At 40.5% G+C, this 72089-nt stretch overlaps 2 protein-coding genes and 1 pseudogene across 3 annotated transcripts; 2 read left to right on the top strand and 1 right to left on the bottom strand.

Moving 5' to 3' along the window:
* Nucleotides 1–26935: 26935 nt before the first annotated feature.
* Nucleotides 26936–44495, top strand: Nlrp14 (NLR family pyrin domain containing 14). Of its 2 annotated transcripts, none has more exons than XM_085842523.1 (10): nucleotides 26936–27008; nucleotides 27444–29013; nucleotides 30534–30707; nucleotides 32348–32512; nucleotides 35735–35905; nucleotides 36769–36939; nucleotides 38195–38365; nucleotides 42426–42596; nucleotides 43542–43712; nucleotides 44184–44495. In XM_085842523.1, the coding sequence occupies exons 1-10, from the start codon at nucleotides 26936–26938 to the stop codon at nucleotides 44314–44316; spliced, it is 2970 nt and encodes a 989-aa protein (XP_085698649.1). In that variant the 3' UTR covers nucleotides 44317–44495. The 2 variants fall into 2 exon arrangements, with proteins under 2 accessions (XP_085698649.1, XP_021023555.1); XM_021167896.2 differs by having other exon boundaries at nucleotides 27432–29013.
* A 504-nt stretch (nucleotides 44496–44999) lies between these two features.
* LOC110297209 (periodic tryptophan protein 1 homolog pseudogene) lies at nucleotides 45000–46463 on the bottom strand (annotated as a pseudogene).
* Nucleotides 46464–56635: 10172 nt separating this feature from the next.
* Nucleotides 56636–58346, top strand: Rbmxl2 (RBMX like 2). Its single transcript, XM_021168052.1, has one exon. It carries the CDS (start codon nucleotides 56934–56936, stop codon nucleotides 58089–58091), a length of 1158 nt encoding a protein of 385 aa, XP_021023711.1. The 5' UTR covers nucleotides 56636–56933; the 3' UTR covers nucleotides 58092–58346.
* Nucleotides 58347–72089: the final 13743 nt, after the last annotated feature.

Raw genomic sequence — 72089 nt, 5'->3', positions numbered from 1 at the left:
TCCTGTGTGAGTGTATATTGAATGATGATGTGTTGTGTGTGTGTCTATGTGTTCGTGTATCTGTGTGTATGTGTGTGTGTAAGTATAAAGCAGATTGTAAAAAAAAATGCTGCCAGTGTAGTGTGTATATGAAGAAGTCTCATGTGTGCAAGCTGTGTGGCTGTATAAGAGTCATTAAGATACATATGCATGACCTTATCAAAGAACAAATCAACCAGTAACAAAATAAAGACATCTAGAATCATGTGTGGTGACACATGCCTATAATCCCATTACCAAGCAATAGTCATGAGTTTGAGGCTAGCCATATCTAGTGAGTTATATGAGAAAACTGAAAGGACATGTAGAAAGAGCTTTCTATTGCAGTGTTACTAGGCACAAGAGATATAATGATTTCTTTTATATCCCTTCAGGGACAGATTCCAGACTTGCAGACCACTCTCTGGATTCTCTTCCTCCTGCCTTTTCTCTACATATCAGGATACTTGTATTCTTAGGTACCTCTCCATCTCTTTATTTTCCTTATTTTATTTCCCTTACTCCTCTGATTCTTCTTCATTTTCTCTCCACAACAAATAGAAATGCCACTGTTGATTCACTCAGGGAAGTTGACAGTCATATAGAATCTTTAGTGTGTGAGGAATGTATCCCTGGCCTTCTATGAAACATAACACTGCTTCATGACCTACCCTTTCTCCTTCATTTAGTACTCTACTGTCCTCTTTCCTCTTTTGATATTAGACCACATTTCCCCATATATATGTGTATATACAAATTCTAAACTTATTCTGTAGCCCATATTCTTAGTGCAACAATTCCACCTTACCCATGATTTAGCTACCCCTGACTTCACTCACCCATTGTTGACCACAATCCATGAATTATATTAATATGTGTATTCAATATCTCAAAAGAAAAAGATCATATTCACATAATGTTCATTATACTATGTTTTCATAAGTGTTCTAATTTATTAGTTTTTGTTGTCAATGCTCTTCTGTACTTAACATGTAAGTTAATCTTTTTCATATGTTTGTGTAGGAAATAGGAGTTATAAGAGTTGATACTTACCACAGCCTGAAGTATCCACTGGGGTCTTAGAAAATACTCCCAGTAGATAAAAGAGGAATTCTGTATCTACTATAGACTCTACCAGAATTTTACGTACCTGTTCTTTGTTCGGTGTTAAAAATCATCTCTGTGATAAGGGTATCAATTCCGCATATATACCATAGATACAAAATTATATCTATATATGTTACCTTTCAGTCTTTTTTATTATGATATGATTATTTATTTAATTACTATGTGTGAATATGTGTACATGTGGTTGGGCTTGTTGTGTGTATGTGTGTGTGTGTGTGTGTATAACATATGTAAGACATCTTTTCCTGGAAAACACAAATGTACTTAACAATTAATTAATTAATTTAATTAAGATCACCATATTGTCATTATCTTTATCACTGTGGCCATTTCTGTAATGTTTTCAGAAATAATGCAAAATCCTATTAACCAATTCATGTATGTGGAACTCAGACATCTGTACTCTTACTAATTATTTATTATACTGCATAGATTCTGTTTTATAGGAATGCTATAACTTGTTTAACCTGTTTAAACTATAGTTTAGTTTATCCATAGTTACTTATGAGATGCAAAGTGCCAAACATTGATATTTTCAGGGGACAAGGGAACAAAGGAACATTTGATTTTATTGTTATTTATTATTATTATTAAATGTTTTTAACAGTCCAGTTGTTATCCCCCTCCCAGTCCTCCAACAGTTCCTCATCCCATTTCTCCTCCCCTGTCTCCAAGAGGATGTCCCCAGCCCCCGACCCCCACTGCACCAGACCTCCCCACTCCCTGGGGCCTTAAGTCTCTGAAGGATTTGGTGCTTCTTCTCTCACTGAGAGGACTTAGAGAGAAGGACCTTAGATGAAAAACCCAATAGTAGAAATAGGGAACTTGTAGAGTCTACCTCCAGTAGAAAGACAGGGCATCAAGTGGAGGGATGGAATTGCCATCCCACAGACAAAAACTCTGACCCAGAATTGGTCCTGTCTAAAAGAACTGCAGGGACAAAAATGGAGACGAAACTGAGGGAAAGGAGGGCCAGTGACCAACCCATATTGGGATCCAGTTCAAGGAGAAGCTCCAAGGCCTAACATTATTACAGATGCTATAGTGTGCTTACAGACAGGAGCCTAGCATGGCTGCCCTAAGAGAGGCCCAACAAGCAGCTGAAAGAACCAAATTCAGACACTTACACCCAAACAATTGTCAGAAATCGGGGACCCTTGTGTTTGAATTATTATTTTTTAAATTTCTTAGAGATTAAAAATTCATGACATCTTTTTCTTCAACAGTTTTCTCTCTCTCTCTCTCTCTCTCTCTCTCTCTCTCTCTCTCTCTCTCTCTCTCTCTCTCTCTGTGTGTGTGTGTGTGTGTTTGTGCATGTTATCAATCATATAATGTTACACATGATATGTATGTTTTTAGGGCTAATTTGGAGTTGGAGAACCAGTGTATATACTCCTCCCTGGGGAATATGATTTCTCTCTCTCTCTCTCTCTCTCTCTCTCTCTCTCTCTCTCTCTCTCTCTCTCTCTCTCTCTCTCTCTCTCTCTCTCTCTCAGCATTCCTTATTGCCTGTAGTTCTTTAGATGAGAGCTGAGGTTTCCTGAGGTTTCCCCTTCTATGTTAGCATGCCTATTGGTGAACTGCCTTGTCAGGTCATGTTTAGGTAGCCATATTGATCCTCTTTTTGAGCAGGTCTTAAGTCCAATTAGAGAACTAATGATTACTGCTAAGAAATGTGTATCACAACTGCAGCCTTTCTGTCATAGCATCATGCTGTTTATTGCTGTGGTTCATTGACATTATAGCTATGTAGGTTGTCTCTGTTGGTTGTCTCTGTGCTTTGGAAGCTTGAATGGCACCTCTGCTACCATGTAAGCTAGTCTTTGAGGAGAAGGTTTTAAGGTTAGATCTAATTCTAGACTTCTGGGTCCTGTGTCCAAAGAACATGGTATCTTTTGCAATAGGGGTTTATCTTCTATCTCCAGGAGATTGGGGAAAGGGGGTGATGGCAATAGCAATAGCTTACAATGATTGTTGGAAGTCTCTTGAACAATCCTGATTAACAACTCAAAAAGGAGCCGGGCGTGGTGGCGCACGCCTTTAATCCCAGCACTCGGGAGGCAGAGGCAGGCGGATTTCTGAGTTCGAGGCCAGCCTGGTCTACAAAGTGAGTGCCAGGACAGCCAGGGCTACACAGAGAAACCCTGTCTCGAAAAAACAAAAACAAAAAAAACAAAAAAAAAAAAAAAAACAACTCAAAAAGGGGCTTCTCATGTCTGGTGTTGCAGTCTTTGTTAGGTGGTATTTGTCTCTTTGGAGCATTGTTAGTCAAGATGGTATATTTTTATTTAAAATGTACATGTAGATTTATTCATTGACTTACATATATTATAGGTATTTTAGGTAAATAGTAATAGTATGGTTTCTTAGGAGTTTTTCAGACATCCTGTTATTTTACCCACCTTTTTCCTCACCCTGCTCCTCACTAGTTAGAACTACCTTTTTTTTTTTTTCAAATTTCCATTCAGATCACTGGTGCTCTGCTATTATTTTGCTCTCTCTTGCTCCCACACCCACTCTGCTATTATTTTGCTCTCTCTTGCTCCCACACCAACCCACAAATGGTCCCTTTTTACTGTATGAGTTCCTTCAGTTACTGCAGGTTATGTCCTCACGTCTAAAGATATGGAGTTGGAACCTCAGCTGAGAGAGAACGTACAACAGTTGTCTTTCTGGGTCTGGGTCACCTCACTCCATATATTCTGTACTAGGGAACATTCATGTTATGATTTCTTATATTTTCAAGCTCCTTTGAGGGATATTTTACTAACACTCATACTACTGGGTGACTTTATTCTATTTCACTTCTGCCAATTTTGTAAGACAGAAAGAACAGCTAATTGTTAACTTCATTTTATACTTCTTCTTATATTGATCCGTTCTTTTGTCATTTGTATTTCTTCTGTGACTTGCTTGTTAAAAGTTCCTTTCCCAGGTAGGGGAAATACATCAGCCAATAAATTGCTTGCCTTCGAAGCATAAAGACTTGAGTCAATCCCTAGAATACATTAAAATTTATGCCAGGTGTGGTGACATGGGCTTATAGTCCCAGCACTGTGGAAGGAGAAACCAAAGAGTCCCTGGTATATACTAGCTGGAACTGGCCAAGTAGATAAGGCTGACCAGCAAGTGAACCCCAAGAATCTGCCTTGTTCTGCATCCTCAATACTGAAATTACAAGTGTGTGCCACCATGCCTGAACTATTTATGTGCACTCTGCAGATGTAACTCACGTCCTTTCACTTACAAAGCAAGCACTCTACAGACGGGGCTCATCTTCCCGTCTTTTCTAATGAAGAGCTCTTTTATTCTTGATTTTTCAAAGCCCTTTAATATAACTAGATTTTCTAGATAGTATTTAATCAATCATTCACTGTTAAGCTCCTATGTGATACAACATAGCAAACTTAATTTAATGGTTATGCTTATCAATACCTTAAGAAGATTGTTTCACATTCAAATATTACAAAAATATTTATGTTTTGATCAATTATCAGGTGTTTTATTCTACTTTGTTTTATATCCAACTAAGTTTTGGAGAAGAGTAAATGTTCAAACATTTTTGTTTCTAATCAGATAGCTGTTTTTAATATGTTGTTTCCTCTATGGATGTAATAATCCTTTATCATTTTTTCTTTTATCATTTATTCCCAAACTATTCCTTTGTTTGCAATAATTTATTTTTGTTCACTTCACATCCCAGTCCCACCCTTACAAATTTCTTCCCTCATTGCCCCCTCCCTTTCTCCTTAGAGAAGGGGAAGCCCCCCTTGGATACCACCCCACCCTGAGACAACTAGTCCCAGCAGGACTAGGCACATCCTTTCCCACTGAGGTCCAACCATGCAGTCCAGGTAGGAGGAAGGGGATTGAATGGCATGAGACAAAGACTGAGGGAGCCTGGGCTCCACTTGTTATGGGTCCCACATGAAGACCAAACTTCGCATTTGTAGAACATATGCAGGGGTGCCTAGGTCCAACCCATGTGCATGCTCCTTGGTCAGTGACCCAGCCTCTATGAGGCCCCATGCTCCCAGGTTAGTTGACTCTGTGGGTCTTCTTAAGGTGTCCTTGACCCATCTGGCTTGCTCAATTCTATTCCCCACTCTTCCAATAGACTTCCCATTCTCCATCTTTTGTTTGGCTGTGGGTCCCTGCATCTGCCTCCATCTGGTGCTGGATGTAGCCTCTCAGGAGATAGTTATGCTGGGGTCCTGTCTGCAAGCATAGCAGAGTATCATTAATAGTGTAAGGGTTTGTCTCTCTCACATGGGATGGGTCTCAAGTTGAGGCTGTCATTGGTTAGCTGATCCCTCAGTCCCTGCTCCATTTTTATCCCTGTACATCTTGTATGCAAGAACAAGTTTACATTATGGTTTTGTGGGTAAATTGATGTCTTTCTCCCTCCTCTGGCTACAAGAGGTAACCACTTTAGTCTCTATAGCCCCCTCTAGTAGGAATCCCAGCTAGGCTCACCCCCATGTACTCCCTGTACCCTAACCCCAATCCCAGGCCTCTAGCTACTTCCAGAGATACCCACCACAGATTTCCATTCTTGATCTCAACCCTCCCCCCTACACCTGCTTACTATCCCCATTCCTTTTCTCACCCAGTTTTCTCCCTCTATCCACCTCTGAGGACTATCTTGTTTCCCCTTCTAAGGAAGATTCTCCCTCGGGACTTCATTATTTCCTTTGGGTCTGTGAATTGTAGCATGGTTATCCTGCACTTTATTGGCTAATGTCTACTCACAAGTTAGTACATACCATGCATGTCATTTTGGACCTGGGTTAACTCGCTCAGGATGATATTTTCTGGTTTCATCCATTTGTCTTCAAATTTTCTGATGTTATTGTTTTTAATAGCTGAGTAGTATTCCATTGTATAAATGAACCACATTTTCTTCTGTTGAGGGCCATTTGGGTTCATTCCAGTTTCTGGCTATTATGAATAAAATTTCTATGAACATAGCTGAGCAAGTGTCCTATAGTGGGGCATCTTTTGGATATATGCCCAGGAGTAGTAAAGCTGAGTCTTGAGGTAAAACTATCCCCAGTTTTCTGAGACACTGCCAAGTTGATTTCCAGAGTAGTTGTACAAGTTTGCACTCCCACTAGCAATGAAATAGTGTTCTCCTTGCTCCACATTCTCACTAGCATGTGCTGTCACTTGTTTTGATCTTAGCCATTCTGATGGGTATAAGATGGAATCTCAGAGTCATTTGATCTGCATTTTCCTTATGACTAAGGATGCTGAACATTTTCCTTAATTGCTTCTTGGTCACTCGAGATTCCTCTGTTGAGAATTCTGTTTAGCTCTGTATCCTATTTTTAATTGGGTTATTTGGTTTGTTGGTGTCTAAACTCTGGAGTTCTTTATATATTTTGGATATTGCCCCTCTGTTAGATATAGGGTTGGTAAAAATCTTTTCCCAATCTATAGGCTGCCATTTTGTCCTATTGGCTGTATCCTTTCCCTTACAGAAGACTTTCAGTTTCATGAGTTCCCATTTGTCAGTTGTTGATCTTAGAGGTGAGCCATTAATTTTCTTTTCAGTAAGTGTTCTCCTATGAATATCAAAACAAAAATACACAATAAAATTCTCGCTAACTGAATCCAAGAACACATCAAAATATGATCATCCATCATGATCAAGTAGGCTTCATCCCAGGAATGATGCAGGGATGGCTTAATATATAGAAATCCATCAATGTAATCCACAATATAAACAAACTCAAAGACAAAAACCACATGATCATCTCATTAGATGCTGAGAAAGCATTTGACACAATCCAACACCCCTTCATGATAAAAGTCTTGGAAAGATCAGGAATTCAAGGTCCATACCTAAACATGATAAAAGCAATCTACAGCAAATCAATAGCCAACATCAAACTAAAATGGAGAGAAACTTGAAGCAATCCCACTAAAATCAGGCACTAGACAAGGCTGCCCATTTTCTCCCTACCTATTCAATATAGTACTCCAAGTCTTAGCCAGCGCAATCAGACAACAAAAGGAGATCAAGGGGATACAAATTGGAAAGAAAAAAAATTAAAATATCACTATTTGCAGATGATATGATAGTATATATAAGTGAGCCTAAAATTTCCACCAGAGAACTGCTAAACCTGATAAACAGCTTCAGTGCAGTAGCTGAATATAAAATTATCTCAAACAAATCAGTGGCCTTTCTCTACACAAAGGATAAACAGGCTGAGAAGGAAAGTAGGGAAACAACACCCCTCACAATAGTCACAAATAATATAAAATACCTTGGTGTGACTCTAACTAAGGAAGTGAAAGATCTGTATGATAAGAACTTCAAGTCTCTGAAAAAAGAAATCAAAGATCTCAGAAAATGGAAAGCACTCCCATGCTCTCAGATTGGCAGGAATAATATAGTAAAAATGGCTATCTTGCTGAAAGCAATCTACAGATTCAATATAATCCCATCAAAATTCCAACTCAATTCTTCACCGAGTTAGAAAGGGCAATTTGTAAATTCATCTGGAATAACAAAAAACCTAGGATAGAAAAACTGTTCTCAATAATAAAAGAACCTATGGTCTAATCACCATGCCTGACTTCAAGCTGTACTACAGAGCAATTGTGATCAAAACTGCATAGTACTGGTACAGCTACAGACAGATAGATCAATGGAATAGAATTGAAAACCCAGTAATGAACTCACACACCTATGGTCACTTGATCTTTGACAAAGGAGCTAAAACCATCCAGTGAAAAAAAGACAGCATTTTCAACAAATGGTGCTGGCACAACTGGCGGTTATCATGTAGAAGAATGCTAATTGATCCATACTTATCTCCTTGTATAAAGCTCAAGTATAAGTGGATCAAGGAATTCCACATAAAACCAGACACACTGAAACTTATAGAGGAGAAAGTGGGAAAAAACCTTGAAGATATGGGCACAGGAAAAAAATTCCTGAATAGAACAGCAATTGCGTGTGCTGTAAGATTGAGAATCGACAAATGGGCCCTCGTAAAATTGCAAAGCTTCTGTAAGGGAAGACACTCTCAATAAGACAAAAAGGTAACCAACAGAATGGGAAAGAATCTTTACCAATCCTAAATCCGATTCGGGACTAATATCCAATATATACAAAGAATTCAAGAAGCTGGACTCCAGAAAATCAAATAACCCTATTTAAAAAATGGGGTACAGAGCTAAACAAAGAATTCTCAACTGAGGAATACCAAATGGCTGAGAAGCACCAGCAAAAATGTGCTACATCCTTAATCATCAGGGAAATGCAAATCAAAATAACCCTGAGATTTCACCTCACACCAGCCAGAATGGCTAAGTTCAAAAATTCAGGTGACAGAAGATGCTGGCGAGGATGTGGAGAAAGAGGAACACTCCTCCATTTTTGGTGGGATAGCAAGCTGGTACAACCACTCTGGAAATCATTCTGGCAAGGGAATTTTTACCCATCAGGTTAGGGATAGGTCAAACCTGAACTTAGTTTGACCCTGCCAACATTATGGAGAAATTATGCTTGAGATTTCTGTAGTCAGACAACTGTTTCCTTATAATACAGGCTGTTCCGTTATTGGGAAGTCCTCAGCTCCCCTAGTCCTGGGAGTTTGAATTTAGTATCTCCCCATGATTAAATGGAGTCTGAAAACAAAATGTTGCTAAATGTCCTTTGCTTGTTTCCACAGTTGGAAATGTAGTCATAAAATGTTTTCTATTCTTTCTAAGCTCTGCCTTAAACTTGGACACAATCAGCAGTAGCCAAACATTTCTGTAGGCAAAGGAGCTTTGGTTAGGGTAGTCAGTAAAAGACACTGATCTCTTGGATTCTGAATCCTATTATTGAAGTGACCTCAGCTGACTCACTTAAGCTTTTTGTGCCAGGTGAATAGCCACAACACTAACATCCATGCTAACAGTACCAAATTCACAAGCTTGTTAAAATTAAAAGGTTAGTTAGGGGCTTACAAGATGGTTGCTCAGGCAAGAGTGCCCGATGACCTGAGTCCTGTTTTGGGGACCCACATGGTAGATGGAGAGAACTGATTCCTACTAAGTTGCCCTCTGACACAATACACGCATACATGCAATAGTGGTAATAATAGTTTGTACAATTAAAATACCTAAACTTGTCTCTTTCACACAAGAAGTGTATTATATGTTATCCAGACAAATGTACAGCAGGGTGAGTGATACAGAGTCTCTATCCCTGCACACTCTGGATGCCTGAAACTCTTAGATAACCAAGGTCATATCTGGAAATCACTGTGTGGGACCTCTCCCTGATCTACATTTAGAGACAATATATGCATAGCATCTCACTTTTTGTTATAAGACAGAAATGACATCACAGACTTGGTGACGTATTTTTAACCTTTCACCTTATTCTTCTCATTGCCAAGATTGTTTTTTATGTATAAATCATTTCATCCCTGAATGTGGTGACATAGCCAATAACAAACACTAAGTTGGGCTGTTCTACCACTCTGCTTCCAATCTGTGAAATACTAATCTTGATTTTTAAAAAATAAAGGAACATAGTGTAACTGATTTTCAGCATTCCTGCCACATCAAATAGAAACATCAGATACTATCAGCAACATTAGATGAGTACGTTCTCACTTGTTAAGAATATATGCTTTGTGTTAGGGGATATGGCTTTTGAGCATTTAAATTCATTTTGAGAGGATCTGGGGTTTTGCTTCAAAGAATGGACTGCCAATTAAGAGCACCCATCTATAAGACTGATGATGTCTTCCCTGCACCAAAGTTGGAAAAAAAACCTGGGGGGTGGGGAGCTGGAATAGACATTTTTCATCTTTAAAAAAAAAAAAAAGTGAATAAGCCACCTGTCTCTCAAGATCAGTTACCAAAATAGCCAAAGGCTCTCTAGTAAAGATGTGTGCACAATGTGAAGGACAGCCTAGGGAAGAGCTACTTCAATGAGCTCCTGCACTCCGTGATTCTAGCGGTCAGCTTCTAAACCAGGGACCTGAGGTTTATAGAGAGCATTCCTGGGCTCTGAGCACCGAGTTAGAGAATATGTGGAGAAGAGCAGAAAAGAGCCCAGGTGTGAGAGCAGAAATGTTTTTCTAAAATCAAAAATAAAAATAAATACAAAAAAATAAAACCTGGCCCTTGGGTCTCATTTCTCTCTTCTGTAATTATTGGGGAGAAATGAATTGATTGAATACAGTACCCCATGGCTTATATATTCCTGATGGCATTCCTGATGCCTAGGAGCCCCATAAAAACTTACTTGGTTCCTTGAATCCCACAAGATGAAGAAGCAGGTGAAAAGTGTAGGCTAACTCACCTTGTGCTCAATCTGAACAATTTAAGGAGAAAATGAAGAGGCTCTCCCAGGTGTCCTTGCAGAACTGCAGTGGGCACCACACTCCCACTGGATAACCAAAGAGGATGAGACTTTGCTGTGTGTTTCCACAGGTGTAGAACCGCAGCGGCCATATTCAGTTAACCAGACCTGAGCCTCAACTAACTAGTAAAAATAAATCCCCATGAAAAGCTGTTTGTCAGAGAAACAAATAGAATGTGCATCTGAGTCAACAAAACTGCTAACAGGCAGAGGATAAAGTGAAAATATTAAAGGATTGAGTAGACAAAGCTTTGGGGAGTTAAATTCTATGTAGCTTCCTGAACATTTTAGTAGTTGGGTTGGAGAAGATAATTAGTTTTGACCCCAAAGATAAGGAACATTACTTGGGTGAAGTCATACCCTAGGGCTGGTAAGATGCTTTGTTGGGTAAACACATCTGTGGTCAAGCCTGAAGACCTGACTTTGAGCCCAGAGTCCATATAGTAGACTTGACAACCAACTCTCCCCGATCTCCACATGTGCACTGTGGCACAAAAACATACATAATAAGTAAATGAAAAGTAAAGTTTAAATCACATTTCAAAGCATAGAAAGAGAAAAGATGGAGTGGAAGAAAGAGAGAGAGAGAAAGAACTTGCTAGAAGAATGGGTCTCAGAGGTCTTGTATACAGCCGCAGAAATTCCAATTCCACAGGAGAAAAATGGGCTTATGATAGGAGGTATGAAAGAAACAGAACTTTCTCTTGCTTGTATTTTTTTATTTAAATGTAAAATTTCCAAAGATCTAAGGAACTAACTGGATTCTTGTACAGATTAATGAGTAAAGGCACACCTGATATATCAGTTATAATTTCTACATTCTAAGGGTAAAGGGAAAATAAGCTCTCAGTCCAAAAAAAAAAAAAAGTTAAGTTAGAAAAAAAAGAGAGGGAAAGACATTTGTTTTCCTGTTTGCAATTGAAAAAGCTAAAACTCTGATCAACATAACAGAATATCACGATAAACCTGTTGCTGCCCATCAGCCAAATGTAAGCACCTGTCATGGGGATGGAACCTGTAGGAAATTTGAAAACCTGTAGGAAATCAGTCCACATAAATCAGGTCTTATAACTGTGGAGAAAAAGAAAGGACTGTACTCAATCAACAATCCCAAAACACACTCCACCCCCAAAAAGAATGGGAAAGCCCACCCCCCAAAAAAAACAGAAAGCCACAAGGTAAAATAAAAACCCTAATGTTACATCGAGAATATAACAAACTTTGTTAACTATGAAATTATAGGGTTTTCCTACATAAGGACAGGAACAGAGTGGGTGAGGCAGGAGATTCCATCTTTTTGCTTATAAGAAACACTTGTGTGGGAGAGCACCCTCTCAGAAGCGAAGGGGAGGGGAGATGGGGTAGAGAAATCTGGGAGAGGGGTCGGGAGGAGGGGCAACATCTCAGGTGTAATTAAATAAAAATTACTTTTTAAAAAAGGATAATAAACACTTGTGAAGTTGCTTTAACAAAGCAATCATAGGCAAACATATCAGAAATTGCAACTAACTGAAGATTAACATAAGAGCTGCAGAAAGTTATGGATCTTATGAACTGAGGAGAGACACACGGTACCAAATTGGAAAGGCAGGAAGAGAACAGCTACAGTTGAAAAGAAAAATTGTTTATTCGGTGACAAAGCAAAAACGAAAAATATTTCATTGTAATATAATTCAAACTTCGTAGTCCAGTAAATGCTTATGGCCCTACACTTGTGCTGAGCACAGGTATTGCTTCCTGGGTAGGTACTGGATCTAACAAGAATTGGTCCCAGAGAGAGCTTACCCAGACAGCCAATCGGAAGAGAGACTTGCTAGACCAGTTGAGGTGAACCAGCCCACCAATCCCTGCTGGAAAGCCTGCTCCGCCCAAAGGCGGTAACAGCAGAGAGGTCTTAAAAGCTAAAGAGTGAGCCCCTTTCTCAGCGAACCCACCCGTGGAGGCTTCTCGGGCAGGTGTTTGACTCGTTTCTCAACACAAGGACTTAACTTTCATCTCTAACATCGTCCCAGACCAGAGGTATGGAAGGAGCTTCTTGGACATGTATTTTGCCTGCTCTTAGACTAGTAAGGGTTCAGTGGGAATCCTTTTAATGCTCGCATGTGCATGCAAACTAGAAAAGGGACGTGGCCTGCACCTGAGGATGGAGAAAAGCCCAACACCTTCAGCTTTAGTAGGATCCTGCAGGAATATGCAACTGTTGTATGAGGGTCTGCAGGCAATTGGGGTCAAGGTGGGATGGTTACCTAAATCTGGGGTTTACTCCTATTTAGTGGTCTTTGCATTGAGGTAACTCAATAGTAGCTCCTAGTCTGAGGCCCTGAATTAAAATGGTATATATTCCTTCTCCGCAGTCCTGGAGGACCCACGCCACCCCCTCCTCTGTTCATGGGCCAGGTGCATGTATGGTCCTTTAGTCTGATGCCTCCCGATTTTTCTTACTGTTAGCAAAATAAGCCTCCTCAGAAATTGGCGGTCCTGGTCCTACATGCTGTCAGGATGCCTCTCTATCAAAATTATAGAAAGCCATGATTCGAAGCTTAGGCACTCACACTCACACCAATACCAGCAGTGACCAGAATTGCTCTCCTTTCAGGGTTACCAATGGTTATGCTCCTCACAGGTTTATTATGGCACACATTCATTATCTCTTTGGGACCAACAGGCATTGCCCCCTTTACCATACTGCTGCTTGGTTATGCCGTTATAATGAGTTAAAAAAAATCAAGAATAGCCGAGCGGTGGTGGCACACACCAACACTCGGGAAACAAAAGTACGTGAATTAAGGCCAGGTCAACAGAGCTATTTCCAGTACAACCATGGCAACACAAACCCTGTCCCAAATTGTCCCAAACAACCAACCAAAACCAAAAATCAAGTAAGACCATATGCATTTAATGCATTTATTTTATTTAAAAAAAAAAAACTATGTAGCGCTCATTGCATTGAATAAATTTCTAAGAAAGATATTGATTGAAAAGTCACATTTTTAAAGTCAGTAGTTTGGAGCACTCATCTTTCTAAGACTATGGCAATTAACATTTATGCTAGATTATCTGCTTCATTTCTTATCACATGTTACTGTTTTTAGGGATTTTTAAAAACCATTTTGATAGTTGAGAACTGGTACCTACTGGTTTGCATTGGTTTTTGGCATCTTCTGGGATTTTAGAGTTTGAGCATTTTCTGTCACCTGCTTGTGTGTAATAACTCTGTCCCTTGCTCAGATTTGTTTTCCTGATACCTTGACTTGTTTGCTTCAAGCCTTTCTGGTGCTATAAAGCTTTTTAAAGAGAATTTAGTGTGGTAGAATTACAGAAGTGCTTATGGAACATGTGTCATTTGCTAGCTGATTATTAACAAGAGATGACCCCTGTAAGTCATGGCCAAGTAAATGGATAAAGTGCCAGCACCTGAGAACTGCAGAAGCCATCTGCACGCCCCCTCCCTACTTCTCATCAAGGCCTCATGGACTGACTCCCCTCTAGCCCATTTAAAATATAATGCATTATAAAACAGTGACAGCTGGTGTGATTTTCTTTGTGTTGATGTTTTAAAATGGGCTTATGCCCATTTTTTAATTCTGTTGGACTTGACTGCTTTCACTCATTACGAGTTTCATCTTGGTGGCTTGTTGCAAGTCCTATACTTTGATTTTATACACACACACACACACACACACACACACACACACACACGGCACCTGCCTAGCATTTTGAAAGGCCCTGGTTTCAATAACTACTGGGATTTTGGTTTGGTTTGGTGTTGAGTAATTTTAAAACTGATTCTGTCATAAATAAGCTTTCTTAGATGTTTATCCGGAAATTACATGGTGCTATTGTTGTTCCTGTGTATTATTCTTGCATACATACTTCTGACATTTTTCTGATGATACATGTCTATAACTAAAGTTTCACTTTGGAAGTTTTCTTTGTAGAGCATGATTTTAATATTTTCAACTGTTAATATTCAACAAACAGAATAATTATTTTAAGATATATTTCATTATGTCTCCCTTTTCATTTCTGATTTTATTAATTAGGATACTGTCTCTGTGCCCTCTAGTTAGTCTGGCTATGGATTTATCTATCTTGTTGATTTTCTCTAATTTTGTTGAAGATGTTTTCTGGCCCTTTGAGTTGGGAATCTTGCTCTCTTCTATGCCTATTATCCTTAGGTTTGGTGTTTTAATTGTGTACTGGATTTCCTGGATATTTTGGGTTAGGAGCTTTTTGCATTTTGAATTTTCTTTGTTGTGTCGATGTTTTCTATGGTATGTTCTACACCTGAGATTCTCTCTTCTATCTCTTGTACTCTGTTGAGGATACTTGCATGTTGGAATCCTGATCTCTTCCCTAGGTTTTCTAACTCCAGGGTTGTCTCCCTTTGTGATTTCTTTATTGTTTCTATTTCCATTTTTAGATCTTGGATGGTTTTGTTCATTTCCTTCGCCTGTTTGATTGTGTTTTCCGGTAATTCTTTAAGGGATTTTTGTGTTTCCTCTTTAAGGGCATCTATGTGTTTACCTGTGTTCTCCTGTATTTCTTAAAGGAAGTTAACTTAAAGTCCACTATCACCATCATGAGAAGGGATTTTAGATCCAAATCTTGATTTTCTGGTGTGATGATGTATCTGGGACTTGCTATGTTGGGAGAACTGGGTTCTGATGATGCCAAGTAACCTTGATTTCTGTTGCTTATGTTTTTGCCCTTGCCTCCCACCATCTGATTACTTCTAGTACTACCTGCCCTCACTATATCTAACTGGAGCTATATCCTTCTTGTGATCCTGGTTGTGACAGAACTCCTCAGAGTTCAGCTGTCTCTGTGATTCTGGGATTCTGGGATCCTGTGATCCTGAGGTCCTGGGTGTGTCAGAGCTCCTGGGAATCAAGCTGCCTCTGGGACCCTGAGATCTGGTATGACCAAGATCCTGGGATCCTGTGGTTCTAGGCATGTTAGAATGCCTGGGAGTGGAGCTTCTTCTGGGTGGTGTGGGTCTGGCTGCGAAGCTCTTGCCCAAGGTCTGCTCAGAGCACTGGCTGAGATGGGAAGGAACTTGTGCCACTGCTTGGGTGGAATTCCTGGGTGCCTGATTCCCACTGGTCCCAGTTACTCCTGGTGTTGGGACAGATGTTGTGTCCTCCTCACTCTGATCCTATGATCCTAGGCATGTTAAAGCACTTGGGAGTGGATCTTTCTCTGGATGTTGTGGGACTGGCTGCGGAGTTCGTGCCCAAGGTCTGCTCCGGGTACTGGCCCAGACTGAAAGGACTAGAATTTGTTTTTAATTACTGAGCGTTCTGGCATTCCTCTCATTTCCCAGTTCTTAGCATCTTTTCATTCCTGTTGCATATCTGCCCTAAGGAGATTTGACTCCAACAACTGAGGTGCACTTAAATTTGTGTCTCCCTAACTTTTTCCAAGTGTTAGTTTTTCTATGTCCAGATTCTATCAAAGATATTAGATGATTGTAACTTGGCTTTAGTCTCTTCTAATCTGCAATGGAATCTCAGCCTTTCCTGTATTCTAATGGCCTTTTTGAGAAAGTTATTTTGTAGCATGTCCTAAAATTTGGATTTTTATGATATTTTCTCCATGGTTAGTTTGGGATTAAGGGATACAAGAGGAATATCACAGTGCTTCTTTTTTATTTTTTCTCTTAATTACACTCTCCTATTCTTCCTAGTTCCTCCCTCCCCTCTCCACAAGATCCACACTCATCTTTGGTTGGGAGAGAGAGAGAGAGAGAGAGAGAGAGAGAGAGAGAACGAACATGAGTGATCTTCCCAGGGCTATCAAATGAATAGGGCATAACAAGTTGTTGAGCCAGTAGTAGTACTCTGCTATCCTCATTGATTTATGACTGACACTAACTTGAAATTTCTCACTTAGTACTTAACTCAGCTTCCCCACATAGTCTCCTGGGGGTGGGGGTGGGGTGAACAGCTAAACAGTCAAGGTGTGTGTAGATCAGGTAGGGTTAATATCTCCCTCCTCGGGGAGGGAGGTAATGCCATAAAAAAAATGAAGTTTCTCTTCTGAGGAGAAATTTGTTTCTTTTGCACTATGTATTCAGTAACTTATACCAACATAGACTTATAGCTGTTAACTTTAATTTTGAGTTTACTCCTTCGTTTGGCTACTGGGAGCTCTGTCTAGATACTATCTTTTTACAATGATAACTTCTTCTTTTGCTTACTGGTAGATGGTTGAATTCAAGATTTCCTGTCACAGTATGGAATCTTGTTGGCAAAAACTACCCAACCTTTGTTGGCAGTAAATTGAGGGGGCAAAATAGGAGGTGATGTTTGGAGAAGGACCCTGAAGAGGTTCTGACTTGGAAGATGGAGGGCTTGTGGAAGAAAGGGGATGTTTGTTAGAGTTAGATTTTCATGTGTTTAAATGCTAATGGAAGGACCTAGAAACCAAGGTGATGTGGGTGGAATCATCAGTGAGTCACATTGGAGACAGTTTCTGTTGACTCAACTCATGGTGGAGGCATAAGCTACAGAAAAGGGTGGAGAGCTCACTCACCTAGTTACAAAAAACAGAGGTGAGTGGTCCTGGTGCAATGATGGCAGGAAGCTGACAATGTTGTCTCATTTTCCTTGATCAGATTCTTTAATCCCTGGGGAAATACAGTTTCCCTTTGTTTCCTCATTCCCCATGCACACATACTTGTATACATAAATAAGAGGCTTATTTTTGTCATGTTCATCCTTAACTAGGAATATTTCTATAATGTTATTTAAAAAAAAAACTAAAATTCTTGTTCTGAACAGTGACGTACAGATTTGCTATGTAACTCTGGGATTGTATATCTTCCATGTAAGTTCTTCTGTCTGTATGTATTGACTTCCATTTGTTTCTTTCCAATACCATTACCAAGAATAGAGGGAGAATTGTGAAATGTCAAAAAGAAATTTTAGAGAAAGTTGAATTTGGTACCTCTTACAAGATCTGTCTCTTGTGGAATCAAGGCAGTGGAGAAGGCTACAAAAAAAGTGCTCATGCTGAATACAAATTCAAATGAGTAGAACATCTCTTCATTATTATTCTCTCATCCCAACAGTAGCTGCCCCTCCCATCTCCCTTTATCCCCTTTCTCCCCCAAACCCACAGCTTCTGTTTGTCTTCAAGAAAAAGATCAGGCTTCACAGTGATATCAGCCAAACTTGGCACAAGAAGATGCAATTAGACTAGTTACATTCTTAGCAACAATATTATAGTATAATCCCAAATATAGCAAATGGTTTTTTCTTAATTTAATTTCCCTCACAATCAAAGCTTCCCCTCCCTCCTGTTCTCCCAGTCCCTCCCTCTCACCTTCCTTCTAACCATCTCTCCTCCCTTTCTCCTTAGAAAAGGGGAGGCCTCCCATAGATATCAACCCACCTTGGCATCTCAAGATGCAGTAAGAATATGTGCATCTTCTCCTCTTGAGGCTAGACAAGGCAGTTCAGTTATGGAAAGAGATCCAAAGGCAGGTGTACTGGCTGGTTTTGTGTGTCAACTTGACACAAGATGGAGTTATCACAGAGAAAGGAGCTTCAGATGAGGAAATGCCTCCATGAGATCCAGCTGCAAGACATTTTCTTAATTAGTGATCAAGCGGGGAGGGCCCCTTGAAGGTGGTAACATCCCTGGGCTGGTAGTCTTGCTTTTTATAAGAAAGCAAGCTGAGCAAGCCAGGGGAAGCAAGCCAGTAAGCCTCTGCATCAGCTCCTGCTTCCTGACCTGCTTCAGTTCCAGTCCTGACTTCCTTGGTGATGAACAGCAACCTGGAAGTGTAAGCTGAATAAACCCTTTCCTCTCCAACTTGCTTCTTGGTCATGTTTTGTCCAGGAATAGAAACCCTGACAAAGACAGCAGTCAGCAGTCAGAGACAGCCCCTGCTCATGTTAGGGGTCTATATGAAGACAAAGCTTCACATCTGTTACATATGTATAGGGGTCCTAAGTCCATCCCATGCATACCTTCAGGTTGGTGGTTCAGGCTCAGTGAGCCCCTATGGGCTCTGGTTAGTGTTGATTCTGTAAGTTTTCTTGTGGTGTCCTTGACCCCTCTGGCTCCTACCATTCTTCCTCCCCCCTCTTCACAAGATTCTCTGCCTAATATTTGACTGTGAGTCTCTGCATCTGTTTCTGTCCACTGCTAGGTGAAGCTTCTCAGACAGCAATCATGTTAGGCTTCTGCCTACAAGTATAGCAGAATATCATTAATAGTGTCAGGTTGGGTGTTCTCTCATGGCATGAGTCTCAAAGTGGGCCAGTCATTGGCCATTCCTGCTCCTTTATCACTGTACACCTTGTAGGAAGGAAAAATTGTGAGTCTAAGGTTTTGTGGCATGGTGGGTGTCCCCATCACAACATTGCAAGTCTTGCCTAGTTATAGGAGATGACCATTTCAGGTTCCATATCCCCTAGTGCTAGGAGTCTTAGCTAGGGTCACACAACCCTTACAGTTTCCATTGTCCTAGATTTCTAGCTCTTCCCAGAGATGCCCCCACCACCACCAATTCCAGTTCTATCAATCCCTCTCCTACCCAGTTCCCTCCCTCCATCCACCCCAATATTTATTTTATTTCCTCTTCTCAGTGAGATTCAAGCATCTCCCATTGGGCCCTTGTTTCTTAGCTTCTTTGGGTCTGGAGATGGTTGTCCTGTTCTTTGACTAATATATATTTATTGTGAGTACATATCATGTTTGTCTTTCTGATGGGTTACCTCAGTCAGGATGATCTTTTCTAGTTCCATCCATTTACCTGAAAATTCCATAATATTGTTTTTAATAGCTTATTATTCCATTTTGTAATGAACCACATTTCTTTATTCATTCTTTGGTTGAGGGACATCTGGATTGTGTCCTGTTTCTGGCTATTACAAGTAAAGCTGCTATGAACGTAGTTGAGCCAGTGTTGTTGTTACCACAACACAGCATCTTTTGGTTATATACCCACTAGTACAGCTGGGACTTGAGGTAGACCTATTCCCAATTATCCAAGAACCTGCCAAATTGACTTCCAAAGTGGTGGTTCTAAGTTTTTACTCCCAGCAGGAATGGAGGAATGTCCCCCTTGCTCCACATCCACACAAGCATGAACTGTCCTTTGAGTTTTTTATCTTAGCCATTCTGAAGTGTGCAAGAACACGGAGTTGTTTTGATTACATTTTCCTGATGACTAAAGATGCTGAACATTTAAGTGTTTCTCAGCCACTACAGATTAGTCTGTTGAGAATTCTATTTAGCTCTATATGCCACTTTTCAGTTGGGTTTATTTTTACTTTTTTAAAAATTTGGTTTGCCCATATATAATATCCTGTTCTATATATATTTTGGATATCATGTTTTCGGACATTTTATATTTGAAGTTATATGCCCCACATGGCAGTGGTTGGGTGAGCCTCAGGAGGCAGAGGCGGGTGAGTTTGCGTTCAAGGCCAGCCTGGTCTACAGAGCAAGTTCCAGGACAGACAGGACTGTTACACAGAGAAACCCTGTCTAAAAAATAGGACTAAGAGGGATGGATCAGTTGCTCTTCCATAGGACCCAAGTTCAATTTCCAATACCTACATGTCAGCTAACAACTGCCTGTGACTCTAGATAGACAGAACACTCATACACATAAAATTAAGTTTTATAGCACAAAGTAAGATCCATGTTTTAATTTTCAAAAAAGAAAGGGGCCAAGTTGGTTACTAGGTAAGGGAGGGCCCTCAGGGCACTAGGATTTAGCAGGATTTGAATAGCTATTACACTGGAAAGACATGGGGCCCATCAATTCATTTAAGATATTAGTAGGAAATGGATTAATAGGGGTTGAAGGTTAAAAGCTTGAGTGATTTCAAGTGAAATCAAGCCTACAGTGAAAATACCAGAAACACTTGAGTCATTGAAACTCATAATCAAGGATGCAAAAGGCTTTTTCTGATATTTAAATCTGAAATTACTGAGAAAATTGTGGTGTTGAGAAATAGCTTCATAAAATGTTTGAGGTAGTAACAGACCCACAGTGCTTATATGTGGGTTTTACTTTATCAGAATGGCATAGGAGAAGATGGCAGTATATTCCAGTTGAGTGCACTTCAAGAGTAATACCTGCTAATAGGGTTGTAACCACAATGTTTATTCAAGACTGAACTCTGTCATATGACGGGAGTTGGGGAGAAAAGGACAAAGAAAGATTTATGCACACATGCCTGTTGTATGCTGGGTGACACGTGAAGCATATGCTACATTTTGATCCACATGACAGTCCTCTGAAGATGTTGCTGATGTCATTTCTTTGGAGAAGGGTAGACTGAAAGTTGGAACGATGGGTTGCCTTTCTAAATGTTTCTAATTAGAAAGTGGCAGAGCTAGGAATAATAAATCCTGAAAAACGGGAAGTATAGTTGGGTTATAGTCAAGGCTGATTGATTTTAGAAAAGTATTCTTCCTTTTACTGAAAACATTTTTTACATTATATATCTTGATTGTGGTTTTCCCTGCCTCTACTACTCTGGTTTCTCCCTACCTCCCCTATCTCCAAATCCATCCCCTTTTCTCATTTGAAAACAAATAGGCTTGAAGAAAAAACATATAATAAAACAAAAGCTAACACTTTTGAACAGGACAAAGCAAACCAGAAGTAAAAGATCCCAAGAAAAGGCACATGAAACAGATATCAATGCAGAGACCTACTCATTCATATTCAGGACTCCCACTCTCTCCACATCTATTCAATATAGTACTTAAATTTCTAGCTAGAGCAACAAGAGAGAACTAAAGGAGATCAAGGGGACACAAATTGGAAAGGAAGTCAAAGTATCTCTGTTCACAGATATGATAGTACACATAAATGACCTCAAGAATTCTACCAGAGAACTTCTACAGCTGATAAACACCTTCAGTAAAGTGGATGGGTACAAAATCAACTCAAAAAATCAGGAGCCCTCCTTTGTACAAATGATTAACTGGCTGAAAAAGAAATTGGGGAAACACCCTTCACAATAGCCACAAATAATATAAAATATCTTAATGTAACTCTAACCAAGCAAGTGAAAGACTTGTATGACAGTGTATCTGATTTTATGTTGAGATCTTTGGCCCATTTTGAGTTGAGTCTTGTGCAGAGTGTTCTGTGGGGATAAATTTGCATTCTTCTACATACAGACATCCAGTTTGACCTGCACCATTTGTCGATAAAATGTTGTCCTTTTTTCCCAGTGTATTTATGGCATCTTTGTCAAAAATCAGATATCCATTAGTGTGTAGATTTATGTGGGTCTGATTCCACTGGTCAGCATGTCTGTTTTTATGCCAGTACTATACTATTTTTATTACTATAGCTCTATAACACAACTTGAAATCAGGAATGATGATACTGTAGCAGTTCTTTTACTTTTCAGCTATCCAGGCATTGGGGTTTCGTGGTTTTGTTGGTTGGTTAGCTGGTGTGTTTGTTTCCATATTGTACTGGCTAGTTTTGTGTCAACTTGACACAGCTGAAGTTATCACAGAGAAAGGAGCTTCAGTTGAGGAAATGCCTCCATGAGATCCAACTGTAAGGCATTTTCTCAATTAGTGATCAAGGGGGAAAGGCCCTTTGTGTGTGGGACCATCTCTGGGTTGGTAGTCTTGGGTTCTATAAGAGAGCAGGCTGAGCAAGCCAGGGGAGGCAAGCCAGTAAAGAACATCCCTCCATGGCCTCTGCATCAGCTCCTGCTTCCTGACCTGCTTGAGTTCCAGTCCTGACTTCCTTGGTGATGAACAGCAGTATGGAAGTGTAAGCTGAATAAACCCTTTCCTCCCCAACTTGCTTCTTGGTCATGATGTTTGTGCAGAAATAGAAACCCTGACTAAGACATATATGAAGATGAAAATTGTCCTTTCAAAACCTGTGAAGAATTGTGCCAGAAATTTGCTTGGGATTGCACTGAATTTGTAGATTGCTTTTGGTAGAATGGCTGGTTTTGCTATGTTAATCTTACTGATCCATAAGCATGGGAGATCTTTCCATCTTCTGAGATCTTCAATTTCTTTCTTCAAAGACTTGAAGTTTTATCACACAAGTCTTTTACTTGCTTGGTTAGATTCAACCCAAGTTATTTTGTATTTGTGGGTGTTGTCAAAGATGTTTCCCTGGTGTCTGCCTCAGTCCACCACTTGTCATGTTAATATAGGAAAGCTACAGATTTGTGACTTAATTTTTTATCTGTTTACTTTGCTGAAACTGCTCATCGGCTGTAGGAGTTTCCAGTAGAATTTATAGGATCACTGATGTATATACTATTGTAGCATCAGTAAATGAATATACTTTGACTTTGTCCTTTCCAATTTGTGACCCTTGATGTCTAGTTGTTCTAGCTAAGACTTGAGGTACTATATTGAAAAGGTATATACAGAGAGGACAATCTTGTCTTGTCTCTGATTTTAGTGGATTTGCTTTTGAGCTTCTCTCCAACATCATTGGCTATGGGCTTGCTATCAGCTGTCTTTATTGTGTGTGCATTGTATCCCTAGCCTCTCCAGGACTTTTATTGTGAGGGAATGATGGATTTTGTCCAAGGCTTTTTCTGCAGGTAGTGAGATCTTATAGTGTTGTTCCAGGTTTGTTATATGATGAGTTACATTTATTTACTTATGTTGATCCATCCCTGCATCTCTGGTATAAAGGCCTGTTTTATGATGCTGATCTTTTGATGATCTTGGATTTGGTTTGCAAATACTTAGAATTTTTTGCATCTATGTTTATAAGGAAAATTGATCTGTAATTCTGCTAGATCTTTATGGAGTTTGGATATCAGGCTACTGTGACCTCATAAAAACAAACTGGGCAATGTTTGCTCTGTTTTTATTTTGTGGAATAATTTGAGGAGTACTGACATTAACTCTTCTTTGAAAGTCTGGTAGAATTCCAAGCTAAAACCACCTCGTTCTGAGGTTTTGTTTGGTTTGGGGGTTTTTTTGGTAGAATTTTTATGACTGGCTTTGTTTCCCTAGGGATTGTGGACCTGTTTGAATTGTTTGACCCCGATTTCCCTCGATAGGTGCTGTGGATCAAATATCCATTTCTTTTAGATTTTCCAATTTTGTTGAGGTACTGCTTTTTACAGTATTATCTTATGGTTTTCTCTTTCCTTGATGTATGTTAATAGTCCCCTTTTCATCTCTAATTCAGTTCATTTGGATATTCTCTTTGCCTTTTAATTTGCATAAGGGCTTGTCAATATTGTAATTTTTCTCAAAGAACCAACTCTTTGTTTCATTGATTCTTTGTATTGCTTTTCAATTCTATTTTATTGATTTCAACTCTGATTTTCATTATTTCTTGCCATCTACTCCCTTTGGGTATGATTTCTTTTTTGTTCTAGAGCTTTTAGGAATACTGTTACTAGTATGAGATTTCTCCAATTTTTTATGTAAGGACTTAATGCTATGAACTTGACTCTTAAAACAATCTTCATTGTGTCTCATAATTTTGAATATGTTGTATATTCATTTTTCATTCCATTCTAGAAAGGTTCTCTAATTTCTTAATTTCTGTTTTGACCCATTCTTCATTCAGTAGTGAATTGTTTAGTTTCCAATTAACATAACAAAAACAGTTATTCTATGAAAAGCAATTTACAAATTCAGTGCAATCCCAAGCAAATTTCTGACACAATTCTTTACAGGTTTTAAAAGGACAATTTTCATCTTCATATGGAAACACACACCAACTAACCAACTAAACAATTCACTACTGAATGAAGAGTCTGGAAACTTTCTGGTTTCTATTGGAAACTTTCTGGTTTCTATTGATATTTAGCTTTAAGCCGTGGTTGTCACATAGGACCCAGGGTGTTATTTCAAATTTCTTATATATGCTGAGACTTGCTTGGTGTCTTTAGTATGTGGCCAGTTTAGAAGAAAGTTTCATGAGGTGTTAAAAAGAAGGTATATTCTTTTGTGTGTAGGTGAGCTGTTCTGAGGTCTGTTAGGTTCATTTGGTTTATGTTAGTTAGCTCCAGCATTCCTGTTTGGTTTTCATGTGCATGATCTGTCTATTGGCAATAGTGGGGGAATGAAGTGTCCATGAGTGTGTAAGCTTAAATCAATATGTGATTTAAGCTTAGTAGTGTTTCTTTTACAATTTGGGTACTCTTAAGTTTCTGGGGATAGATGTTTAGAATAGCAATGTCCTCTTGGTGAATTTTTTTCTTTGTATATGTAGTATCCTTTTATATCTCTTCTGATTAGTTTTGAAGTCTATTTTGTCAAATATTAAAGTAGCTGTATCAGTTTGCTTCTTTTGGCCATTACTTAGAATATCCATCCTGTACCCTGAGGTGATCTCTATCCTTGATGTTAAGGTGTGTTTCTTGGTTGCAGCAGGAGGACAGATCATGGTTGGTTTGTTTTTTGTTTTTTTAACCCATTCGGTTAATCTGTGTCTTTTTATTGGGAAAATGAGACCTCTGTGAAGAGATATCAATGAGAAGTGTTTGTGATTCCTACTGTCTGTCCTGTCTGTCATGTGCGGGGTGGCTGTCTGTTGGGGGGGGTGTTCATCTGTTGGGGGAGAAAGGTGTGACTATCTGTTGTGAGGGGTGGTCTCCATCCATCTGTCTGTCATAGGGAGGTGAGTCTCCATCAGTCTTGTCATAGGGGAGTGAGTCTCTGTCTGTCTCTGTCATGATGGTGGGTCTCCATCCATCTGTTGTAGGGGATGGGTCTCTCTCTCTCTCTCTCTCTCTCTCTCTCTCTCTCTCTCTCTCTGTGTGTGTGTGGGGGGGGTAGGGAGTGGGTTTCTGTCTGTGTGTGTCTGGGGTAGGTCTCTATTTCTCTTTCTGGGGGTGGATCTCTAATGTGTGTGTGTTTCTGGGGGTGGGTGTCTGATTCTCTGTCCTCTCTATCTCTTTTCTCTTCTCTTCTCTTTTCTCTCTCTTTCGGTGGGTGGGTGTGTATAGGTCTTTGTCTCCGTGTGTGTGGGTCTCTGTCTCTCTCTCTGGGTGTGGGTCTGTCTCTCTCTGGGTATCTGTGTGTGTGTGTGTCTGTCTTTCTGTCTGTGTGGGTGTATCTGGGCATGTCTGGGTGTAGGTCTCTGTCTCTCTGTGTCTGGCATCTTTGGTCTTATAGTCTGTGTTCAGGCACTTAAAGCTTTTAAGGTCTCCATTGAGAAGTCGGGTGTATTTCTAATAGGTCTGCCTTTATGCTAATTACTTGGTCTTTTTCCCTTGAAGCTTTAAATAACCTTTATTCTTTACATTTAACACTTTAGTATTGCTGAGAGGTTTTTTTTTTTTTTCCATCTATTTAGTGTCCTATATGCTTCTTGTACTTGATAGGTTGTTAGTAAATTTTTATTCTATAGGATTTGATTTTTTTGAAAATATTTTCTGTGTCTTTGACTTGGGTTTCTTCTCCTTCTTTATTCCTATTATCCTTGGATTTGGTGTTTTCACAGTGTCCCAGATTTCAGGAGAGCATGCCAGAATTTTTTTTTTTTTTAGATTTAACATTTTCTTTGACCAAAGTATTCATTTCTTCTACCATGTCTAGAATGCTTGAGATTCTGTCTTCCATCTCTTATTCTGTTGGCGAGGCTTTCCTCTAATGTCTCTGTTTTGGGTTACTAAATTTTTCACTTCCAGATTTCCCTCAGTTTGATTTTCTTTATTGATTCTATTGCACAGGGGGATTTTGTGTCTGATGTTGGAGCAGAGAGGGGACAAAAGTTCACCCTAGTGTTTGTACCACATTCTTCCTCAGCTAACCTGGTGCAGCTTTTGAAGCTGGCTCTAAACCCAGATGTTGGGAATTGGTTTCTAATGCTTTGTCTTAATTCATCGCCCAAGAGCTGTGCTTCCAAACACTGAGGGCCTGCTGCCCCCAGCTGGCTTCAATTGGTAATAAAGAATTGCTGTACAACCAATGGCTGAGCAGGGAGATGGAGGCCGGACATTTAGTTTACATGGTCAAGAGACAGAGAGGGAAAAGAGGAGAAGCAGCATGACAGGAGAGCAAGGAGAACAGATTTAAAGGCCCACCAATATGTAAGATTCTGGGAAAGTGGCCCTGAGGGCCATTCCCCGAGTTAGCAGAGGGTAGCAGAGATGAAATATAGATTTTAAGATGTTAACTCAGGAATACTGGAGGGCAGTGTGTGCTAGACAGGGAGGTTTAGAAGTTGCCAGCCATAGAGTTAATCAAGGCATATCTAAATTAGCTGTGTGTGTGTGTGTCCTTCATTCGTGAATCCAGAGCACTTGGGCAGGTACAGGGTGAGCCGGGAGCCAAAGTGGTTTAACTAATTCACTGCTACACCCAGATAGTCATAGATTCACAACTCCGAACAATTCTGGCCCCATTTTAACCATTCCTAAAGCTCTATTTCTGGTAAATTTCATGATCCTCTTGGAACCTATTTCAGGAACACCAAAGATCATGAAGACTGAGGATGATGAGATGGAATACGAAGCTTCTAAAGAGGAAACCGTGACTGAGGACAAAGACTTTGGTCAGTTTATGTGTATTTTTTTAACTTTATGATAGCAGGGTTAGTTTCTAAGGACCATTATTCAGTTGAATGGTTTACTTTCAGTGTACCACTGTTATCAGTCATTCAAAGTCAATAGAACTGGAGTTATAGCCAAAGTTAGACCCAAAACCATATTGACTTGGGATTTCAAGAATACAGTATTTAGAAATTGCCTAGTCAACAGTTAACCTAGAGGTCTAGAGAAAGAACTAAGTAGTTACAAGCACTTGCTGCTCTTAAAGAAGGACCTGAGTTCAATTCCTAATACCTATATGGCTGAGAGTAAGAGGGAAGGATGGACAGAGAAGGGGATGGGTGGGCAGTGAGAATCTTAACATTGAAATTAAAGAAATTGTTTTGATCATGTGTGTCTTTGGTTCTTTTCGATTCTAACTGACTTAGATGATGGAATAGACTACAGAACTGTAATAAAGGAAAACATTTTTACTATGTGGTATAAGACCTCTTTGCCTGGAGAATTTGCAACTTTAAATTGTGTAATTACGCCTAAAGACCAAAATCTGCTGCAGCATATATTTGATGAGGATATCCAAACTTCCAAGGCTCCACAAACAGTAGTCCTTCAAGGAGCTGCTGGAATTGGGAAGACAACGTTGTTGAAAAAGGCAGTCTTAGAATGGGCAGATGGCAATCTCTATCAGCAGTTTACCCATGTATTTTATCTCAATGGGAGAGAGATTAGCCAAGTAAAGGAGAAAAGCTTTGCTCAGTTAATATCAAAGCACTGGCCTAGCAGCGAGGGCCCCATTGAACAGGTCCTGTCTAAACCCAGCAGTCTCCTCTTTATAATCGATAGTTTTGATGAACTGGATTTCTCCTTTGAAGAGCCACAGTTTGCACTGTGTAAAGATTGGACCCAGATCTCCCCAGTGTCTTTTCTCATTAGTAGTTTGCTGAGGAAAGTGATGCTTCCTGAGTCATACTTATTAGTAGCGACAAGATCCACAGCTTGGAAGCGACTAGTGCCTTTGTTGCAAAAACCTCAACGTGTAAAGCTGTCAGGGCTGTCTAAGAATGCAAGGATGGACTATATTCACCATTTGTTGAAAGATAAGGCATGGGCTATGAGTGCAATTTATTCACTAAGAATGAATTGGAGGCTTTTCCACATGTGCCACGTGTGCCACACATGCCAGATGATCTGTACTGTTCTCAAGGGACAAGTGGAGAAAGGTGGCAGTGTTCAAGAGACCTGCAAAACCAGCACGGCTCTGTTCACATACTATATCTGCAGCTTATTTCCACGCATACCTGTGGGCTGTGTTACTCTGCCCAATGAAACCCTGTTGAGGAGCCTGTGCAAGGCTGCTGCTGAAGGCATCTGGACAATGAAGCATGTGCTTTACCAGCAAAATCTCCGAAAGCACGAGTTGACCAGAGAGGACATTTTGCTTTTCCTGGATGCAAAGGTTCTTCAGCAAGACACTGAGTATGAAAACTGCTACATGTTCACTCACCTCCATGTTCAGGAGTTTTTTGCAGCTCTTTATTACTTGCTGAGAGAGAATTTAGAAGAACAAGACTACCCCTCCGAACCTTTCGAAAACTTGTATCTGTTGCTTGAAAGCAACCACATTCATGACCCTCATTTGGAACAGATGAAATGCTTTTTGTTTGGTCTACTAAATAAAGACAGAGTACGACAACTGGAGGAAACTTTCAACCTTACAGTATCCATGGAGGTAAGAGAAGAGTTACTTGCATGTCTGGAAGGATTAGAAAAGGATGACTCTACTCTATCACAGCTGAGATTTCAAGACTTGCTTCACTGTATATATGAGACTCAAGATGAACAATTCATCACTCAGGCACTGATGTACTTCCAAAAGATTATTGTGAGGGTTGATGAAGAACCCCAGTTGCGTATATATTCATTCTGTCTTAAGCACTGCCACACTCTAAAGACTATGAGACTGACAGCAAGGGCAGACTTGAAAAATATGTTGGACACAGCTGAAATGTGGTAAGTGTTGAGTTTACTAGTAATGAAGGAATTAAATTTTACAGAAGAAAACATTTCTTAGCTACTGTATGGAAGTTATGTTTAGATAATCCATCTAGAACTCTCTTGCTGAGGCATATACACAGGTTGTCTACCTGTCCTCTATTCCCCTACACTTTGCTGTTCTATGTGTGAATTTACCCTTTCCCTTTCAGGAAGTTGTCTTTTATGATCCTAAATCTGTTGAGAAGATAATGAACTATAATTTCTATATTTAACTAAAAGTAAAAGCTTATTATGTGGCATACAGTTCTATGGTAAAAAAATATGCTTAACATATTATCCAATTTTATTCTGGTACCAAGGGAATTGTGAACTCTTATGTAGGTTTTATGTTACAATTCCTAAAATTCCAAAACTGAGACACATAGGTGTTGGTGTAGAAAACAGATAATTTATTCAAACATACATTAAACAATATCCATTATGCAGATTGTTGCTCATGTAGCTGCCAGTTGTCACAGCTTATTAGATGTGACAAGTTTAATGACCATTATCTGTCTAGCTCACCATTTGTCTAAGGTGTTTGTAAATAGGAAGTTCTTGAATAGTTTCCAAAAAATTAAGATCTCCATAGCTCACCACTGCGCAGTTAATCATTTATTAAATTTCCCTTCCCTAAGGTTGGGACTCAAAACCCCAGCATCTTAAAACATACTAGATAAAAATACCATTACGCAACACCCAGCCTCGTTCATTTCAATTCATTACAATACAAAGGGCTGGGGAGAGATCAATTGGTAAAGCATCTACCTTAAACATTAAAACATTTCAGCACCTAAAATCACATTGCAGAGTGACATGCATGTGTAATCATGGTGCAAAATGAATGTATAATCACAGTGCCAGGGAAGACAGACTCAAGCAGATTACTGGAACTCATTAGCCAGCTAGCCTAGCCTATTTGGCTTTTTCTAGGCCAGTGAGGAAACCTTGCCTCATAAACAAAATACTCCACCAGAGGAACAACACCTGAGATTGTCTTCTGGTGTCCACAGGAGTGCATACACTGGCACATATACCTACAGGAAAGCAGATACATAAGCTTGGATGTAGTTGATCACACTTTAATCTCAGCACTACAGAGGCAGATCTGTTAGTTTGAGGTCAGGTTGGTCTATATACCAAGTTCTAGACTAGCTGGGATAGATACACAGGGAGACTCTAACTCAAAATTAAAAAAAAAAAAAAAAAAAAAAAAAACATACACACAGATGATGTAGGTCAGACTCCTTCCCCCCCAAGTTTCTTGCTACCAAGTGAATGGAGTCTATGCAGTTTTTATTTCTTATGTGTTCATGGAAATGGATGAGAATGGATAAGGGGGTGGGGCTGGGTAAATAAAGTCTTGGGCCAGCCAGAGAAGGTGTCTGGTGGACTGTCCCTAGCAAAGATGTACCTAATGCTCTTTCATAGCATATTTTTATCCAATAGCATCTTCTAACACAAAAGTGACTTTTCTTTTTTTTTCAATTATGCAGCCTTGAGGGTGCTGCTGTTCAAATCATTCACTACTGGCAAGATCTGTTTTCTGTGCTTCATACAAATGAGTCCCTGATAGAAATGGATCTGTATGAAAGCAGACTTGATGAATCATTGATGAAAATTTTGAATGAAGAATTAAGTCACCCAAAGTGTAAACTACAAAAACTAATGTAAGTCTTGCATGGGAGAGTGAGGAGGCTGGTATTTTGAGACCGGCTTTCTCTGTCTAGCCCTGGAACTCATTCTGTAAATCAGACTGGCCTCACACTCAAGATACCACCTACCTCTGCCTCAAAAGTAGGGCAATTAAAAGCATACCTCACCACTATCTGACACATGAGAAATTTTAATGGGGGTTTTCCACCATCTTTCTTTGTCTTACCTTCTACTTGCTAGGGGAAAACAGTAGCAAATAGAAACTATCATATGACACACAAAGGCTTTGTTGTCAATGAGGGATGGTAGTAGACCCATAACTCTTGTTGCCTAGTGACCTAGATCCATTTGAGTAAGTATAACTGTTTGTCCAAGGCCAAAATCATGAAATATTCTAAAAATATTTTTTCTTCATTAAGTGATGAAGTGATGTGATTGTACTTAACAATCACTGTACAAAATATTCTAAGAACAGAGAAAAATGGAGATGCCTGGGAATATGGGAATATGAGTTCACTTGTTCTGGGAAAGATGCAATGGTTGTAGTAGCAGTCAGCATGTGGTTTTGAGGCTCAATTAAGAATGTTCTAGCTTCCTACCAAATATTCTCCCCTAGAATCTCATTTTTTGAGAACTCTGTCATATTTTAAGCATATCTAAGCCTATAGATAAGGAGAGGCCACTGGATGTATGAGTCCTTTTTACTCATCTCTGAGCATCTCCCTCACATTGTCTTTCCCCAAATGTCACTGGTGTAAATATAAATGATGCTACCTCTTGGGTAGTTTCTTATAAAACAGAAGGGTCCCTCTAAGGGATGATACCATGGTGACTGTTCTCAATTAGGCTTCTTGATGGTAAGTCGTTTTTCCCCTGAAAACAAAATTGCTTCTAATATACTTACAAAATGAGTTGGGGAAGATGGTTAGCTGTGTAAATGGGCAAAAGCACTTTCTTGAGGGCACTAAGCTAGGAAGAGAGGGAATGGAGGAAGACTGCTGGATAATGAGCTGGAAAGGAAGGAAGTGGTTTCCAGGGGTTTACTAGTTAAGGTGAAGTATGGACAGATGGAATTCTGGTCTATAAGAGGCACTGCAGAAAAATCAAGTATATTAAATGAAAATGCATTTAGGAGGAAGTAAAGAAAAATCAGGAAATGAACTTTTTTATTTATTACCTATACTACCCTCTGTATACTTAAGCCCACAGAATGATGGCATATCTGCAACAGTATATGTTGCTAATGATAGACATGTGGTAGATGATTTTGTGTATTTACTTTTGATTATAGAAAGGATTTAATTGTTGTAAGTTGATGTTATCATCGCAGAATTTGGAGTGACCTGGATAATTGTGGTAGTCATTCCTAAAAGTTGAGAGGCTAACTTCCCTGATTTTCATTTCCATTTACATCTCCAGTAATGTCAAATTAATTGAGAATGTCAGTTGTCAGGCTACAAACCCAAAGCTATGTGGTAGCCTTGGTGGTGGTGGTTTGATGGTGGTGGTAGCAGTTCTCTGAAACTCTGTTTGGAGCTTTACCCTGGAGTATGAGAAACCCAGAGTCAGAGAAGAGATGAGAATAAGAATTGAAGATGATGAAACTATGGGTGGAGATAATTATATAATCATTCTACATATATTTCTTTTGAAGAATCAGAGCTGTCGATTTCCTGAATGGCTGTCAGGATTTTACTTTCTTGGCTTCCAATAAGAAGGTGACACATCTTGACCTGAAAGATTCTGATTTAGGAGTCAATGGACTAAAGACCTTATGTGAAGCCTTGAAATGCCAAGGATGTAAATTACGGGTGCTTAGGTAAGCTTGAGTTTTCATTATAACTTGGACTTATGTCTGCCCAGTAGACACTTGAAGTCTGGACTTGGTGTTCCCAGGGCTGGATAGTGGAAGTCTACTTTTCCAGTTCATCCCCAACCGCAGGAAGACTACTCACTCCGCTCATTCCCCCATGAAACACTTTTCACTGTATATTTGTGTCCTTTATCTTTCAAATGAAGAGAGGGAATAGACCAAGAATTAATGAACATTTAACACTTTTCTTAGTTCTGGCATATATTATGTCTTTGATTAATGATAACAGGAACCAATGTTAGAGAAAGCTCCATTGTACTCGATTATTGATAGCAAATCCCTGCCATCTTCAACTGTGGCTCAGAGCCAGCCCTGGAAGGCTGAGAAAGAACAGTGTAGCAACTGTCAACTGTCAAGGTGTATGCTCACTGTCATGTACTGTTCCTCTTATGCTGGCCCTCCAGTTGATGCTCTTTAGGAATAAGGAGAACCTTAGCCATCATACTTAGTTTACATATTGGATGATAGCCTTTAAGAAAACTTATTGTCTAGTGAAAGTCAGTTAAATCAGTTTCTCTCATGCACAAAACCAGAAAAATGGATTCATCTTAGAATTTTTTATAATCCCTGGACAGTTCTGTGAGTCAAGACTGAATCTTAATGCATGAAGGGCCAAGGTAAGTTACTTCCCATAAATAAAACATATAGTCCAGGTTCTTGAAACATAGCAAAACCTGGCATAAGGGCTTTTGAAAATAGGAAGGTGAATTCTGTGACCACTGGGTTTTTTTTTTTAAGTCTTAACCAGGTTTTTAAAAATGAAATTCACTTAACATAGGTTTTTAAAAGATGAAATTCACTTAACACATAGCATCTCAAAGAGTTGATGGGCAAGTCTTGAGTATGGTTGACAGTAGGTCAGGTTGAGACAGAAACTTAATTACCAGGCAAGTAGACTTAGGATTAAACCTGTATTATCTGGAAGCCACGTGAGACATATGTCACTGGTTCTTATGACTAAAAATAAAATAAAGAAAATATCCACACTGTTATTTGTTAGGGAAGATGTTTTCTTACAGTGTTATCTATGGATCTAAAACAAAAGCTTTGGCACTGGAAGTGGCAGGACATAAGACCCCTTTTCTGTTGAGATTTGAATAATGCATTATACTGAAGATACTCAACGTAGGTTTATATAGTAGGCTGCTGAGTCAGAGACTCTAGATGTAACTTGACTTAGTAGAGCCAGCAGTGACTGTTGTGTCAGGAGTTATCAAGTTTGCAGTAATCCTACATTATGGAAGACTGGTTGTTTTCTAAATGTGTGGCCACGTGTGTGTTATAATCTCTAGTCTTGTAGGCCTCCTAAATAATTCATTTGGGGATAATATCCAGCTTCCTATTTGCTTTAGATCTCATTATATTTGGACAGTATTAATGTCCTTATTAATCTGGTTTGTGCATAGATCATGCTGAGCTGAACTCTTTAGAGGTGGATTTTGATATTTTACTTTCTGGTTTTACATGATATGCGTTATGAAAGTGTTGGAAAGCAGAACTTCCCAGGCTTATCTGCTAACTTGGGTCCCTTATCATAAGAATTTTGCAAATATAAGACTAAAATGTACTAGAAAAGTTTAAATTATAGATTTCAGATATTTTGTACCTGACATACTGAAAAGGTACAAATATACTACCATTTTTCATGGGAATGTTTCACTTTAATTTCATAAATTTTATCTTGATGAGAAAATGTATTGTCCTTTTCTTGGTGGGTGTTTTTAACCATTGCATACTGTGGAATAGGAATATGAAGGGAAAGCCTAGGGTAGATGAGTGTATATCGTTAATTGTAGAAGTAGTCAATCTGAGAGGCAAGGCCATCATGGCCTACATGGTAGAGTATTCTAGGCCAACCAAAGTTACAGAGTAAGTCCTTCTCTTTCCCCTCTCTCTTCTCTCCCCCATACCTTCCTAGCAGTACACTAGGCCTCTGCCCACCTACTGCATGCCATGATGGACTGAAGCCTTTGAAACCATGAACAAGAGAAATCTTACCCCACTTAGTTACTTGTTTATTTTGTCACAGTGACAAAAGACAGGATGACACTGAACTGCTTCTGTTCCTACTAATACAAACCTGACTTGTGATAAAGGGAATCTAGTGATTCGGTTAAAAAAGGTTACTTAAAGGCTAGGCCTTGCTAATAAAATAAAAAAAAATTTAAAACAATACAAATAAAATAACTTTTAAAAAAAGACAATAGAGTATGCCTGGAATGTCCTATCACCTGACTCTTAAACATACTGTGCACACAGCCCATGTCACCTCTGCATAGGCCTCTGTGCAAGTATTTAGAAGGATACCACATGTACTTTCTGTTTCACTCAATTTTATTTGCTTCTTATTGTTTTTATAATGTGGAAGTGGGGATTGAACCCACAGCTTTGTGCATGCTAGGCAAGCACTCTGCCAACCAAGCAATAACCCCTTATTTTCTTTTCTTTTTTTTTTCTCATTCTTTTTCTTTTATTGGATAGTTTCTTTATTTACATTTCAAATGTCATCCCCTTTCCAGGTCTCCTCTCTGGAAACTCCCAACCCACCCCACCACCACCACCACCCTGCCTCTACCCCACCTACCCACCCACTCCCATCTTTCCACCCTGGCATTATTCTAACTCTGTAGAAGCTCACTTAAGATGTATAGACTTTGGGTCTGACTAACCTTACTGGGTAAAGTTCTTTTAATTTACCAATTGCTTTAACAATAAAAATTTTCAATATTAAAGCAAAATTAGGTTGTTTAGAAAATGTGAGTTGACTCGAGAATAAAAACCCATGGGAGACATAGATTTGGCACTTGACTTGTGGTTCATCTTTGCTCTGCAAATCAGTGTACAACGTCAACATCCTAGCTTCCCTCTGTCCCATCTTCTCGTTGTAGGTATAGGCAACCCCTTTCCTCATTGTGAAAAAAAAATACCATTTAATGGATTTAAAAGTGTAGTCATCCAAATTTTTGAAAGGCATTGGGATTTTCTAGCCTGATAGAGAACTAAGTAGGACTACAGAAGAAGCATCTATCAGGCCCATATACTTCAGCTATTAAATATTTTGGTTTATGAAAGGAAGCTGAATTTTCCTGCCCCCCACCCCGGCCAGGCTGAGTGAAATGGTTCTAATTCTCTGAAATGTCGTTTCCCCTTCCTTGTGTTGCTTTTCAGGTTGGCATCCTGCGACCTGAATGTAGCCCGTTGTCAAAAGCTATCCAATGCTCTCCAAACCAATAGGAGCCTGGTATTTCTGAATCTGTCCCTCAACAATCTATCAAATGATGGAGTAAAGTCGTTGTGTGAGGTCTTAGAAAATCCAAACTGTTCTCTAGAGAGACTGGCGTGAGTCAATGAACTGGATAGGAATAATGTGTGGGTTAACATAGCTGGGTCAGGGTTCCTTTGTATGCCTTTCTATTTTCCTTCTTTTGTCTTGGGATTAAGTCTAGAACCTTGAACATGGTAAGCATCTAATAACACTAAGCTATATGGCCAGATGTCCTCTTTTCCCAAGTATGCCTCTGTGTGTCTATGTCTCTGTGTCTGTCACTTTCAGTCTGGCTCTGGCTCAGTGTATATGCACCTCTGTCACTATCTGTGGGGGGAGCGGGGTGGGCCTGTGAGAGGGGTCGGCCTGTGAGAGGGGTCTGTCTACTGGGGGGGGGGGTCCTCTGTAGATTCTGCCTGGATGTGTTGATGGGGAGGGAGTATGTGTGACTGGGGGTAGGGTGGGGCCTGTGTCTGGGGGTGGGGGTGTCTGGGAGTTGATGGTATGAGTCTGTGTCTGGGGGTGGAAATGGAAGTGTGTTGGGGGATGGGGTGGGTGGGGGTATGTGTCTGTGGGAGAGTAGAGGTGTCAGTAGGTGTGGGTCTCTCTCTGCCCCCCTCCACCTCTCGCCCTCCTCTCACCCCCCTCCCCCTCTCTCTCTGGCAAGGGCTTACCAACTGAACTATTTTCCCAGCCCTATCCTCTTGTGTTTGGCTTTATACTTTTCTATTTTGTTTTCACACTTTCTAGACCTCTCTCCCATTTTGTCTCATTCTCTCCAGTACTTAAATGCAATGGACTTCACAAGTTAAATGTTTGTTGGGGTTGATTCTACAGGAAAATTGGCCGATATAAGTATCAGATAGTTTCCTAATGGAGTAAGGCAGGACCTTTGGAAACTGATGCGTGGGTCCTTTTCCATCTATTTCCACTTCAGCTTAGCAAGCTGTGGCCTCACAAAAGCTGGTTGCAAAGTTCTTTCCTCAGCTCTCACCAAAAGCAAGAGGCTGACACATTTATGCTTGTCAGACAACATCTTGGAAGATGAAGGGATAAAGCTGCTCAGCCATACCTTGAAGCATCCACAGTGTACTCTGCAGAGCCTTGTGTGAGTGTTGGCTGTCATCTTCCCAAACTAACATAGCTTAGAATGAATGTATGTGTGTATGTACACTCTCTCTCTCTCTCTCTCTCTATATATATATATATATATATATACATATATATATATATATTAGAATCTTTAAAAACCACAACTTGTAAATGATTTTTGTTGAGCATGTTTTCATATTATTTTGGGGTTTTGATATGTTAGCAATTGCTTCCTCAAAGGCTCTAGTTTTCTTCTGGATGTTCTAAAAGTCATACCTGATGACTATCGTGCATACTTTTATATACTACTGATAACTTTTCTATCTTGTTGCTTTATCTCTAACTTCCTGTATGATCATTTCCATATTATGAAATTTTGAAATAATTTGATATGATTGTGTGTTGCTTGGGCTAGCTTTGAACTTGCTATGTAGTCTGGGCTAACTTTGAACTTGCTATGTAGCCTAAGCCAGTCCAGAATTAGAAATTCCCCTGCTTCAGCCTTCCAAGTGCTTGGATTCTAGGCATGTACTATATACTCAGGCCAGATGTTTACATTTTTTGTAAGTCATTATGTCTTATAACTCCTAAAACTTCTCATTTCTAGAAATAACTTTTTAAAATGTAATTTTGTAATCCTATAATTTTTAATTCTTTTTAAGCATACATTATCCCAAATTTATCCTGAATTTAATGTTTACATATTTAGTTTTTCCAAATTAATTTTGTTGTAAGGGTTATATTTATTTCTCCCCCATATATAAGGCATATTGTACCAAAATTATTAAATTACTGATTTAAAACATCACTATCATATACAAAGAATACTGTCTTTGCTTATTCCTATTATAGTTCTCATGCCTGATTCTCTATTCCATGTAGCTACTGTTGCAAGAGTGGACTATATACATTTTTAGGAAAATAAAAGATTACCATTTGATTTATAGTATGAAAAGCTAAGCCAGGTGTGGTGCCTGTAATTCTAGAACTAGGGAGACTGTGGCAGAAGCATTGCATTTCAAACCCATTTTGGGTAGTCCAACCTGTGTTGCAAAGTGAGACCCTGTTTTAGAAAATTGGAAAAAGGGACAGATATTGGGATTGGCTCTGAAGAGAGTGAGTCCAGTTTTTAAGAGTTTGATGTAGATGTGACTCCTGAGGGGACAAGATGGCAGTAGGAAGTCTGCCCTGAGATGGAATGTTGAGCAGACATGAGACTTTGGGCAATAGAGGCTGACTCCCATCTTTCCTCATACTGTGCTTCTCTGTAGGCTTAGGTCTTGCAGTTTCACTCCGATTGGCAGTGAGCATCTCTCCGCCGCTCTCCTGCACAACAGGAGCTTGGTACATCTGGACCTGGGACAAAACAAGCTGGCGGATAATGGAGTGAAGCTTCTGTGTCACTCCCTCCAGCAGCCACACTGCAATCTTCAGGAGCTGGAGTAGGTTTTTTATGATTCTAGTGTTGTGTACTTTGGACTATGGGTGATCTTGGAAGGCAGGGGAGAGGTGAAAGGAAGAACTGAGAAATATGAGTATCAGAGGAGGAGATTAGATCGGACTCTTCTCTCATTCTGTTGGAGACAAGCTAAAGAACCCTGTTTGGTTTAAAACCAAACCAAAACCTACAATTACTATGACCATCATGGTCTTCTTCCCTCAGAGTTCAGAGGCATCAGGCTGAACAGGAGGCATTTTAGTTTTTGATTGTGCCCTAGTAAATCTATTGTCTACCAGCTACATCCACAAGGCTGAAATTTCTCTACTAGTTTTCCTTTCAGGTTTATTCGTTTTTCCAAAAGGTATTTAATTATTTTAATTATAATTTTATGTATATGGGTGGTTTTCCTGAATGGATGCCCGTGTACATGTGCATGCCTGGTGCCCAGGAAGGCCAGAAGATTCTCGATTCCCTGAGACCGGAGACAGACAGTTGTGAGCCTCCACGCAAGTGCTGGTAATTAAACTGGACCGCCTGGCAGAGAGAATACTCCTAACCACTGAACCATCTTTCCATTTCCAGGCTTATATTTAAACCAGGTTTATATTTAAACCTAATTTTCCTGTTAGGTTAATATTCAAAGAAACCGGAAGGTTTTGTGTTATTATAATTAATATATTTTTCTTCTTAATCCTACCATTTAATTTTTGGGGGTTTCCATACAAAGTATTGAGGTTCATCTCCATATGTTTATGTCCTTATATTCTGTATTCATTTTTCCTCCCCTTGTGGATGTCCCAATGCCCCCCTTCCTCTATTTCCTATTCCCACCTCTCTTGAGATCTCTCCTTTCGTCCTCATGATTCCCTTTCCAGTTAATTTTTCAGTTAGTTTTCTATTTTAGTTTTGAGATGAGGTCTCACTGAGCAGCAAGACTAGCTTAGAAGTCACCACTTCCCGACTGTTTCTTGAGCACTGGAAGAAGGGAGATACCATTACTTTGCCCTAAAGTCCAGTTTTAAAAGTAGCCATTTTCATTCCTGAGCTATCTTAAGAATGCAAGAATATGCAGAGGCAGGCAGATTTCTGAGTTTGAGGCCAGCCTAGTCTACAAAGTGAGTTCCAGGACAGCCAGAGCTATACAGAGAAACCCTGTCTCAAAAAAAAAAAAAAAAAAAGCAAGAATATGCATGGTTTAAATACATCATGGTGATAATTGTATGGGTGAGATTCCCTTTCATTTGGTGCTATTCCAGAAAATCTTTAACTACTTTAAATTATCCTGTGGATTAATTTAATGACTTTATGATATTTAATAATTCATCATATAAAAACTCCAAAATGAAATAAGACTGAGGTGTCAGTCTCAACCTAGTTGGCAGATCAATCTTCTCATGATTGAGTCCTTAGAGAGAGAAATCCTGCATATAGATTTATTTTTTATGGGTATGGAAGTTTTGCCTGCATGTGTGTCTGCACCACATGTATGCCTGGTATCCATGAAAGGCAGAGTGTTTGAGCCCTGGAACTGAAGTTGTAGACAACTGTGAGCATCCATGTGAGTACCAGGAATTGAATCTAGGTCCTTTGGAAGAGCAGACAATATTCTTAACCACTGAGCCATTTTTCCAGCTCTATAGCCCCAGCATTTCTTCAACTTTTATTTTCAGCTTCTTAGCATACCCAAAGTGTTATCCTGACTGGATTGAGTCATGAAAGCTGTTACAGTTTGAATTTGAAATGTTCCACCCCAAAAGTTTAGATGTTGAAAATCTTCATTATACAGAGCTTATCTGGGGATGTGATAGAAAGAAACCTCACCCACATGGATTCTGCTTGGAAGAAGCCTGTGAAGGCTCACTTCTCCCCACCCCTGTACTTCCCTTCCCTTTCCAGCTTCTTAGCCTGACATTTGGTTGGCATGTTACCTGCCACACCCTTCTAACATAATGCTTTGCCTCATCTTGGACACTTGAAGTTTGCCTTATTTTCAGGTATTTGGTAACAACTCCCAAATGAGTTTATTGTAACATCTAAGCACCAATCCACATCCTTAGGGACAAGATATATATGTGTGTTACTCTGAATTTCCTTGATCTTTACTCAGCTTGATAAGATAAGCCAATGCCTTTCCTGTAACCACAAAAACAATTTCTAAGAGACCAGTATATCAGCCAGGCATGGTGGCGCATGCCTTTAATCCCAGCACTCGGGAGGCAGAGGCAGAGGCAGGCAGATTTCTGAGTTTGAGGCCAGCCAGGCCTATACAGAGAAACCCTGTCTCAAAAACCAAAAAAAAAAAAAAGAGAGAGAGAGAGAGACCAGTATATCTAAGGCCTTTGCTCAGCCTACCTTCTCTCCTTAATACACATGTTTGTGGCCACCTTCATAGCCTCTGGGAAGCCAATGCAGTTTTCTCAGTAGTTATAAAAATTAGGATTCTAAAACCCACCACCACATCAAGAGAAAACGGGAGTCTAATGCCAAGAGGACTGATGTGATGCTCTTGTCAAGAGATGTGAAATGCTAATGAAGTAAAAATAAAGACCCATGATGAATATATTCCATGTATTGATACGCAAGGATAAAGAACCTCAAATAAAATGATACCACAAAGAAGGCAGTTACTTTAGGGATGAAAGATGGAATGAATTTGCTATTTGAGCATATAATTAGCAGAAGAAAAAGGAAAAGCAAGTGAAATAACAGCAGATGTGACAAATGGGTGCCAGGGTTGACACATGTATACCTTTTCAGCTAGGATCTACTAGGAGTGTAGGCTGGCTTTACACTCATTCTGTAGCACAGGCAAGTCTCCACCTCATGATTCTTTACCCAAGTACCAGAAATTACAGACTTGTGCCCCATGAGGTAAAGCTTGTGAATGTTCAAAGGACCTGGGAGAAATATCTTTCTATAGGTAGCTTTATTGTTTGTTCTTTAATATAATAATTTTGGTCTTTGAAATTTTTAAATATATTTTCACTATACCTATTACTCTTTCCACTACCTCCACAACTTCCTTCTCCGCTTCATGTCCTCTTTTTAATTTGCTATTTTAGAACCCGCTAACTAAAGAGTACTGATCCTATGCAAAGGTATGGGGTCATCTATTAGAACATAGCTACACTCCCAAAAGAAAACATTCCCTCTCAAAACTTGTCAACATAGAGGTGCTGCCATCTTTCATCCATTTTGATACTGAGCTGATAACCACAGCTGCTGTGAGTTTGAATACAACAGCCATATCATGGCCAAAAGATAGAATTTTAACAACTCTGTCTCTCTGTGTCTGTGTGTCTTTTGGTATCTATGTGTATAGCAGATTGAAACTGGGGCTTTTACAATTGACCTATACCCCAAGACCTCCAAACTTACTTTAAAAACATATAAAAAGAACAACAACAAAAACCTTAAGTCCTACAGGGTACCCTTACGGCTCCTTGGAAAAGTTTTCATCCTTTTTTTTTTTTTCTGAGACAGGGTTTCTCTGAATAACAGGCCTGGCTGTCCTGGAACTCTTTGTAGGCCAGGCTGGCCTCAAACTCTAAGAGATCTGCCTGCCTCTCCCTCTCCTTTGTCAGAGTGGCAAGTGTTCTTAACCACTGAGACATCTCTCCAGGCATTAATAATTCATTTTAAAATGGATATACTTCACTCATGCTACTGGGCATTAGTGGTGGTACACAACTGTCTGTACTGCAGTACAGGGAGGATCAAGCACAGTATTCTGACTTCTCTAATACTAGGAGTGTATGCTGTGTACACATATGCAGGCAAAACACTCATACATATAATCTTTTAAATACCTAGGGAAAAATCAAAAGTGCTTTTAAAAAACCAATATGCAATCAACTTTATGAGAGATAACTGTTTATACATTGGTTTCTTCTGCTCATTAAGAAATTCCATCTGTTTCTATTGATATTAAGCCACCTCAGTTATGTCCTGGGTTGTACTAATACATAGAAAAAGAGGTTTAACTGCCTGGGCAACTCTCCTGGAAGAACATAGCTCATGCTACTAAAGAGCTCTTTCCTTCTCTTACGTGTTTTCCATAGGTTGATGAGCTGTGTTCTCACGAGTAAGGCTTGTGGGGATCTGGCTTCTGTTCTTGTGAACAACTCAAACTTGTGGAGCCTAGACCTTGGGCACAACATCTTGGATGATGCTGGTCTGAATATTCTGTGTGATGCTTTAAGAAATCCAAACTGCCACATTCAGAGGCTAGGGTGAGTTCAGAGAAAGGTAATTTTGTATGTGGAGAATTAAAAAACAAATGGTGCTATAGAAGATAAGTTACTTTGAGAAATAAGGATCAGAATTTCAAATATATGGGCCTGTATTTTATATGCCTTTTGCTATAGAATCTCCATTTTGCCTTTTTCTCTAGTGTTATCTCTTTAGTATTATCCTATTGGGGCCCTCCATGCTCTGTCATTGTTCAGATATTCCAGTTGTCCTTGAATGAAATTTTCATATGAAATAGAGGACTTTACCAATCATGCTTCTGTAGAAATGCCAAGTTCTCAAGGAGCTTGTAATCTCCTGTCCTTTCTATATACTCATGTTCATTCAGTCCTAGATCCTCAGAACTGACAAGAACCAAAATTGTAGGAGAGAAACAATTCTTAAACTTTCCTCTGACCACCACACATAGTCTCAGCACTGTGGCATGCACACACCTCCACGAATGATTTCCTCCAGTGTGATATGGAAGTTTAAGACAAAAAAAAAAATCCCTTTTATCCTCAAATCACTTTTTTGTTATGGTGTTTTATCACAGCAATCTGAACCCTGATTTAAGGCACCTACTAGAAGCTCTCCCCTAGCCCTGGATGTGTATTTACATAAATAACACTGTGCTTTTGAAACCTTGTTATTTCTTGCTTTTTAAGGACTCAGTACCATGTTTCTAAGTTTCTACTTGGGACTGGTGAGATGGTTCAGTAGGTAAAGGGGCTTAACACATTGGACAAATAGAATTGGAATTCATGTCAGAAGGAAATATGCTTAACTCATAATTATGTGAGTTCCTGTAGTTCATGAATTCACTCTAGCTATATTCATATCTCTTTTAATTTCTAAGATTATCTTCCAAAGCTCACAGATCTCTTAAGTGCTTGTCCTATGCCATAAAATAAAGTTATTTGTCTTTTTGTCTCTCCTCCCTGTAGATTGGAAAACTGTGGTTTGACCCCTGGTTGCTGTCAGGATCTCTTAGGTATCTTATCTAACAACAAAAGTGTGATACAAATGAACTTAATGAAGAATGCCCTTGATCATGAAGCAATTAAGAATTTATGTAAAGTCTTGAGATCTCCAGCATGCAAAATGGAATTTCTAGCGTAAGTCTTAAATTGCTTCTCAGAGGCACTATGTCCTATGTTGAGAGATTTCGGTACCCATTCTTTCATTGATGCCCTCAGAATCAGCCTGCTGCACTTTGATAGATTGATCTGGAACCAAACAACCTCGATTTGAGTTCTGGCCCCACCCCTGTTTAACTAGATTTGCTAGTATCTCAAAGTAGTCTGTAAAGTGGAAAAATTGATAAAAATCTATCCTTGAGGCTATTCCAAGGACCTATGACTTGAGGCTGACACAGTGCCCAGTATAATTAACAAGAATATGTTGGTTGCTTCCCTGAGAAGAGGCTCCCAGAGGCCCTTGTTAATATGCCACTTTCTTTGCTGCATCTCCTTCACCACATCTTGAATTCCCACTTGCCATCAGCGTTAAATTCCCTGTGTTAGCAAAGGTTTGTTTCTTCTCCTGAAGCTTTAGAAGGTAGAAAAGATGTTCATTTATTTTCTCAGGTTAGACAAAAAGGAAATATTGAAGAAGAAAATCAAGAAGTTTCTGGTCGATGTAAGAATTAATAATCCACATTTGGTCATTGGGCCAGAGTGTCCTAATACAGAAAGTGGGTGCTGGTGGAATTATTTCTGAAGAACCGGATGTGCCTGTAAAAAATTTAAAAACCTAACTTCCAAGTGGCAAAGTCTTTAACTTGTAAGAAACACTGTTTATGTCCAGAAGCACTGAAGTACATTCAGTAGGGATAGGTTGCTCACGTCTCTGTAAAATGTTTGTTGGGTTTCACACGGAGGTTGAGAAAGTAAAGCAAAGCACAGAAAATGCTACAAGTGTCATGTTTTTATTCACTATGGAGCTTAAAACCCTGGGAAATAGAGAAATGAACCGGATGATGGGACTTGTCCCAGTTAGTGTTACTTATTGCTGTGATGAAACACCACCACAACCAAAAGCAACTTGTGGCGGGAAGAGTTTTTCTCATTTCCATATAACAGTTCATCATTAAAGCAGGGAGGAGAGGGCCGGAGCCTGGAGACAGCTGATGCAGAGGCCACAGGGGGAATGCTTCTTACTGACTTGGCTCAACATGGCTTGCTCTTTTTACTTTCCTTTCTTTCTTTCATTCATTCTTTTTTTCACTTTTTTTTAAATGTTATTTTCAAGAGATGCAAGAACTCTGTACAGTATCCAGTTGAAGGCAGTCAAAAGGTTGTCAACTGCCACCAAAGCTGCAGAGAGAAATGGCAACAGGAACTGAATTTTGTCTCCATCTATGGTTGTAGGTACACATGAGCATTTTTAGGCTGTGACCTTTGTCAGGACTCCATTGGTGTCTGTGGGCTCCTGTCCCCACAGGGACCACTAACAGATAAACCTTTCATGCTGCCAATAACCAGTCTTTCCCATCTTCCAAGTGCTTCATTTACTGAAGAAACAGTGCTTATGTCCCAAACCTGAAGCCCTTCTTTCTGTCCTCCAAAGTCATAAGCAAATGGCAAGTCAGGACAGCATGAAGAACAAAAGAACTCCCATTTTCATGTCTCTAGAATGAATGAGACTTGTCCTATCTCCTAAGATGTCCCAGATCTTCACAAATTTGTCTGCTGAAGCATTACAAGGCAGCCTTTGATCTGACTGCTCAGATCAAGACCAGAGATTTCATCATTGTGTGCATTAAGTGTAAGAAAACAGCTTATCTTAACATGCATCCAGATTATATACAAAGCCATCATCTGTATTAGCCAAGAAATGACACGGTATGAAGTGATTCCAGGTCACTCTCTCGATCTGCCCACTGAACCACCATAGGCGGTTGTTCTGGCTAGTATCTCTGCAGTCATACAGAGCCACTGATTTGTCATAGGGTCCAGAAATCAGTGTCTGTGCTTCAAATGGATGAAACTGCAGAGTTTGAACCTTGTCTGTATGTTCAGTAAGCCTGGTTGCTGGCTTCCCCACAGACAGATCCCAGGGAATTACAGTGCTATCTGCTGATGTACTTGCCAGCACATTTCTGACTGTCTTACTCCAGGAAACATCAAGGACAGCATCAATATGTTCTTCTGCTGAGGAACTATTCTTCCTTCCTTCCTCTTTTAGAAAGCTTGCTTCCCATTGTGAAGACTGGCTCTATAGAGTCCACAATATCCAGGTCCCACACTTCAGCAACAGGGGTCATGTTTCCCACAGCAATGTAATTTCCAGTAGGCATATCTGGGCTAGGATCAAAATTCAGCTATTCCACACTCAGAGGGTATGCAGACAGGAGTATGTCAGGTGGACATAGACTCCTCTTCTTGATTGTAAATGTGTACCTCTACACATTTATTGCACTGCTTTTGTTCAGCATGGCCACAAACAATAAGGTTATTAGTCAGCTTAATCTAGAAATCTTCCTGCTCATGTTCCATGTCTTCCAGGGTGACATATGGATCCTGATCACTACTACCATACACCGTAAAACCCAATAGAGATTCGCCAATGGTCTCAGTATCTGGGTTGTCCTCTTCATCATAATTATCTAAGTCTTACTTGGCCAGCTCATCTAGCATACAGTCATCTTGTGGATCCCCATCCTGGGCCTGGGCACTCTGCATGCCATCTTCGGAAGGACTGCTTGCCGCCTCTTCCTCACTACCACCTCCTCCTTGTAATTTTCCTTTTGCTTCAGCAATGAGACATTCCACTTCCTCTTTACTTAGCTCTGCCTTGTCTGGCATCTCTTTGGCCACGCTGCAGTGGACCCAGGCCATGCAGGTCACTTGGCAGCTGGAATTCATGATCTTTGGCTTGAACTCGGTGCAAGCTGGGGAGCTGGTCACTGGGAAAGACTATTCTGAGCTCTGTGATTTCATATCTCCTTCCATCCTGTTGTGTCTGGAAGACACTATTTTCTGGATTTATTCATCACCTCTGGCTCTTATAATCTTTCCACCTCTTCTTCCACATATATCTTGGTACTTACTGGTCTCATCTTCATTTGGCTTTCAAGGAAAACACAGGATAATTCTCTTATGGTAGTGAAACTTTCTATTGTCATGCCAACTTTGTTGCCAATCCTCACATGTTATTCCTTGCTCCCCGACATTCCGTACAGGATACCATTTTCTGTTTTCTGGAGCCCCACCAAGACAGTGACCCTCAATCGGTCTTTCCATGTCAGGCCACTCTTTCAGGTGCCACCTGTAGCCCACCAGTGGCCACGGGTTACTAGGTTCCTGAAAAGAAAGCCCTTTGCTATCCCCATTCCAAAAAGCTTCATCTTTCTTTCTAGTAGAGCCCGTGACCACCAGCCCAGGTTATGGCACCATCCACAATGGGCTGGGCACTCCTGCATTAATTACTCAAAATGTACTATATCTAGATCTTACGGAGACATTTTCTTGATTGAGGATGTGGGTGAGGGAAGTAAGACATTAAATTATCTATCACAGGACTAAAGATTCACAAGCCTTGATTTCCCACAGCCCTGATTTAGTTCATACCTGTACTCTAACTTATTCTATTAGAATGGCATCCATATGTGTGCTGAGTGCTGCCAATGTCAAAGTCACTTGTGTCTTTAAATGTAGATTTATATACACTCCATACTAGGATCAATGAAAAGGAATATTGGGGTGACTCTCCATAGAAGTGAGCATTTTAAGTAACCTCTAAGTAGGTTGAGAATCAGTGATTTAGGTAGATGAAGGAATAAAATTCTTCAATGAGTACTCTGTGGCCTCCTGTTACAAAAGGGGAGCTTAATTTTGAAAGGGCATAAGGCTATTGGAGATAAAAATATTCATTAGATAAAATGGCACAGTAGTTATCTGTGAAAGATTGTTAGGAGCTATTAAGTAAAGCTGTAGAACAAACCATTCTAGAACTGTGTGTGGTGGGGGTGGAAAAACTAGTGACTTGGAGCCAGGCATGGTGGTGCATGCTTTTAATACTCAGCACTTGGAAGGAAGAGGCATGTCAATCTCTGGATTCAAGTTGAGCCCGATGTACAAAGTGAGTTCCAGGGCAGCAGGAGTTACGATCCTGACTCAATAAAATAATTCATGACATGGCAAATGAGCATTCAGCAAAGGCTCACCCAAGCAGTTTCCTCTCCATGGTATCATGTGTGGCTTGGTGGTGGTATTGAGTGGGAATGCTCGGGATGCTACTTAGAAAGATGGCTGGAAACCCAATATGAAAATCCTATGAGGCATCTATGTCTGTGAATTGGAACAGTTTAAGCTCTGCCCTGGGAGTGCTGCCAAAGCTCAGTGTGGATGAGGTGGTAGTGAGTAGCTACAGGGAGAGAACTTAGAAGAAAGGCTACTTGTGAGAGTGAAGGGGGGTTAAGGGTGGGGAGAGGGTGACTAAGAGCAGGGTGGGATGGGTTGAGACCTGAGGGGCAGGACCTGTGTGGAGGAGGTGAGTGCACTGGAAACAGTGCTAGCCTTGAGCAAATGGCAGAAGCCCAGAGCAAGTCTGCAGAGGGAGAGGCACATACTGCTTCAGACAGGAGCACAGCACTGATGGATTTGCTCTAGCCCTAGCCTTGAGTCTCTAGACTCAGAATGGAGCAGAGCAGCCAGCCCCAGCCAGATTTCCATTGCCACCCAGCAGGACCCTGGACAGCACTGTTGCAGTCTCCTTCAGTTTTAAAGGTCAACTTGCCACTTAAGAGTGATTCCAAGCTTTTTTTTTTTTTTTTTTTTTACACATATTTTGGCTAAACACTAACCTCCAAATAACAAAACAACCCAATCAAATAAATGGGATATAGAACTAAACCGAATTCACAACAGAGGAATCTTGACTGGCCGAGAAACACTTAAAGAATTGTTCAAGGTCCTTAGTGATCAGGGAAATGCAAATCTAAAGTACCTGAGATGCCACCTTCCACCAATCAGAATGGCTAAGATCAAAGACTCAGGTGACAGCACATACTGGCAAGGATGTGGAGAAAGAACACCTCCATTGCTAGTGGGACTGAAAACTGGTACAACCACTCTGAGAACCTCCAGATTGAATTCCAGAAAGTTGGAAATAGATCTACCTGAAGACCCAGCTTAGGCAATACAACTCTTGGGCATATGCCCAAAAGATGCCCCACCATACCACAGGGGCATGTGCTCCATTATGTTTATAGTGGCCTTACCAGTTATAGCCAGAAGCTGGAAACAACCCAGATGTCCTACAAGGGAAGAATGGATACAGAAAATGTGGTTCATTTACACAGTGGAATACTATTCAGCTATTAAGAATCATGTGTTTTGCAGGCAAATAGATGGAACTAGAAAATACCATGCTGAGTGAGGTAACTCAGACCCAAAAGAACATGTATGGTATGTGCTCACTAATAAATGTATATTAGCAAAAAAAAAAAAAAAAAGGCACAGAATACCTAGGATGCAATCCACAAAACTCAAGAAGGTTAACAAGCCAAAGGGCCCAGGTGAGGATGCTTCAGTCCCACTTGGGAAGGAAAAGAAAGCAATCATGGAAAGCAGAGGGAGGGAGGGACCTGGGTCCCAAGGGGAGGAGGAGGGGGAAAGGGGAACATAATTAGGCATTGGGGGCAGGGACAGGAGACAAGCCCTGAGGGTTGGCAGAATGAATGGAAATATGCTACCTTGGGTGGTAGGAGGTGGGGGGGGGGTGCTCTAGAATGTACCAGAGACCTGGGAGATGAGAGACTCTCAGGACTGAAAAGGAGGGACCTTAGATGAAATGCCCAACAGTGGGGAGAAGGAACTCGAGTCTACCTCTAGTAGAAAGATAGGGCATCAAGTGGAGGGATGGGGTTGTCATCCCAAAGTCAAAACTCTGACCCAGAATTAGTCCTGTCTAAAAAGTGCAAAGACAAAAATGGAAAAGAGACTGATGGAAAGGAGGTCCAGTGACCAGGCCAAAGTAGAATCCATCTCAAGGAAAGGCACCAATGACCTGGCACTATTACTATGCTATTGGATGCTATGGTGTTCCTACAGACAGGAGCCTGGTATGGCAACCCTCTGAGAGCCCCAACATGCAGCTGAAAGAGTCAGATGCAGATACTTACACTCAACAATGGACAGATGCCACACACCCCTATGGTTGAATTAGGAAAAGGCTGGAAGAAGCTGAGGACGGTGACCCCATAGGAAGACCAGCAGTCTCAACTAACCTGGACCCCTAAGATCTCTGAGCCACCAAACAGGCAGCATACAATAGCTGATCTGAGGCCCACAACACGTAGACAGCAGAGGACTGCCTGATCCAGCCTCAGTGAGAGATGTGCATAACCTTTTAGAGACTTGAGGACCAGGCAGTAGGGAGGGATTGTGGGGTGGGGTAGGGTTTGGGAGGGGTGGGACATCCTCTTGGAGACAGAGGAAGAATGGGATGAGGAAATTTGGGAGGGCAGACCCGGAGTGGGCTAACGACTGGATTGTAAAAAATTTAAGAAATTTTAAAAATTAACAAGTCTGAAGCCACCATTAATAGGCCTAAACAGTCTCCAGAATAGGAAAAGATCTTCAACAACCCTATATCTGATAGGCTAATAAAGAATTCAAGAAGCTAGACACCAACAAGCCAAATAACCCAATTATTCTCAATAAAAGACTCTCTAATTGCTGAGAAACACATAAATGTTCAACATCTTTACTCATAAGGAAAATATAAGTTAAAACAACTCTTGAGATTCCACCTTACACCTATTAGAATGGCTAAGATCAATAACTCAAGTGGTAGAACATGTTGACAAAGATGTGGAGCAAGGGGAACACTTCTTTATTCCTGGTGAGAGTGAAAACTTGTACAACCACTCTAGAAATCAATTTGGCAGCATCTCAGAAAATTGGGAAAAGTTCTACCTCAAGACCCACCTATACTCTTCTAGACATATACCCAACATATGCTCCATCATCCCACAAGGATACTTGCTCAGCTATGTTCATAGCAGTTTTATTCATAATAGCCAGCAACTGTAAACCACCCAATGTCCCTCAACTGATAAATAAAGAAAATATGGTTCATTTACACAATGGAGTACTACTTGGCTATTAATAACATCATGAAATTTGCAGACAAGTGGTTGGAACTAGAAAATACCCTGAGTGAGGTAATCCAGACCCAAAAGGACATGCATGGTAGTACTCTCTTATAGTGGATATTAGCCATAAAGTAAAAGATACTCATACTACAATCCATAGGCCCAACGAAGCTAAATAACAAGGTGAACCCAAGGGATGATGCTTGAAGCTCTCAAAATGGGAAATAAAATGATCCCTGCAGGTGGATGGAGGGAAAGAACTGGGAGAGGGGATGAGGCGGGGAAAGGGGATCAGGTATAGGGAGAGCTAGGGACAAAGGCCTGGTCTAGTTAACAGAATTGGGGGGTACTCCAGGGAGTCAATGATAGAGTTTCTCCCTGAGACTCCTAGGAATCAAAGATATGGAGTCTGAAGTGGCCACCTCCTGTTGCCAGGCAGGACTCCTAGTGAAGGAATAAAGTCATCAACCCACCTACAAAAACTTTGACTTAAAATGTGTCCTGTGTACAAGATGTACAGGGACAAAGATAGAGCAGAAACTGAGGGAATGGCTAACCAATGATTGGCCCAACTTGAGACCCATCCCATGGGCAAGAACAAATCCATGACACTATTAATGATACTCCGCTAGGCTTGTAGACAGGAGCCTAGCATAACTGTCTTTTGAGAGGCTCCACCCAGAAGCTGACTGGAAAAGATAAAGAGACTCACGGCCAAACATGAAAGCTTAGGTAGTCTTGTGGAAGAGTTAAGGGAAGGAATGAGGGACCTGGAGTGGATCAGCACTCCACAAGAATACCAACAGAGTCAACTAACTTGGACATTGTGGGGCCCCCAGAGAATGAATCACTAACCAAAGAGCACATATGGGCTGGACCTAGGACCCCCCCATAGCAAATATGCAGCTTGGTCTTCATGGAGGTCCCCCAACAACTGGAGCAGGGGATGGCTCTGATGCCTGCCTGTGGATCCTGTTCCCCTTACTGGACTGCCTTGTCTGAACTCAATTGGAGAGGATGTGCCTAGTCCTGCACTGACTTGTTGTACCAGGCTCAGGTGGTTCCTGGGATGTGGGGCTTCCCCTTCTCACGGGAGAATGGGGGAATGAGGGAGAGGCTTGCGAGGGGAGGATTGGGAAGGAGGAACTGTGATCAAGATATAAAATGTATAAATTAATGGGGTACAGGGAGAGGTCTGAAGCCGCGTCCCTAGAAGCAGACAGACTTGATATTTCAACATTGAATAAGTATTATTGACTGATAAAACACAAATGTGAACTAAGAGAAATATTTAGAGTTTTATTCCATATTGTTTGAGTAATTAGTGTGCAGTAGTCAAATGTATTAAAGTAAAATGGAGTTGCCAGAGGCTGGGGGTATCAAGAGTCAGAAGTTGTTTGACAGACTTTCATTTTGTCAGGTAGAGTTCTCAAAAGTACACACAATGTGGGTGTACTTAACACAACTGGACTTTATACCTAAAATGGGTAAGAAGGTAAACTGTGTGGTAGGCATTTTCTGGCTTTCAGAGTTAAATTTTAAGCATAGGAAGTGCTGCTTTCTTCATCGTCAGTGAACTTGGGGCACAGAGAGAGCCATAATGCTCTCATGTCTAGAAGGCTGGACCAGAACTCAGTCCCAGAAGGAACTGGAAGCAGCAGTTCCCAGTCCACAGGAAAGGGGTGGAGTTTTAACTGTCCTGGGGATTTCAACCCAAGGAGGGCCTGCAGGTTATTCCTTGTATTCCCCAACTATCCCTGTCAGGATACCACCTGCACATAGAAACCCCCACTTTTTTTCTAATTTTAAGGGAGGACAATGACTCTTTCTTGAAATGTCTCTGTTCTTTGATAATGAATACATCTCTTTCCTCATCGGAGCTTCTGTGCTCTCAAGTTTCCTGAGGTTTCATCTTAGGATGCTAGGGTTAGTGTGGCTGGTCAGATAATCTGTAGCCATTCCAGTCTGCCAGTTCACATTTGGCCCTGTGGGTGGTCTCCAGATCGCGTGTCTTCCTTTCTGGTTTCATGTCATCTTTTGATGGAATCTCTTGCTGCACACCTCTTTCAGGGTGTTAGGATGGTACAGGATTTCTCCACCCTAGATCCTAACAGGAAATAATGTTAGCATCTAACCTATGCTTTACAGCAGCTCTTCCCATCTCACTGAAGGGGCCAGGCATCCCACTGAGACATTGCAGACACCAAGTGAGTTAACATCTAAGGGTATTGATGTTAAGGTTATCATGCCACACTCATTCTGCATAGAAATCGTAGAACTTGGCCGCCAGCTACTACTGTAAACCTCACCCCAACCTTAAGGAGTATAAATAAGAAGAGGCTCCCTCTTCTGACACAGGGGCCTGATTCTCTTCAGAGACTCTGCCATGATGTCCATCTCTGGCACTGGGCCTGAAAGAGCATCTCTGTGCATTATTGTAATGTGGGATCCAAGCATGTTCCTTGTTTGAAGAAATGCAATTTGAAAGTCCTCATTGATACAATGTCATCTATTCTAGTTCTTTATTAGCACTCTTAGCATTTGCATCCATTATGGGGTAAGGAAAGCCCTGTTCACTCAGTGTATCTTTCTGTCAAGACAAGTTGGTAGAGGTCAGGAATATAGTTCAGTGGTAGAGGGCTTTCTGAGCATGCTCTAGAATCTAGATTCAACCTTAAACACCAGTGAAATAAGTAAAATAAGGGGAAAAAACACTTCTGGTCCAAATCAGTCCTATCTACCAGCTATGTTCTGCAACTCTACAGGGAATATGGCACCTGTCTCTTCTACTCCCAGGACTGTCTTTCATACTGGTGTGTATCTCAGCAATACAGGATGAAATGATATAGCTTTCTCCATTTTTTTGTATTACTAAATTGTGATAGGTCAAGACAAACCTGAGGCCATTTCAGGTTTAACTAGAATTTGATCTCCCTGATGGAGAATTCAGTGGAAAATTATCCAACTCTATTCTAGGAACTTGAATTCGTGATACTCCAGCTAACTTATCTTAGCTTCTGTTAAACTGCCTGCTTGCACAAATCTCCTCTGGAAACAGCAGAGTGAGATACCACAATGTGGTTTTTGTCTTTAAAAAGCCTTTTGCTCTAAATGTTCAGGATTATACTTAGGTCCTAAATAACCTGAGTATAGTCCTGGCCATTTGGAATAAAGACTTCTAATTGGCTATAAACTGTGTCTATGTGGTCATCTCTATTGGGCTCCCTATAACATAATCCCTCAACTCCTTTGGGTCAGTTCAGAAATCAGATGGACAAATGTATAGTTATATCCATTGGTAAATTCCAGCCACCTTCTAAAAGCTTCAGTTTTGCCTTTTTTTTTTCTCCTTTGAGTTAAGGTTGTCCATACTGGTTTCAGATTGCCAGTGTCAAGCAATTTTCCAGCCTCTACCTCCCAAGTAGAGACTACAGGTCTATACAACTGTACCTTATTCCCAAGTTAGTTCCTTTTATGAACATCAATATGTTCTATTTTAATGCTAGAGTTTTCCAAAATTCCCATAGTGATGTTCATATAGGTGTCCCCTTAAAGTCCAGGTTTTCATTATCCCTCTCCTTAACCATATAGCCAGGCTAGCTATAGTGTCATGATGTCACTAACAACCCACACATTAGAGCTTTTACCATTGTCAAAATTCTTCTATGACTGCTAGAAAAACAGCATTTTATTTAGACTCCCTGTCTTAGGGTTTAATTGCTATGATGAAACACTATTGCCACAACAACTCTTATAAAGGAAAGCATTTAATTGGGGCTCACTAATAGTTCAGAAGTTTAGTCCATTGTTAGCATGGCAGGAAGCATGGTAGCAGGTAGGCAGATATGCTGGAGTTTTACGCCTGTAGGGGCAGTCTGCAGGAAGAGAGAGTGTGAGCCACTGTGTCTGGCTGGAGTTTCAAAATCTCAAAGCTCACCCCCAGAAACACAGTTCCTCCAACAAGCTCACACCTCACAATATTACCACTCCCAATAATCTATGGGGACCATTTTCATTCAAACCACCACACAAACACCCAGAGCTCTTTTGCTCTCTTTAAACACAGTGGTGGTTTTCCAAGCAGGAAAAACACTAGCCTTAGAACTCCTAAACATAACTATATAACTCTTTACTGGTCAATTGAGTTCTGTGTCCAAGACACTATCAATATAAATCTAGCATAATTTCACACTATTCCAAAATTAATTCTAAGGGGAAAGTAAGCCTTAATAAATAAGTATTATTCTTTCAGCTCCAAATTTCTACTGCAGCACATTAATGGTGTGTGTGTGTGTGTGTGTGTGTGTGTGTGTGTGTGTGTGTGTGTGTGTGTATCCCTGGTCCCTTCCTCCTCCTCAGGAGCACAAAAGTTCTTATGTTCTTATCACTGGGTTGGTTAAGTGATCAAATCTCACACAAAAGTTATCTAGGTCCCCACCATCATTTACATGATTTATTTACACATCATTTACTGTGAAGAGGCACAATAACCAAGGCAATTTATAGAAGAAAGCATTTTACTGGGATTTGATTACAGCTTCCAAAGGTTAGTTCATTATCATCATGGTGAAGAGTGTGGTGGCAGGCAGGTATGCATGGCACTAGAGTAGTAAGTGACAGTTACATTCTGATCCTTGTCGAAGATGGGGGGGGGGGCGGATGACAGAGAGAGAAAGACACTGGGCCTGGCATGGGTTTTTGAAACCTTAAAGCCCACACCCAGTGACCCAACTGTTCCAAGATCACACCTCCCAATCCTTCTCAAACGTTCCACTCCCTGGTGAGTAAGCATTCAACTGTGACTCTATAGAGCCATTCTCATTCAAATCACCACATCATCCTTGGGCACCAAGTATACCCTAGAAATAACAAAAGGCATTCTTTCCCAGAAATGCTAAGGGTTTTAGGAAGCCCTATACCAAGAAGCCTAATCAAAGACTGTGTTATATGTCTGTAGCTTGTATGAAGGTGTTAACAGTGCAAAATAGAATTAAATGGAACCCAAATGTATTTTGGGGTCAGGTTTCCAAAATTATTTGGTTAGGAAGGAGGCACTCTCCAGAGTGATAGATGTTCCAATGTTCACCAAAGAAAGGGAGAAAGGATGTGAAAGAACTATATAAGAAATATTTTAAAAATATCACACAAGCCACATAGATGATAAATCACAAAATATGCTGGGTGAATCAGCAAAATCACAAGAGTTCATTGTGATTACAGAAGTAAATTTATATAAAGCCAAAGAACAGGAAAATTCCATCTGTGGTAGATGAGAAAATAATGAGCCCAATTGTGAGAAAGCAGGCACTGTTCTGTTGGAAATACAATGGGAGAGTTCCAGCGAGGGGACTGGTAGGCATCTTGATGTGTGTGGGTAATGGTTACATGGATACACACACCCGTGAAAGATTAAGCATCAAACTAAGCACATTTATAAACTTAGAGAACATTAGAGAAAATGGAATAAGAAACTTCTTCCACAGCTGAGGAAAAATATGAAAAACCATTTTATAAGAGAAGTTTTAAAAAGGAGGAGAAATAGACAAGATAATCATGGTTAGGATTAAACCTTACAAACTGGCAGGAAGAAATGTGAAAACCATTTTCGTGTATACATATGAGACCAAACGGACAAAGGTTTAAGTAAATAATAATAACAACAATAATAATAAATCCATCTATTCCACTATTGATTCACCTTTCAACACCTTCTTCCCTTCAGGGGAGAAAATAAACCCCCGCATATCTCATGACTAAGCTTTATATACAAACTCCATTCTAAATCTTTTAAACGACTCCTAATCTCATATTCCAGGGGGTTGTTTGTTTGTTTTAAACTCGTGTGGGTAACTAGGTTTGGAATGCCTTGGGATTCTTCTCATTAAGAGCAATGGAACTTTATTTCTTCTTCCCCTAACGGCTTTTGAATTCAGCCACGCTTCTGGGACAGGGCCGAAGCCAGGGCGGGCTGAGTGAGCCGGGAGAGCCCACCGAAGCCACAAACCAGTTTCCGCCTCCCCGAGACACTCGCTTGAGGTGCGGACCTGCCGACCAATCACAGGCAGGAGTCGCCCGTGGCTCAGGGGCCGCCGGGCCCTGCCTTCCGCCCTCCCGCCTACGCACAGCGCCCCTCGACCGGTAGGAGGCGGTCTGGACCAGCGGAGGAGCTCAGTGTCGCGCCATCTCTCTGCTCTTCACCACCTCAATCGCCGCTGCTGCCGTCGCTGCTGCCGACATGGTTGAAGCCGACCGTCCAGGAAAGCTCTTCATCGGCGGTCTCAACCTCGAGACCGACGAGAAGGGCCTCGAAGCCGCTTTTGGCAAGTATGGCCGCATCATCGAGGTGCTCCTGATGAAGGACCGGGAAACCTCCAAGTCCAGAGGCTTCGCCTTCGTCACCTTCGAGAACCCCGCGGACGCCAAGGCCGCAGCCCGAGACATGAACGGCAAGTCCCTGGATGGTAAGGCCATCAAAGTGGCCCAAGCCACCAAGCCGGTGTTCGAGAGCGGCCGGCGCGGGCCCCCTCCTCCCCGAAGCCGCGGCCGCCCGAGGGGCCTGCGCGGGACCCGTGGCGGCGGCCCGAGGCGCCCTCCCTCCCGGGGCGGGTCAGTCGACGAAGGCGGCTACACGGGGGATTTCGACCTGCGGCCTTCGCGGGCCCCCATGCCACTGAAGCGCGGGCCGCCGCCGCGCCGCGCCGGGCCTCCGCCCAAGAGAGCAGCGCCGTCGGGCCCCGCGCGCAGCGGCGCGGGGATTCGCGGGCGGGCGGCGGGCTCCCGGGGACGAGACGGCTACGGGGGCCCGCCGCGCCGGGAGCTTCCACCGCCGCGCCGGGACCCGTACCTGGGCCCGCGCGACGAGGGCTACTCGCCCCGGGAGAGCTATTCGAGCCGCGACTACCCGAGCACCCGGGACCCGCGCGACTTCGCGCCCTCGCCCCGCGACTACACCTACCGCGACTATGGCCACTCGAGCGCGCGAGACGAATGCCCTTCCCGGGGCTACTGCGAGCGCGACGGCTACGGCGGCCGCGAGCGCGACTACGAGCATCCTAGCGGAGGCTCCTACCGCGACCCCTTCGACAGCTACGGGGACCCGCGCGGCGCCGGCCCTGCCCGAGGTCCACCGCCATCTTACGGCGGGGGCCGCTATGACGAGTACCGAGGCTGCTCGCCCGACGGCTACAGCGGCCGCGATAGCTACCGCAGCGAGCGCTACTCGAGTGGCCGTGAGCGCGTGGGTAGGCCGGAGCGCGGGCTGCCGCCGTCTGTAGAACGAAACTGCCCGGCGCCGCGGGATTCCTACAGCCGCTCGGGCCGCCGGGCGCCCCCGAGGGGCGGAGGCCGCGTGGGAAGCCGCCTGGAGCGAGGGGGAGGCCGGAGCAGGTACTGAGCCCGCTGGCCTCAGGACTGGCAATCGAAGTCAAGAACAAGAAGAATCAGTTTCCTGGTAACTCATCCAAGGACTAGTCCTAAGAAGAGTTGTTTTTCTTATTTTTACCGTTTTAAGATTTTTTCCCCCCTTGTTAACTTCCTCTGCATTTTTATGCATTTGAGAGGCAAAAAAAAAAAAAAAAGTTAAAACTCGTTTAATTTCATTTTGGAATTGTTAACGTTTCAACAAGCTCCTGTTAAAAGTATGACTTGAACCTGCTGCGTAGTAGTCTTCCTTCTCGTTCAAAATAGTTCCCGTAAAGGCTTCTTCCCTTCCAAATTTGCCTGATAAATGAGGCAAACGGTCTAAGGTCTTTGCACAGAAATCTTGCCCACCTAAAGCGGAAAAAGGATCGTGCCCCTCAGACCAAACTGGGGATTGGGGAGAAAGAGTTGGGGGGAATTGGTGTTTGCTACTCCATTTCAAAGTGTCTTTCAAACTGAATCCGTTTCCAGTACTAAAAACCAACCAAACAGCAACCAAACCCACTTAGACCAGACGCTGTGTAAAGAAGGTGCCATTCAATCTATGAGTCAAAAGCAAGTGGATGCTGGCTATTTAACTTTTTTTGACTGTTTTGCCGATTTTGCTTTTTCTTTGGAGATCTGCAGAATCTCCTGTCTCTTCCTTCCCCAAGATAGCATTTACATGATTGGAACATCGATGGAATACTAAATTTAAAATTTGACCAACCAGCCACAAAGCTGAAAAACAAAACAACCCAAAATTACCTATTGATAGCATTTATTTTTACCATTAATAAGTTATTAAGAAATGTGCCATGGTGGATTTGGGAATCATAGTGACTTCCATTCCTAACTCCGATATAGATCCTGGTTCAGGTGGAGAAAATTGGGCTTCTTCCCCCTGGGTAAAGCTCAGGAACAAAGGTCAGAGAATCCCTGAAAGATTGCATTTCAACATCTGAGAACCTCAAACTACTATGAAGGGGCAGGGTCAACTGTCGGAAAAGAGCAAAGGGTGTGTTGAGTATTCCCCCACTGAAAAGGGAGGTTTGGGCAGAAAAAAAAATCAGAGAGGCTCCTTTCAAGATACTTCAGGAGAGACATGTCACCTCTTTCCACCCCAAACTTAGGTCAAGAAATACCAGTGGAATCCCCCTGCTTATGTGAGAAATGGTATAGATCTTGTTTTTCAGTGTAATATTGCTGGAGGAAACAGATGGACACCTGAACAACAAGTCTTGAGCTCTGAATACAACACACACAATCCTAGAACAAGGGTGGGTTTTTTTGGCAATGTAGTAGATGAATTAAAGGATTTGCCATATAATGGCTCAGAAGACGAAATACAGCAAATAGAAATTTTAAATCCAGGAATTATTCTAGCAAAACTCCTAAGATGTTTATGGGGAAATGATATTTATTAAAGGACAAAAGAAGAACTAAACAAATGGAAATTTGTGTTTGCTCACGATTGAGAAGGCTTACCATAACTTCTCAATCTCACCAAGTAATTTGAAAAAAAAAAAAAAAAAAAACAGTACAACTCAAGTGAAATCACAACATTTTTTCTCATAGCTCCCCTTCCCTCCTTAATAAGGTCATTTATTGCTGATCATCGATGCAATGTTAATATTTGGTAAGCTAAACCCAAAACAAAACTAGCTTTATCTCAACAAATTATGAAGGAAGTTTTTTTTTAAAGATAATGGAAGATATAGCTAATTCTAAAATTTACATGATGGAATAAAGAACAAGAAGAGCCAAAACAGTATTGAGAAAGTACTTGGAGATACCAAGTATAACAGATAACAAGATGTATTACAAAGCTCTAGCAATTTAAGCTGTATATTTATCAACAGACAAGAATAGGATCAGTAGGCCAAAATCATGAGCCTAGGAACAGGCCCATTTACAGATACAAGCATTGTCATATGATAGAAGTAGCTTTAAAAGTCAATGATGAAAGAATGGACAATTTAAAAATGACTGTTGATTTGCAAATGATAAAAATCAGATTCTTTAACTCACACAATACACAGAAATATGTTCTAGATGGTTTGAAAACAATTCTGAAGAGGAAAACTCCATTCACCATAGCTGGGTAGAGAATTCTTTTTAAAGACAAAAGCCCAAACCTAAAGGAAAGTGTTGATATAATTTCCACACTCTTAAGATATTTTGAGATAAAGGTACTGTTAAAAAAATGAAATGTCAAATCAATTGGAAGATGTTTTTATATTGAAATAGCTTCCAAAAGAATGCTTTGCAATTCAGTTTTTAAAAATGGCAAGGACAATTGAGCAAAAAGACCCATGCTTTCCTAGTAAGTGTAGAAGTGGATACAGCCACTTTGGAAGTAAATTGGCAGTGCCTAGTAAAGCTGAAGGGTGTGTATCTCATGATCCAGAAATTTTCTTTCAAGAAAATGCCCTAAAAAATGCACAAGCACACAAGGAGTTATGCACACTCATGATCCAGAAATTTTCTTTCAAGAAAATGCCCTAAAAAATGCACAAGTACACAAGGAGTTCTGTACAAACTGGTCTTTTAGAGCCCTCTTGGGTATTTAAAAGGTGTAAACGGCTTATCAGGAACTGTTCAACAGAGGATGAAGTTCCACCCAGAAGCTCAGGTGAATTGACCAGATCCACGTGATCAACATAGGTAAGTATAAACAATGTGGTAGGAGGGGAAAACTGCATAAATATACTAAAACCAGAAAGCGTTATTGGAGTGATATAATAGGGATATTTAGTGTTGGGAGGAAAAGGAGATTTTAGCTGAATCTAATGCTCTATGCTTTTTACTCTTTTTTTTTTTTTTTTTAAATGATGGGTTTTACTTGTGTCCCATGAGGTAGAGAAAGAAGCTTTATGAGTTGAGGTCACCCTAGATTTACATAGTGACATCTTATCTCAAAAATAAATTTTTTAAGAATAACAATATATGGGGAGGTGGAAAGGATCTGGAAGAAGTTAGGGGAGGGGCAATCATAGTCAGAATATAGTATATGAAAACTTTCCAATTAACATTTCTATGGCTTGAACATTGACATCTCATATAAGTTTAAAACATTTCACAGAAATTTTAGTATTAAAATTAAAGATTTGCACTGTACATGACATATAACCAAACAAAGTGAAACACTTATATTTACAGTGATTTTTCTTTTGTTCTCATGAGTACAGGTGATATGTTTGACACTTCCTATCCTGAACTGGGTTACTACCTTGAATATAATTTGAATATCTTTATTCCAAATTTTAGGAAGTTGCAGTTTTTTGAGATAGTCTTAGACCTCTAGCCTTAAATTTACAAGCCGGCAAGGAAGATCTTGAATTCCTGTCCCACCTGTCACTCTCTCCCAGGTGCTTTAGACTACAGGTATGCCTTTCCACACTAAATCCATATTTATTTGGGAAGCAAACAAAAACTTTTCTGCAATTAACATTACTTAATGAATAGTAATCTTAATGTTGAAGCTATTTATAACTCGCTAGGGCTGCTATGACATTTCTTTAAGTATGTGGTTTCCACACACATCCCCTTTTAGTTTATATTTTGAGAGCAATGAGATTTCATTTTCTTAAAATATTCCTTTTCAGGGACAGTGACACTGCTCTCATTAATGTTTTTCTCCTTGGAGCAGAATTTAGAACTGACCAAACAGAATCAGGCTGTATTATATACATAAATTCCCTATGGAGGTTAAAAAAAATTCCTTTTAGAATCTGCCTGTTGTTTATGCAGTGATGTTGGTTCTAAGGATAATTTCTGTCACAGGATAGACCTTCTAAAAATGAGTTTTTAAAGATCCAACAAATATATATAGAGAACACGGAATGTCATTTATCCAGCATAAAACTTACCTCAAGAGCAATTGCAGAGCACTAAAAGCAGTGACCCCACTGAGCTGAATGCCTGTTGGGAAAGTTTTGTTTTGTTTTGTTTGTTTTGTTTGTTTGTTTGTTTGTTTGTTTGTTTTAGGGTGCACAGGGGTGGGGAAGGAAGCAGCAGTCCACCTTCCCCTTATTGCCTGGAGGCCACTTGCTTAATGGAGACAACATTTGTGCACAGGTGCTACCTTCATTGTGGAATTCATTTGCTTGGGCAAGTTTCTTAAAGGATTCTCTCTCTCTCTCTCTCTCTCTTTGCTTAATGGAGACAACATTTGTGCACAGGTGCTACCTTCATTGTGGAATTCATTTGCTTGGGCAAGTTTCTTAAAGGATTCTCTCTCTCTCTCTCTCTCTCTCTCACACACACACACACACACACACACACACACACACACACACACAAGTTTCTTAAAGGATTCTCTCCACATACATAAGTTTCTTAAAGGATTTTCTCTCTCTCTCTCTCTCTCTCTCTCACACACACACGTTTCTTAAAGGATTCTCTCTCCACATACACAAGTTTCTTAAAGGATTCTCTCTCTCTCTCTCTCTCTCTCTCTCTCTCTCTCTCTCTCTCTCTCTCTCTCACACACACACACACACACACACACAAGTTTCTTAAAGGATTCTCTCTTTCCACATACACAAGTTTCTTAAAGGATTCTCTCTCTCTCTCTCTCTCTCTCTCTCTCTCTCTCACACACACACACACACACACACACACACAAGTTTCTTAAAGGATTCTCTCTCTCCACATACACAAGTTTCTTAAAGGATTCTCTCTCTCTCTCTCTCTCTCTCTCTCTCTCTCACACACACACACACACACACACACACAAGTTTCTTAAAGGATTCTCTCTTTCCACATACACAAGTTTCTTAAAGGATTCTCTCTCTCTCTCTCTCTCTCTCTCTCTCTCTCTCTCTCTCTCTCTCTCTCTTCTCTCTTTCCACATACACAAGTTTCTTAAAGGATTCTCTCTCTCTCTCTCTCACACACACACACACACACACAAGTTTCTTAAAGGATTCTCTCTCTCCACATAAACAAGTTTCTTAAAGGATTCTCTCTCTCTCTCTCTCTCTCTCTCACACACACACACACACACAAGTTTCTTAAAGGATTCTCTCTCCACATACACAAGTTTCTTAAAGGATTCTCTCTCACACACACACACACACAAGTTTCTTAAAGGATTCTCTCTCTCCACATACACAAGTTTCTTAAAGGATTCTCTCTCTCTCAGCAAGGTCCAGGCAGGCCTCAAACTCTTCTTTATATCTAAGAATGACCTTGGGGTCCAGAGCTTCTTAATTCTCCCAAGTTGGTGGAATTACAGGCATGTGCTACCAACCCATTTTATGCAGGGGATTGAAGACAGGGCTTTGTGCATGCTGGACAGGTACATTACTAGCTGAGTTAACAGACTGATTAAATTATACAAATTTAATTATGTTATAGTTAACAATGAGGTAATGGCAGTAAGAATTTGTGATAGGACACCAGAAAATGTAACCTTGAGAAAGTAATGACTGAAATAAGATGTAAAGATGAGTAGCAGTTTGCTATGAGAATTACATGAGAATAAAATTTAGATGTAGCACACAGGGAGTTTTCTTACTGATTTTCTCTAGCTCTGGACATAAGAATAATTTTTCTGAGAGCTTAGAGATGAAGTTAAAGTGATGCAGATGAATCACTAAAAGTAATTAAGGACATATCTTAAGGTTTATTATCAGAAGAGCAGAAATGAGGAATGCCAAAATATAAAGCAACAAATGTGAGGGCCAGCTCGGTGGCAGAAGGCAGGTGTGGCACTCTCAGCTGCATTTGTCTTACTGCTGTCACCTGAACTGGACCAGAGAAAGATTGGAGGCCAAGGGCTATGCTGTGTGCAGTAAGGGCTAGACTTTCTGTTTGAAATAGCTCTGCTGTTTGAAGAAGCTGAGTAGTTAGATATGTTTGCTTCCTGGCATTGAGTAAAGGCTACAGAAATGGTCCACTAGATGTCACCAAAAGCTCAATAGTTCCTTCCACACACCTTCTGAGGCATGGAGCCACCTCTCTTTCCAGCCTCCTCATATATTCATTTCTATCTGAGCATAGAACTGTGGTCCCTTTAACCTTTTTTGGCTCAGCCAGGGGCTGCTCTCATGCTTATTCCAAAGGTTCTCCTATACTTGCTATAAAATATCTCTGTAACCAGCCTTTTCAGAGCATAACAGCTTATTTCTCTAGAGTCAGTAAGACAGCGTAAATTTAAGAAACTAGTAATTTTAATTTGATTAATTGGTCTCTAGAGTCTGGAGTTTTACTTGGCTAGTCTACCTGAAGCCATTGTGCTACAACAGCTATATCAATATAATCAGCCCCAGCCTCTCTTTTATGTCATGCACATAACTCACTTCTCACTCTGAGTAGGAAATGTCTTCTTCCTTTTAGAATTACATAAAAGTACTGAATGGACAGAAATACAATTAATATTAACAGGTAGGTTAATTTAACATATCAGACCAACATAATACTTGGTTTACAAAAAGTATTGAATGTTTTGTAATTTACATCCATGGAAACAGTAATAGATGGAATAAGAAGACATCAGGTGTCAGTGATGCTCTACTTAGTTGAATCTAGCTCATTGTTTGTAAATTATTTTTGCATGCATGTGTATGTATAAATTTTTAAGCATGTGGATATGCTCCTGTGCTATCCCATATATGTGGAAGTCGGGACACCTCAGCTCTCAACCATCACCTTTTGTTTTGAGGAAAGGTCTCTCTTGTTTAAAGTTGCATATGTACTCCCAGGATAGCTGGCCTCTGTGGCAAAATGCCCGTCTCCAGCCCCTGTCTACTGGGATTTAGTCACTGGCTACTATGTCTGGATTTTTGATATGGGTTCCAAGAATCCAGAGTCAAGCAGTTTGTCAAGTTTGTATGACAAGTGCTTTTTACCTGTTGAGCTCCAATACTGGCCCTAGCTTCTCAATTATGTTTATCTTAAACTTCTTCATAATTGCTATTTTACTTGTCAGCCTGACAGTATTTCAGGCTTAGAAATCTCACAAAAGTATTTAATTGGAACTGATAATGTTGAAAACTACAGTGTTTTTGGCCAGGGCTGTAGCTCAATTGGTAGAGTGCTTGCCTCCCACAACTGTGTAAATCAAGTTTGTTGACACATGCCTGTAATCCCAGTACTGTGCTACATAACAAGCTTGAGGCTAACCTCTGGGATACCTGAGACCTGTCTCAAACAAAGAATATAGTGGGTTTTGATTATCACATTCAGAATCAAATTCAGATTTACTACAATGTTGTGACAAAGCCCTTATGATTGCTTTCTGGTGTCATTTGTCTGGATGTAAATTTAAATGTTTCTCACTGTTCCTTAAGTCTATTATTCTGATCTTTGAATTTTTGAACTACTTCACAGGCAACAATCCACTGACTACAATCTATGAGATAAATCCTAATTTCCCCATTGTGTGAAGACACCATCTACTCTCATATTATCTACTATCTTATTTTTCTGTTAACATTTACATATAAAACTAAGTTTGTCTCCAATCTTAAATTTGTGCCAGAAAATTCAATCATTACAATATTCCAGGGGTGTGTGTGTGTGTGTGTGTGTGTGTGCATGCTATTTCATTATGAGTGTGTTTTGGGGCCTGAGAAAGTAGCTCAGTTAGTAGATTGCTTGCCTAGTGATCTCTAACAATGCACTTGCACTACACAGAGAGAGAGACAGACAGAGACAGACAGAAAGACTGCATAGTTGTAGCCATCTATCAATCTTTGGATGGTATTCTTGGGATAGTAATCACTCTAGATGTTTAGGTAATCTAGGAATACAATTCTACTTCTCAGATACTCATTGGTTTCTAAGAAAACGTCCAACCCACCAAAGAATAATGAAGGGCCAGGGTCCTTTTGACAGGAAGCCACTGTGTGAGATCAGGGTTATCTTAAGTCAACTCTTCACTTGTTTAGTGACCATTAGTACCTTATAGAGCTTAAACATTACTCAAACGGCAGAAATGCAGCAGAGACACTAATTTTGTCTCCATTTTAGTATCTCTTATCCCGGTGAGAAACAAAACAACAAAATTGGAATTGACCTTACAAGTAATACTACAAATGAAAACACTTTACACTAGCAGCAAGAACAAGCTTTTGCTTTGTCATAGAAAAATTGAAAACTAGAAATGAGCCTAAAGAGAATGCAGGGGTAAAATAGAATTTTGATAAACTTGTATGTTTATATTTAGTGCAATATTTTTGACATAGGACTCTAAAAATACATCATAACGGAGAGTTGAAAAAGAGGCAGGTATATCTCTGAATTTGAGGCCAGCATGGACTACAAAGAGAGTTCAGGACAGCCAAGGCTACATAGGAAAAAATGTCTCAAAAAAAACATACAAACAAAATAAATAAATATTTCATGAACATTTTAATGGACTGAAATTGCAAACTAAGAAGATTGCTTTTTACCAAATGGATTTTATAGCCTCAGCAATAACACTGCTGTATTTATCTTTATTATTTTCATTGGGGTAAATGTGTAACTAATATATTTGGATTAAATACCCAAGCTTCATGTGTTTTAGAAAGGATTAACAACAAAGCTAGATTTATGAGCCTAGGAGGAGGGGTGTGCTTTGCTAAAATATATCGGATTTTATGCATGTTCATTTTATAAGTACCTGTGCTCATAAACCCATAGAGGATAAGTCAAGATGAAGATAACTTGGCCCTAGCTCTGTAGGACAAAACTACTATGGAACCAGAACAGGAACTGATATTTAAGATGTCAATCGGGCAGTGCATTGTCTAGAATTAACCCAGGACTATTGCAACAAGCACTCTTCTGGTGCTGTATGAGGGAGAGGTGTAGTCCTTTCCTAATGATTTCCTATGACTCAGGCTGGGGAGATAGCTCAGTTAATAAAGAGCAGCTAAAACAGAAAGTGATATATTGGTGCTCAAAGCTAGATTTCTGTATTTGTTGTGACAGTTCAAGGTGAAAGGGTACATACTCCATTCTTCCTCAGATATCATCTGCAGTTAGTATTTCTCTTTTTAAAAAAAAAAAATTTGTTAAGCATTTTGTTTATATTTGAAATGTTTTCCCCCTTCCAGGTTTCCCCTTCACGAACCTCCATCCCATCCTCTTCCCTTTGCCTCTAAGAGTGTGCTCCCCTCCCACTCTCACCTCACCCCTCTAGCATCCCCATTCTCTGGGTCATCAAGCCTCCACAGGACCAAGCACCTCCCCTCCCACTGATGCCAGATAAAGTAGTCCTCTGCTACATATGTAGTTAGAGACATGGATACTCTCTGGTTGATGGTTTAGACCCTGGGAGCTCTGAAGTTCAGTTAGTTGATTCCTCAGGTGAGAACTCTTTGTTTAGCTCTGCACCCCATTTTTTAATTGGGTTATTTGGTTTTCTGACATCTTAACTTCTTGAGTTCTTTGTATTTTTTGAATATTAGCTCTCTGTCAGATGTGGGGTTAGTCAAGGTCTTTTTTCCAATCAGTAGGTTGCTGTTTTGTCCTATTGACAGTGTCCCTTGCCTTACAGAAGTTTTTCAGTTTCATTAGTCCCATTTGTCAATTGTTGATCTTAGAGCCTGAGCCATTGGTGTTTGTTTAGGAAATTTTCCTCTTTGCCAGTGTGTTCAAGATTCCTTCCCACTTTCTCTTCTATTAGAGTCAACGTGTCGGGGTTTCATGGGGAGGTCTTTCATCCACTTGAAGTTGAGCTTTGTACAAGGAGATGAAAATGGATCAATTTGCATTCTTCTACATATAGACCACCAGTTAGACCAACATAATTTGTTAAAAATGCTGTAATTTTTTCCAGTGTATGCATTTGGCTTCTTTGTCAAAGATCAAGTGACCATAGGTGTATAGGTTTATTTCTGGGTCTTCAGTTCTAGTCCACTGATCTACCTGTCTGTCTCTGTACTGATAGCATGTGGTTTTTATCACTATTGCTCTGCCATACAGCTTGAGATCAGGGATGTTCTTTTGTTGAGAATGGTTTTCACTATCCTGGGTTTTTTGTTATTTCAGATGATGTTGAGAATTGCTCTTTCTGTCTCTGTAATGAATTGAGTTGGAATTTTGATAGGAATTACATTGAATATATAGATTGCTTGGGGTAAGATGGCCATTTTTAGTATGTTAATTCTACTGATTCATGGGCATGGGAGATCTTTCAATCTTCTGAGGTCTTCTTTGATTTCTTTCTTCAGAGACTTGACGTTCTTGTCATACATATCTTTCACTTGCTTGGTTAGAGTTATGCCAAGATATATTATTTGTGACCTTTGTAAAGAGTGTTGTTTGCTTAATTTCTTTCTCAGCTCATCTATCTTTTTGTAGAAAAAGGCTATTGATTTGAGTTAATTTTATATCCAGCCACTTTGCTTAAGTTGTTTATCAGCTATAGGAGCTCTCTGGTCGAATTTTGGGAAGTTGCTTATGTATACTATCATACTTCCTTTCCAATTTGTATCCCTTTGACCTCCTTTTGTTGTCTAATTGCACTGGCTAGAACTTCAATGATGAGAACTTCCTTTGCTGAGTATGTAGTGTCCTTCACATCTTTTTTGATTACTTTTGATTGAAAGTCAATTTTATTGGATATTAGAATGGTTACTCCAGCTGGTTTCTTGGGACCATTTGCTTGGGAAATTTTATTCCAGCCTTTTAGTCTGAGGTAGTGTCTGTCTTTGTTACTGAGGTATTTCTTGTATGCAAAAAAACTGCTTGGTCCTATTTATATGTCTAGTCTGTTAGCCTATGTCTGTTTATTGGAGAACTGAGTCCATTGATGTTGAGATATATTAAAGACCAATGATAGTTGCTTCCTGTAATTTTTTATTAGATATTTTCCTTATTTACTTTTCAAATGTTATCCCCTTTCCTGGATTCTCCTCTGAAAACCCTCTGCCCCCTACCCCTGCTCACCAACCCACTCACTTCCACTTCCTGGCCCTGGCACTCCCCTATACTGGGGCATAGAACCTTTACAGGACCAAGGGTCGCTCCTCCCATTGATGACAGACTAGGCCATCCTCTGCTACATATGCAGCTAGAGCCATGGGTCCCACCATGTGTTTTCTTTGGTTGGTGGTTTAGTCCCAGGGAGCTTTGGGATACTGGTTAGTTCATATTGTTGTTCCTACTACGGGGCTGCAAACCCCTTCAGCTCCTTGGGTCCTTTAACCTAGCTCCTTCATTGGAGACCCTGTTCTCTGTCCAATGGATGACTGTGAACATCCACTCCTGTATTAGTCAGGCACTGGCAGAGAGCCTCTCAGGAGACAGCTATATCAGGCTCCTATCAGCAAACTCTTGTTGCCAACCACAATAGTGTCTGGGTTCGGTGGTTGTACATGGGATGGATCCCCAGGTGGGGCAGTCTCTGAATGGTCATTCCTTCAGTCTCTGCTTCATACTTTGTTTTCTGCAACAACTTCCAGGAGTATTTTGTTCCCCCTTCTAAGAAGGATCAAAGTATCCACACTTTGGTCTTCCTTCTTCTTGAGTTTCATGTGTTTTGCAAATTGTATCTTAGGTATTCCGAGGTTCTGGGCCATTATCCATTTACCAGTGAGTACATATCATTGTGTTCTTTTGTGATTGGGTTACCTCACTCAGAATGATATCCTCCAGATCCATCCATTTGCCTAAGAATTTCATAAATTCGTTGTTTTTAATAGCTGAGTAGTACCCATTGTGTAAATGTACCATATTTTTGTATCCATTCCTCGGTTGAGGGGCATCTGGGTTTTTTCCAGCTTCTGGCTATTATAAATAAGGCTGCTATGAACATAGTGGAGCATGTGTCCTTATTACAAGCTGGATCATCTTCTGGGTATATGCCCAGGAGTGGTATTGCTGGATCCTCCGGTAATACTATGTCCAATTTTCTGGGGCTTGCTGTGGTGGGAGAACTGGGTTCTGATGGTGCCAGGTGGCATTGGTTTCTGTTGTTTATGTTCTTGCGCTTGCCTCTCACCATCTGGTTATCTCAGGTGTTAAATGGCCTTGCTGTCTCCATCTGAATCCTGTCCCTCCTGAGAGCTTGGTTATGATGGACCTCCTTGAGCCAGGCTGTCTCTGTGAGTGTATTTATGACGGACCTCCTAGGAGTCAAGCTGTCTCTGGGTATGGGCATTGGGGGCTGGAGCACCTGATCTGGTCCAGGTGCAGTTGTGGACTGGAAGGATGATGTGTCTCTTCTAGGGCAGATAGGTCCTGCAATCCACTGGGTCCCATGGGGGTCCTAGTTAGGCCAGGTATTGGGGCAGAGAGGTTGGGGGAGACACCTTACCTGCAAGCCTGGTTGTGACAGACCTGCTGAGAGTCGAGCTGTATCTGGGTGTGGGAGGGGGTCTCTCTCTTATTTTTTAATAGAAAAAGTTATACAGTTAAACAGTATAATACCTAATAATTAAAAGTATGACAAGAATACATGTATAATCACTTAGATCATGCCAACCTGGAAGGTCCCTGTTACCTCTCCCAAATGTAGCACCTCCCCTTCCCTGGATATAACCACTTTCTTGACTTAAAAACAATGAAGTTCTTGGCTTCTCTATATTTTAATAATGTTTATTATTTCTAAGTAATATAGTTGTGCTCAAGGATACCCTGAAAACAAAAACATCCTATGTTCTAAAACATGGAGGTTATAAAAGCGTCTGTGAGAAAAACTACTAAAGAATCTGGAAAAAACTAAGAGTATCTAGAAGCCAACCTATTTGGGATTGACATCTTACCCTAAACTATTTCTTAATACCTCTCTGTATTTTCCCTAGCTAAATTAGACAGCAGCAAGGGAATAAAAATATACATTTAGTACCAAAAGCCTAAAACTAAAATCAATATACAATGAGATCAGAATTTTATAGTAATCTATTACAACTTTATTTTTAAAGGAACTCTCAGGTATTGTCTCATACCACTAAGCCTGAATGGAGACTAATATGTGACTCACAATCAGCTCAGTTATCTCCAAATTACCCTGCAGTTATAGTCTCCTGTCTCTTTTGACTATGCATACACATCTCTGCCTCTTCCTTTAGACTGCCTCCTTCCTCCACCCACCAGTGCCGTTTTTCTTATCACTATCTGTATACATTTGATAACTAACCCCTTTCAGTTAAATGTATATTCAAATCATTCAGGTCCTGATATCATACAAATTTTAATTGTGAATTGAGTCCATAATGCTGCATTTCTAACAAGTTCCAGGTGATACCCTGTGATTTACCTCGGCAGTCACACTGAGTGGCAAGCCATATTTCCATGTACAAACCTTCACTCATAGTCACTTGCATGTGACACAGCTGATTATGTATTGTACCCTAATCTCTGTATTTCTTTACTGGGATTTCCTTTCCCTCCTTGTGATCTCTACTTTCTACTGATCAGCCACATCATTTTTATTCTGGTATTCAACAGTGCCATTAATTTCCTCACCTTATTCTCATCAAGCATTTTATTCCTACAGAACTCACTCAATTTTTCATTAAGGAGACTATGTAAATAAAGTCACACTAGGGGAGAAATTTCTGAAATTCAGTTACAGTTTCCAGGAATATTGACTCTCAGGGAAGAAGTCTGGCGCTTCCTTAAATCATACCAAGTGACATCAATGTATAAGATCTGTGGGCTAAAAAGAAGGCAGTCATATGACCTTTGAAAATCTTAGCACTCTCTCCTGGAGAGGGAGGACTTACTTTTTTTATTTTCTCAAACATTTATTCAATCACTTTGTGGAGTGTGAGTCTTAAAAATTCCAGTTGTTTATAAGGGGCAGTGAGGTTTATAAAGATTATATTTTATAGACTCCAAATTGGGATAGCATCATAGGGACAGACACCTGAAAAGTTGACAACTTCAGAAAATTCTGTAGCACTGTTTTGAGTCTGAAAATTGCTCTATCTTTGGTTTTATTTATGAATTCTTTTAAAAGTTATTAAATCTTTATAAAATATTGGTTTGCTCGTCACCAAATAGGAACAATAAGTTCTGTTTAAAACAATGGCTGTGGGAATGGAACTCC

This window comes from Mus caroli, unplaced genomic scaffold (genome assembly GCF_978045245.1).
Source record: "Mus caroli unplaced genomic scaffold, Mus_caroli_1 scaffold_8, whole genome shotgun sequence".
NCBI classification, from domain to species: Eukaryota; Metazoa; Chordata; class Mammalia; order Rodentia; family Muridae; genus Mus; species Mus caroli.
The sequence above is the reverse complement of the archived record's forward strand: the minus strand, read 5'-3'. Positions and strand labels throughout refer to the sequence as shown.

What these genes read in the sequence shown, in the direction of transcription:
- Nlrp14 (XM_021167896.2), top strand. Translation starts at nt 26,936, where the DNA reads ATGAAGACTGAGGATGATGAGATGGAATACGAAGCTTCTAAAGAGGAA. An exon ending in TGTAAACTACAAAAACTAAT is followed by an intron (nt 30,708 to 32,347) that starts GTAAGTCTTGCA and finishes TTTCTTTTGAAG; the next exon opens with AATCAGAGCTGTCGATTTCC. An exon ending in TGTACTCTGCAGAGCCTTGT is followed by an intron (nt 36,940 to 38,194) that starts GTGAGTGTTGGC and finishes GCTTCTCTGTAG; the next exon opens with GCTTAGGTCTTGCAGTTTCA.
- Rbmxl2 (XM_021168052.1), top strand. Translation starts at nt 56,934, where the DNA reads ATGGTTGAAGCCGACCGTCCAGGAAAGCTCTTCATCGGCGGTCTCAAC.